The sequence below is a fragment of the Chaetodon auriga genome, unplaced genomic scaffold (genome assembly GCF_051107435.1).
Source record: "Chaetodon auriga isolate fChaAug3 unplaced genomic scaffold, fChaAug3.hap1 Scaffold_214, whole genome shotgun sequence".
NCBI lineage: Eukaryota > Metazoa > Chordata > Actinopteri > Chaetodontiformes > Chaetodontidae > Chaetodon > Chaetodon auriga.
The window spans coordinates 168,948-241,036 of NW_027481984.1; positions in this window are offsets into that span (position 1 = coordinate 168,948).

A 72,089-nucleotide genomic window follows, 5' to 3' on the forward strand; every position below is an offset into this window, starting at 1 on the left:
ATGAATCTAAAATACTCATATTCCGTCATTTTCAGGTCAAGATAACGCTATTTGAGCGAGAAAAGCACAAAATGAACATATACTGCACTTTTCACACTAACTCAACACGAATTCAAAAGAAACCATGCTGTCCTTCAAAAACATGCAAGAATTGATGTTTCTAAAGTGGAAATGTCATTCTCTGACAGTTTGACAAATAAATACAAATGAATCTAAAATACTCATATTCCGTCATTTTCAAGTCAGAATAACGCTATTTGAGCGAGAAAAGCACAAAATGAACATATACTGCACTTTTCACACTAACTCAACACGAATTCAAAATAAACCATGCTGTCCTTCAAAAACATGCAAGAATTGATGTTTCTAAAGTGGAAATGTCATTCTATGACAGTTTGACAAATAAATACAAATGAATCTAAAATACTCATATTCCGTCATTTTCAGGTCAAAATAACGCTATTTGAGCGAGAAAAGCACAAAATGAACTTATACTGCACTTTTCACACTAACTCAACACGAATTCAAAAGAAACCATGCTGGCCTTCAAAAACATGCAAGAATTGATGTTTCTAAAGTGGAATTGTCATTCTCACACAGTTTGATACATAAAAACACATGAATCTGAAATAAGCACATACTGTCATTTTCCGCTCAAAATAACGCTATTTGAGCGAGAAAAGCACAAAATGAACATATACTGCACTTTTCACACTAACTCAACAGGAATTCAAAATAAACCATGCTGTCCTTCAAAAACATGCAAGACTTGATGTTTCTACAGTGGAATTGTCATTCTCACACAGTTTGATACATAAAAACACATGAATCTAAAATACTCATATTCCGTCATTTTCAAGTCAGAATAACGCTATTTGACCGAGAAAAGCACAAAATGAACATATACTGCACTTTTCACACTAACTCAACAGGAATTCAAAAGAAACCATGCTGGCCTTCAAAAACATGCAAGAATTGATGTTTCTAAAGTGGAAATGTCATTCTATGACAGTTTGACAAATAAATACAAATGAATCTAAAATACTCATATTCCGTCATTTTCAGGTCAAAATAACGCTATTTGAGCGAGAAAAGCACAAAATGAACATATACTGCACTTTTCACACTAACTCAACACGAATTCAAAAGAAACCATGCTGGCCTTCAAAAACATGCAAGAATTGATGTTTCTAAAGTGGAAATGTCATTCTCTGACAGTTTGACAAATAAATACAAATGAATCTAAAATACTCATATTCCGTCATTTTCAAGTCAGAATAACGCTATTTGAGCGAGAAAAGCACAAAATGAACATATACTGCACTTTTCACACTAACTCAACAGGAATTCAAAAGAAACCATGCTGGCCTTCAAAAACATGCAAGAATTGATGTTTCTAAAGTGGAAATGTCATTCTATGACAGTTTGACAAATAAATACAAATGAATCTAAAATACTCATATTCCGTCATTTTCAGGTCAAGATAACGCTATTTGAGCGAGAAAAGCACAAAATGAACATATACTGCACTTTTCACACTAACTCAACAGGAATTCAAAATAAACCATGCTGTCCTTCAAAAACATGCAAGACTTGATGTTTCTACAGTGGAATTGTCATTCTCACACAGTTTGATACATAAAAACACATGAATCTGAAATAAGCACATACTGTCATTTTCCGCTCAAAATAACGCTATTTGAGCGAGAAAAGCACAAAATGAACATATGTTGCACTTTTCACACTAACTCAACAGGAATTCAAAATAAACCACGCTGTCCTTCAAAAACATGCAAGACTTGATGTTTCTACAGTGGAATTGTCATTCTCACACAGTTTGATACATAAAAATACATGAATCTGAAATAAGCACATACTGTCATGTTCCGCTCATAATAACGCTATTTGAGCGAGAAAAGCACAAAATGAACATATGTTGCACTTTTCACACTAACTCAACAGGAATTCAAAATAAACCATGCTGTCCTTCAAAAACATGCAAGACTTGATGTTTCTACAGTGGAATTGTCATTTTGATACATAAAAACACATAAATCTAAAATAATCACATTCTCTCATTTTCCTGTCAGAATAACGCTGCTTGAGCGAGAAAAGCACAAAAAGACGCTATTTGAGCGAGAAAAGCCTGAAAAGACGCGATTCGAGCGAGAAAAACACAGAAGACGCTATTTCATCGAGAGAAGCACAGAAGATGCTATTTCAGCGAGAGAAGCACAGAAAACGCTATTTGAGCGAGAAAAGCACAAAATGAACATATGTTGCACTTTTCACACTAACTCAACAGGAATTCAAAAGAAACCATGCTGTCCTTCAAAAACATGCAAGAATTGATGTTTCTAAAGTGGAAATGTCATTCTATGACAGTTTGACAAATAAATACAAATGAATCTAAAATACTCATATTCCGTCATTTTCAAGTCAGAATAACGCTATTTGAGCGAGAAAAGCACAAAATGAACATATACTGCACTTTTCACACTAACTCAACAGGAATTCAAAAGAAACCATGCTGTCCTTCAAAAACATGCATTTCTACAGTGGAATTGTCATTCTCACACAGTTTGATACATAAAAACATATGAATCTGAAATAAGCACATACTGTCATTTTCCGCTCAAAATAACGCTATTTGAGCGAGAAAAGCACAAAATGAACATATACTGCACTTTTCACACTAACTCAACAGGAATTCAAAATAAACCATGCTGTCCTTCAAAAACATGCAAGACTTGATGTTTCTACAGTGGAATTGTCATTCTCACACAGTTTGATACATAAAAACACATGAATCTAAAATACTCATATTCCGTCATTTTCAAGTCAGAATAACGCTATTTGAGCGAGAAAAGCACAAAATGAACATATACTGCACTTTTCACACTAACTCAACACGAATTCAAAAGAAACCATGCTGTCCTTCAAAAACATGCAAGAATTGATGTTTCTACAGTGGAAATGTCATTCTCTGACAGTTTGACAAATAAATACAAATGAATCTAAAATACTCATATTCCGTCATTTTCAGGTCAAGATAACGCTATTTGAGCGAGAAAAGCACAAAATGAACATATACTGCACTTTTCACACTAACTCAACACGAATTCAAAAGAAACCATGCTGTCCTTCAAAAACATGCAAGAATTGATGTTTCTAAAGTGGAAATGTCATTCTCTGACAGTTTGACAAATAAATACAAATGAATCTAAAATACTCATATTCCGTCATTTTCAAGTCAGAATAACGCTATTTGAGCGAGAAAAGCACAAAATGAACATATACTGCACTTTTCACACTAACTCAACAGGAATTCAAAAGAAACCATGCTGGCCTTCAAAAACATGCAAGAATTGATGTTTCTAAAGTGGAAATGTCATTCTATGACAGTTTGACAAATAAATACAAATGAATCTAAAATACTCATATTCCGTCATTTTCAGGTCAAGATAACGCTATTTGAGCGAGAAAAGCACAAAATGAACATATACTGCACTTTTCACACTAACTCAACAGGAATTCAAAAGAAACCATGCTGTCCTTCAAAAACATGCATTTCTACAGTGGAATTGTCATTCTCACACAGTTTGATACATAAAAACATGTGAATCTGAAATAAGCACATACTGTCATTTTCCGCTCAAAATAACGCTATTTGAGCGAGAAAAGCACAAAATGAACATATACTGCACTTTTCACACTAACTCAACAGGAATTCAAAATAAACCATGCTGTCCTTCAAAAACATGCAAGACTTGATGTTTCTACAGTGGAATTGTCATTCTCACACAGTTTGATACATAAAAACACATGAATCTAAAATACTCATATTCCGTCATTTTCAAGTCAGAATAACGCTATTTGAGCGAGAAAAGCACAAAATGAACATATACTGCACTTTTCACACTAACTCAACACGAATTCAAAAGAAACCATGCTGTCCTTCAAAAACATGCAAGAATTGATGTTTCTACAGTGGAAATGTCATTCTCTGACAGTTTGACAAATAAATACAAATGAATCTAAAATACTCATATTCCGTCATTTTCAGGTCAAGATAACGCTATTTGAGCGAGAAAAGCACAAAATGAACATATACTGCACTTTTCACACTAACTCAACACGAATTCAAAAGAAACCATGCTGTCCTTCAAAAACATGCAAGAATTGATGTTTCTAAAGTGGAAATGTCATTCTCTGACAGTTTGACAAATAAATACAAATGAAACTAAAATACTCATATTCCGTCATTTTCAAGTCAGAATAACGCTATTTGAGCGAGAAAAGCACAAAATGAACATATACTGCACTTTTCACACTAACTCAACAGGAATTCAAAAGAAACCATGCTGTCCTTCAAAAACATGCATTTCTACAGTGGAATTGTCATTCTCACACAGTTTGATACATAAAAACATGTGAATCTGAAATAAGCACATACTGTCATTTTCCGCTCAAAATAACGCTATTTGAGCGAGAAAAGCACAAAATGAACATATACTGCACTTTTCACACTAACTCAACAGGAATTCAAAATAAACCATGCTGTCCTTCAAAAACATGCAAGACTTGATGTTTCTACAGTGGAATTGTCATTCTCACACAGTTTGATACATAAAAACACATGAATCTAAAATACTCATATTCCGTCATTTTCAAGTCAGAATAACGCTATTTGAGCGAGAAAAGCACAAAATGAACATATACTGCACTTTTCACACTAACTCAACACGAATTCAAAAGAAACCATGCTGTCCTTCAAAAACATGCAAGAATTGATGTTTCTACAGTGGAAATGTCATTCTCTGACAGTTTGACAAATAAATACAAATGAATCTAAAATACTCATATTCCGTCATTTTCAGGTCAAGATAACGCTATTTGAGCGAGAAAAGCACAAAATGAACATATACTGCACTTTTCACACTAACTCAACACGAATTCAAAAGAAACCATGCTGTCCTTCAAAAACATGCAAGAATTGATGTTTCTAAAGTGGAAATGTCATTCTCTGACAGTTTGACAAATAAATACAAATGAAACTAAAATACTCATATTCCGTCATTTTCAGGTCAAAATAACGCTATTTGAGCGAGAAAAGCACAAAATGAACATATACTGCACTTTTCACACTAACTCAACACGAATTCAAAAGAAACCATGCTGGCCTTCAAAAACATGCAAGAATTGATGTTTCTAAAGTGGAAATGTCATTCTATGACAGTTTGACAAATAAATACAAATGAATCTAAAATACTCATATTCCGTCATTTTCAGGTCAAGATAACGCTATTTGAGCGAGAAAAGCACAAAATGAACATATACTGCACTTTTCACACTAACTCAACACGAATTCAAAAGAAACCATGCTGGCCTTCAAAAACATGCAAGAATTGATGTTTCTAAAGTGGAAATGTCATTCTATGACAGTTTGACAAATAAATACAAATGAATCTAAAATACTCATATTCCGTCATTTTCAGGTCAAAATAACGCTATTTGAGCGAGAAAAGCACAAAATGAACATATACTGCACTTTTCACACTAACTCAACACGAATTCAAAAGAAACCATGCTGTCCTTCAAAAACATGCAAGAATTGATGTTTCTAAAGTGGAAATGTCATTCTCTGACAGTTTGACAAATAAATACAAATGAATCTAAAATACTCATATTCCGTCATTTTCAAGTCAGAATAACGCTATTTGATCGAGAAAAGCACAAAATGAACATATACTGCACTTTTCACACTAACTCAACACGAATTCAAAATAAACCATGCTGTCCTTCAAAAACATGCAAGAATTGATGTTTCTAAAGTGGAAATGTCATTCTATGACAGTTTGACAAATAAATACAAATGAAACTAAAATACTCATATTCCGTCATTTTCAGGTCAAAATAACGCTATTTGAGCGAGAAAAGCACAAAATGAACATATACTGCACTTTTCACACTAACTCAACACGAATTCAAAAGAAACCATGCTGGCCTTCAAAAACATGCAAGAATTGATGTTTCTAAAGTGGAAATGTCATTCTATGACAGTTTGACAAATAAATACAAATGAATCTAAAATACTCATATTCCGTCATTTTCAGGTCAAAATAACGCTATTTGAGCGAGAAAAGCACAAAATGAACATATACTGCACTTTTCACACTAACTCAACACGAATTCAAAAGAAACCATGCTGGCCTTCAAAAACATGCAAGAATTGATGTTTCTAAAGTGGAATTGTCATTCTCACACAGTTTGATACATAAAAACACATGAATCTGAAATAAGCACATACTGTCATTTTCCGCTCAAAATAACGCTATTTGAGCGAGAAAAGCACAAAATGAACATATACTGCACTTTTCACACTAACTCAACAGGAATTCAAAATAAACCATGCTGTCCTTCAAAAACATGCAAGACTTGATGTTTCTACAGTGGAATTGTCATTCTCACACAGTTTGATACATAAAAACACATGAATCTAAAATACTCATATTCCGTCATTTTCAAGTCAGAATAACGCTATTTGAGCGAGAAAAGCACAAAATGAACATATACTGCACTTTTCACACTAACTCAACACGAATTCAAAAGAAACCATGCTGGCCTTCAAAAACATGCAAGAATTGATGTTTCTAAAGTGGAAATGTCATTCTATGACAGTTTGACAAATAAATACAAATGAATCTAAAATACTCATATTCCGTCATTTTCAGGTCAAAATAACGCTATTTGAGCGAGAAAAGCACAAAATGAACATATACTGCACTTTTCACACTAACTCAACACGAATTCAAAAGAAACCATGCTGGCCTTCAAAAACATGCAAGAATTGATGTTTCTAAAGTGGAAATGTCATTCTCTGACAGTTTGACAAATAAATACAAATGAATCTAAAATACTCATATTCCGTCATTTTCAAGTCAGAATAACGCTATTTGAGCGAGAAAAGCACAAAATGAACATATACTGCACTTTTCACACTAACTCAACAGGAATTCAAAAGAAACCATGCTGGCCTTCAAAAACATGCAAGAATTGATGTTTCTAAAGTGGAAATGTCATTCTATGACAGTTTGACAAATAAATACAAATGAATCTAAAATACTCATATTCCGTCATTTTCAGGTCAAGATAACGCTATTTGAGCGAGAAAAGCACAAAATGAACATATACTGCACTTTTCACACTAACTCAACACGAATTCAAAAGAAACCATGCTGGCCTTCAAAAACATGCAAGAATTGATGTTTCTAAAGTGGAAATGTCATTCTATGACAGTTTGACAAATAAATACAAATGAATCTAAAATACTCATATTCCGTCATTTTCAGGTCAAAATAACGCTATTTGAGCGAGAAAAGCACAAAATGAACATATACTGCACTTTTCACACTAACTCAACACGAATTCAAAAGAAACCATGCTGTCCTTCAAAAACATGCAAGAATTGATGTTTCTAAAGTGGAAATGTCATTCTCTGACAGTTTGACAAATAAATACAAATGAATCTAAAATACTCATATTCCGTCATTTTCAAGTCAGAATAACGCTATTTGAGCGAGAAAAGCACAAAATGAACATATACTGCACTTTTCACACTAACTCAACACGAATTCAAAATAAACCATGCTGTCCTTCAAAAACATGCAAGAATTGATGTTTCTAAAGTGGAAATGTCATTCTATGACAGTTTGACAAATAAATACAAATGAAACTAAAATACTCATATTCCGTCATTTTCAGGTCAAAATAACGCTATTTGAGCGAGAAAAGCACAAAATGAACATATACTGCACTTTTCACACTAACTCAACACGAATTCAAAAGAAACCATGCTGGCCTTCAAAAACATGCAAGAATTGATGTTTCTAAAGTGGAAATGTCATTCTATGACAGTTTGACAAATAAATACAAATGAATCTAAAATACTCATATTCCGTCATTTTCAGGTCAAAATAACGCTATTTGAGCGAGAAAAGCACAAAATGAACATATACTGCACTTTTCACACTAACTCAACACGAATTCAAAAGAAACCATGCTGGCCTTCAAAAACATGCAAGAATTGATGTTTCTAAAGTGGAATTGTCATTCTCACACAGTTTGATACATAAAAACACATGAATCTAAAATACTCATATTCCGTCATTTTCAAGTCAGAATAACGCTATTTGAGCGAGAAAAGCACAAAATGAACATATACTGCACTTTTCACACTAACTCAACAGGAATTCAAAAGAAACCATGCTGGCCTTCAAAAACATGCAAGAATTGATGTTTCTAAAGTGGAAATGTCATTCTATGACAGTTTGACAAATAAATACAAATGAATCTAAAATACTCATATTCCGTCATTTTCAGGTCAAAATAACGCTATTTGAGCGAGAAAAGCACAAAATGAACATATACTGCACTTTTCACACTAACTCAACACGAATTCAAAAGAAACCATGCTGGCCTTCAAAAACATGCAAGAATTGATGTTTCTAAAGTGGAAATGTCATTCTATGACAGTTTGACAAATAAATACAAATGAATCTAACATACTCATATTCCGTCATTTTCAGGTCAAAATAACGCTATTTGAGCGAGAAAAGCACAAAATGAACATATACTGCACTTTTCACACTAACTCAACAGGAATTCAAAATAAACCATGCTGTCCTTCAAAAACATGCAAGACTTGATGTTTCTACAGTGGAATTGTCATTCTCACACAGTTTGATACATAAAAACACATGAATCTAAAATACTCATATTCCGTCATTTTCAAGTCAGAATAACGCTATTTGAGCGAGAAAAGCACAAAATGAACATATACTGCACTTTTCACACTAACTCAACACGAATTCAAAAGAAACCATGCTGGCCTTCAAAAACATGCAAGAATTGATGTTTCTAAAGTGGAAATGTCATTCTATGACAGTTTGACAAATAAATACAAATGAATCTAAAATACTCATATTCCGTCATTTTCAGGTCAAAATAACGCTATTTGAGCGAGAAAAGCACAAAATGAACATATACTGCACTTTTCACACTAACTCAACACGAATTCAAAAGAAACCATGCTGGCCTTCAAAAACATGCAAGAATTGATGTTTCTAAAGTGGAAATGTCATTCTCTGACAGTTTGACAAATAAATACAAATGAATCTAAAATACTCATATTCCGTCATTTTCAAGTCAGAATAACGCTATTTGAGCGAGAAAAGCACAAAATGAACATATACTGCACTTTTCACACTAACTCAACAGGAATTCAAAAGAAACCATGCTGGCCTTCAAAAACATGCAAGAATTGATGTTTCTAAAGTGGAAATGTCATTCTATGACAGTTTGACAAATAAATACAAATGAATCTAAAATACTCATATTCCGTCATTTTCAGGTCAAGATAACGCTATTTGAGCGAGAAAAGCACAAAATGAACATATACTGCACTTTTCACACTAACTCAACACGAATTCAAAAGAAACCATGCTGGCCTTCAAAAACATGCAAGAATTGATGTTTCTAAAGTGGAAATGTCATTCTATGACAGTTTGACAAATAAATACAAATGAATCTAAAATACTCATATTCCGTCATTTTCAGGTCAAAATAACGCTATTTGAGCGAGAAAAGCACAAAATGAACATATACTGCACTTTTCACACTAACTCAACACGAATTCAAAAGAAACCATGCTGTCCTTCAAAAACATGCAAGAATTGATGTTTCTAAAGTGGAAATGTCATTCTCTGACAGTTTGACAAATAAATACAAATGAATCTAAAATACTCATATTCCGTCATTTTCAAGTCAGAATAACGCTATTTGAGCGAGAAAAGCACAAAATGAACATATACTGCACTTTTCACACTAACTCAACACGAATTCAAAATAAACCATGCTGTCCTTCAAAAACATGCAAGAATTGATGTTTCTAAAGTGGAAATGTCATTCTATGACAGTTTGACAAATAAATACAAATGAAACTAAAATACTCATATTCCGTCATTTTCAGGTCAAAATAACGCTATTTGAGCGAGAAAAGCACAAAATGAACATATACTGCACTTTTCACACTAACTCAACACGAATTCAAAAGAAACCATGCTGGCCTTCAAAAACATGCAAGAATTGATGTTTCTAAAGTGGAAATGTCATTCTATGACAGTTTGACAAATAAATACAAATGAATCTAAAATACTCATATTCCGTCATTTTCAGGTCAAAATAACGCTATTTGAGCGAGAAAAGCACAAAATGAACATATACTGCACTTTTCACACTAACTCAACACGAATTCAAAAGAAACCATGCTGGCCTTCAAAAACATGCAAGAATTGATGTTTCTAAAGTGGAATTGTCATTCTCACACAGTTTGATACATAAAAACACATGAATCTAAAATACTCATATTCCGTCATTTTCAAGTCAGAATAACGCTATTTGAGCGAGAAAAGCACAAAATGAACATATACTGCACTTTTCACACTAACTCAACAGGAATTCAAAAGAAACCATGCTGGCCTTCAAAAACATGCAAGAATTGATGTTTCTAAAGTGGAAATGTCATTCTATGACAGTTTGACAAATAAATACAAATGAATCTAAAATACTCATATTCCGTCATTTTCAGGTCAAGATAACGCTATTTGAGCGAGAAAAGCACAAAATGAACATATACTGCACTTTTCACACTAACTCAACACGAATTCAAAAGAAACCATGCTGGCCTTCAAAAACATGCAAGAATTGATGTTTCTAAAGTGGAAATGTCATTCTATGACAGTTTGACAAATAAATACAAATGAATCTAAAATACTCATATTCCGTCATTTTCAGGTCAAAATAACGCTATTTGAGCGAGAAAAGCACAAAATGAACATATACTGCACTTTTCACACTAACTCAACACGAATTCAAAAGAAACCATGCTGTCCTTCAAAAACATGCAAGAATTGATGTTTCTAAAGTGGAAATGTCATTCTCTGACAGTTTGACAAATAAATACAAATGAATCTAAAATACTCATATTCCGTCATTTTCAAGTCAGAATAACGCTATTTGAGCGAGAAAAGCACAAAATGAACATATACTGCACTTTTCACACTAACTCAACACGAATTCAAAATAAACCATGCTGTCCTTCAAAAACATGCAAGAATTGATGTTTCTAAAGTGGAAATGTCATTCTATGACAGTTTGACAAATAAATACAAATGAAACTAAAATACTCATATTCCGTCATTTTCAGGTCAAAATAACGCTATTTGAGCGAGAAAAGCACAAAATGAACATATACTGCACTTTTCACACTAACTCAACACGAATTCAAAAGAAACCATGCTGGCCTTCAAAAACATGCAAGAATTGATGTTTCTAAAGTGGAAATGTCATTCTATGACAGTTTGACAAATAAATACAAATGAATCTAAAATACTCATATTCCGTCATTTTCAGGTCAAAATAACGCTATTTGAGCGAGAAAAGCACAAAATGAACATATACTGCACTTTTCACACTAACTCAACACGAATTCAAAAGAAACCATGCTGGCCTTCAAAAACATGCAAGAATTGATGTTTCTAAAGTGGAATTGTCATTCTCACACAGTTTGATACATAAAAACACATGAATCTAAAATACTCATATTCCGTCATTTTCAAGTCAGAATAACGCTATTTGAGCGAGAAAAGCACAAAATGAACATATACTGCACTTTTCACACTAACTCAACAGGAATTCAAAAGAAACCATGCTGGCCTTCAAAAACATGCAAGAATTGATGTTTCTAAAGTGGAAATGTCATTCTATGACAGTTTGACAAATAAATACAAATGAATCTAAAATACTCATATTCCGTCATTTTCAGGTCAAAATAACGCTATTTGAGCGAGAAAAGCACAAAATGAACATATACTGCACTTTTCACACTAACTCAACACGAATTCAAAAGAAACCATGCTGGCCTTCAAAAACATGCAAGAATTGATGTTTCTAAAGTGGAAATGTCATTCTATGACAGTTTGACAAATAAATACAAATGAATCTAACATACTCATATTCCGTCATTTTCAGGTCAAAATAACGCTATTTGAGCGAGAAAAGCACAAAATGAACATATACTGCACTTTTCACACTAACTCAACACGAATTCAAAAGAAACCATGCTGGCCTTCAAAAACATGCAAGAACTGATGTTTCTAAAGTGGAAATGTCATTCTATGACAGTTTGACAAATAAATACAAATGAATCTAACATACTCATATTCCGTCATTTTCAGGTCAAAATAACGCTATTTGAGCGAGAAAAGCACAAAATGAACATATACTGCACTTTTCACACTAACTCAACACGAATTCAAAAGAAACCATGCTGGCCTTCAAAAACATGCAAGAATTGATGTTTCTAAAGTGGAAATGTCATTCTATGACAGTTTGACAAATAAATACAAATGAATCTAAAATACTCATATTCCGTCATTTTCAGGTCAAAATAACGCTATTTGAGCGAGAAAAGCACAAAATGAACATATACTGCACTTTTCACACTAACTCAACACGAATTCAAAAGAAACCATGCTGTCCTTCAAAAACATGCAAGAATTGATGTTTCTAAAGTGGAAATGTCATTCTCTGACAGTTTGACAAATGAATACAAATGAATCTAAAATACTCATATTCCGTCATTTTCAGGTCAAAATAACGCTATTTGAGCGAGAAAAGCACAAAATGAACATATACTGCACTTTTCACACTAACTCAACACGAATTCAAAAGAAACCATGCTGGCCTTCAAAAACATGCAAGAATTGATGTTTCTAAAGTGGAAATGTCATTCTATGACAGTTTGACAAATAAATACAAATGAATCTAACATACTCATATTCCGTCATTTTCAGGTCAAAATAACGCTATTTGAGCGAGAAAAGCACAAAATGAACATATACTGCACTTTTCACACTAACTCAACACGAATTCAAAAGAAACCATGCTGGCCTTCAAAAACATGCAAGAACTGATGTTTCTAAAGTGGAAATGTCATTCTATGACAGTTTGACAAATAAATACAAATGAATCTAACATACTCATATTCCGTCATTTTCAGGTCAAAATAACGCTATTTGAGCGAGAAAAGCACAAAATGAACATATACTGCACTTTTCACACTAACTCAACACGAATTCAAAAGAAACCATGCTGTCCTTCAAAAACATGCAAGAATTGATGTTTCTAAAGTGGAAATGTCATTTTCTGACAGTTTGACAAATAAATACAAATGAATCTAAAATACTCATATTCCGTCATTTTCAAGTCAGAATAACGCTATTTGAGCGAGAAAAGCACAAAATGAACATATACTGCACTTTTCACACTAACTCAACACGAATTCAAAAGAAACCATGCTGTCCTTCAAAAACATGCAAGAATTGATGTTTCTAAAGTGGAAATGTCATTCTCTGACAGTTTGACAAATGAATACAAATGAATCTAAAATACTCATATTCCGTCATTTTCAGGTCAAAATAACGCTATTTGAGCGAGAAAAGCACAAAATGAACATATACTGCACTTTTCACACTAACTCAACACGAATTCAAAAGAAACCATGCTGGCCTTCAAAAACATGCAAGAATTGATGTTTCTAAAGTGGAAATGTCATTCTATGACAGTTTGACAAATAAATACAAATGAATCTAACATACTCATATTCCGTCATTTTCAGGTCAAAATAACGCTATTTGAGCGAGAAAAGCACAAAATGAACATATACTGCACTTTTCACACTAACTCAACACGAATTCAAAAGAAACCATGCTGGCCTTCAAAAACATGCAAGAACTGATGTTTCTAAAGTGGAAATGTCATTCTATGACAGTTTGACAAATAAATACAAATGAATCTAACATACTCATATTCCGTCATTTTCAGGTCAAAATAACGCTATTTGAGCGAGAAAAGCACAAAATGAACATATACTGCACTTTTCACACTAACTCAACACGAATTCAAAAGAAACCATGCTGTCCTTCAAAAACATGCAAGAATTGATGTTTCTAAAGTGGAAATGTCATTCTCTGACAGTTTGACAAATAAATACAAATGAATCTAAAATACTCATATTCCGTCATTTTCAAGTCAGAATAACGCTATTTGAGCGAGAAAAGCACAAAATGAACATATACTGCACTTTTCACACTAACTCAACACGAATTCAAAAGAAACCATGCTGTCCTTCAAAAACATGCAAGAATTGATGTTTCTAAAGTGGAAATGTCATTCTATGACAGTTTGACAAATAAATACAAATGAATCTAAAATACTCATATTCCGTCATTTTCAGGTCAAAATAACGCTATTTGAGCGAGAAAAGCACAAAATGAACATATACTGCACTTTTCACACTAACTCAACACGAATTCAAAAGAAACCATGCTGGCCTTCAAAAACATGCAAGAATTGATGTTTCTAAAGTGGAATTGTCATTCTCACACAGTTTGATACATAAAAACACATGAATCTGAAATAAGCACATACTGTCATTTTCCGCTCAAAATAACGCTATTTGAGCGAGAAAAGCACAAAATGAACATATACTGCACTTTTCACACTAACTCAACAGGAATTCAAAATAAACCATGCTGTCCTTCAAAAACATGCAAGACTTGATGTTTCTACAGTGGAATTGTCATTCTCACACAGTTTGATACATAAAAACACATGAATCTAAAATACTCATATTCCGTCATTTTCAAGTCAGAATAACGCTATTTGAGCGAGAAAAGCACAAAATGAACATATACTGCACTTTTCACACTAACTCAACACGAATTCAAAAGAAACCATGCTGGCCTTCAAAAACATGCAAGAATTGATGTTTCTAAAGTGGAAATGTCATTCTATGACAGTTTGACAAATAAATACAAATGAATCTAAAATACTCATATTCCGTCATTTTCAGGTCAAAATAACGCTATTTGAGCGAGAAAAGCACAAAATGAACATATACTGCACTTTTCACACTAACTCAACACGAATTCAAAAGAAACCATGCTGGCCTTCAAAAACATGCAAGAATTGATGTTTCTAAAGTGGAAATGTCATTCTCTGACAGTTTGACAAATAAATACAAATGAATCTAAAATACTCATATTCCGTCATTTTCAAGTCAGAATAACGCTATTTGAGCGAGAAAAGCACAAAATGAACATATACTGCACTTTTCACACTAACTCAACAGGAATTCAAAAGAAACCATGCTGGCCTTCAAAAACATGCAAGAATTGATGTTTCTAAAGTGGAAATGTCATTCTATGACAGTTTGACAAATAAATACAAATGAATCTAAAATACTCATATTCCGTCATTTTCAGGTCAAGATAACGCTATTTGAGCGAGAAAAGCACAAAATGAACATATACTGCACTTTTCACACTAACTCAACACGAATTCAAAAGAAACCATGCTGGCCTTCAAAAACATGCAAGAATTGATGTTTCTAAAGTGGAAATGTCATTCTATGACAGTTTGACAAATAAATACAAATGAATCTAAAATACTCATATTCCGTCATTTTCAGGTCAAAATAACGCTATTTGAGCGAGAAAAGCACAAAATGAACATATACTGCACTTTTCACACTAACTCAACACGAATTCAAAAGAAACCATGCTGTCCTTCAAAAACATGCAAGAATTGATGTTTCTAAAGTGGAAATGTCATTCTCTGACAGTTTGACAAATAAATACAAATGAATCTAAAATACTCATATTCCGTCATTTTCAAGTCAGAATAACGCTATTTGAGCGAGAAAAGCACAAAATGAACATATACTGCACTTTTCACACTAACTCAACACGAATTCAAAATAAACCATGCTGTCCTTCAAAAACATGCAAGAATTGATGTTTCTAAAGTGGAAATGTCATTCTATGACAGTTTGACAAATAAATACAAATGAAACTAAAATACTCATATTCCGTCATTTTCAGGTCAAAATAACGCTATTTGAGCGAGAAAAGCACAAAATGAACATATACTGCACTTTTCACACTAACTCAACACGAATTCAAAAGAAACCATGCTGGCCTTCAAAAACATGCAAGAATTGATGTTTCTAAAGTGGAAATGTCATTCTATGACAGTTTGACAAATAAATACAAATGAATCTAAAATACTCATATTCCGTCATTTTCAGGTCAAAATAACGCTATTTGAGCGAGAAAAGCACAAAATGAACATATACTGCACTTTTCACACTAACTCAACACGAATTCAAAAGAAACCATGCTGGCCTTCAAAAACATGCAAGAATTGATGTTTCTAAAGTGGAATTGTCATTCTCACACAGTTTGATACATAAAAACACATGAATCTAAAATACTCATATTCCGTCATTTTCAAGTCAGAATAACGCTATTTGAGCGAGAAAAGCACAAAATGAACATATACTGCACTTTTCACACTAACTCAACACGAATTCAAAAGAAACCATGCTGTCCTTCAAAAACATGCAAGAATTGATGTTTCTAAAGTGGAAATGTCATTCTATGACAGTTTGACAAATAAATACAAATGAATCTAAAATACTCATATTCCGTCATTTTCAGGTCAAAATAACGCTATTTGAGCGAGAAAAGCACAAAATGAACATATACTGCACTTTTCACACTAACTCAACACGAATTCAAAAGAAACCATGCTGGCCTTCAAAAACATGCAAGAATTGATGTTTCTAAAGTGGAATTGTCATTCTCACACAGTTTGATACATAAAAACACATGAATCTAAAATACTCATATTCCGTCATTTTCAAGTCAGAATAACGCTATTTGAGCGAGAAAAGCACAAAATGAACATATACTGCACTTTTCACACTAACTCAACACGAATTCAAAAGAAACCATGCTGGCCTTCAAAAACATGCAAGAATTGATGTTTCTAAAGTGGAAATGTCATTCTATGACAGTTTGACAAATAAATACAAATGAATCTAAAATACTCATATTCCGTCATTTTCAGGTCAAAATAACGCTATTTGAGCGAGAAAAGCACAAAATGAACATATACTGCACTTTTCACACTAACTCAACACGAATTCAAAAGAAACCATGCTGTCCTTCAAAAACATGCAAGAATTGATGTTTCTAAAGTGGAAATGTCATTCTCTGACAGTTTGACAAATAAATACAAATGAATCTAAAATACTCATATTCCGTCATTTTCAAGTCAGAATAACGCTATTTGAGCGAGAAAAGCACAAAATGAACATATACTGCACTTTTCACACTAACTCAACACGAATTCAAAAGAAACCATGCTGGCCTTCAAAAACATGCAAGAATTGATGTTTCTAAAGTGGAAATGTCATTCTATGACAGTTTGACAAATAAATACAAATGAAACTAAAATACTCATATTCCGTCATTTTCAGGTCAAAATAACGCTATTTGAGCGAGAAAAGCACAAAATGAACATATACTGCACTTTTCACACTAACTCAACACGAATTCAAAAGAAACCATGCTGGCCTTCAAAAACATGCAAGAATTGATGTTTCTAAAGTGGAAATGTCATTCTATGACAGTTTGACAAATAAATACAAATGAATCTAAAATACTCATATTCCGTCATTTTCAGGTCAAAATAACGCTATTTGAGCGAGAAAAGCACAAAATGAACATATACTGCACTTTTCACACTAACTCAACACGAATTCAAAAGAAACCATGCTGGCCTTCAAAAACATGCAAGAATTGATGTTTCTAAAGTGGAATTGTCATTCTCACACAGTTTGATACATAAAAACACATGAATCTAAAATACTCATATTCCGTCATTTTCAAGTCAGAATAACGCTATTTGAGCGAGAAAAGCACAAAATGAACATATACTGCACTTTTCACACTAACTCAACACGAATTCAAAAGAAACCATGCTGTCCTTCAAAAACATGCAAGAATTGATGTTTCTAAAGTGGAAATGTCATTCTATGACAGTTTGACAAATAAATACAAATGAATCTAAAATACTCATATTCCGTCATTTTCAGGTCAAAATAACGCTATTTGAGCGAGAAAAGCACAAAATGAACATATACTGCACTTTTCACACTAACTCAACACGAATTCAAAAGAAACCATGCTGGCCTTCAAAAACATGCAAGAATTGATGTTTCTAAAGTGGAATTGTCATTCTCACACAGTTTGATACATAAAAACACATGAATCTAAAATACTCATATTCCGTCATTTTCAAGTCAGAATAACGCTATTTGAGCGAGAAAAGCACAAAATGAACATATACTGCACTTTTCACACTAACTCAACACGAATTCAAAAGAAACCATGCTGTCCTTCAAAAACATGCAAGAATTGATGTTTCTAAAGTGGAAATGTCATTCTCTGACAGTTTGACAAATAAATACAAATGAATCTAAAATACTCATATTCCGTCATTTTCAAGTCAGAATAACGCTATTTGAGCGAGAAAAGCACAAAATGAACATATACTGCACTTTTCACACTAACTCAACACGAATTCAAAAGAAACCATGCTGTCCTTCAAAAACATGCAAGAATTGATGTTTCTAAAGTGGAAATGTCATTCTATGACAGTTTGACAAATAAATACAAATGAATCTAAAATACTCATATTCCGTCATTTTCAGGTCAAAATAACGCTATTTGAGCGAGAAAAGCACAAAATGAACATATACTGCACTTTTCACACTAACTCAACACGAATTCAAAAGAAACCATGCTGGCCTTCAAAAACATGCAAGAATTGATGTTTCTAAAGTGGAATTGTCATTCTCACACAGTTTGATACATAAAAACACATGAATCTAAAATACTCATATTCCGTCATTTTCAAGTCAGAATAACGCTATTTGAGCGAGAAAAGCACAAAATGAACATATACTGCACTTTTCACACTAACTCAACAGGAATTCAAAAGAAACCATGCTGGCCTTCAAAAACATGCAAGAATTGATGTTTCTAAAGTGGAAATGTCATTCTATGACAGTTTGACAAATAAATACAAATGAATCTAAAATACTCATATTCCGTCATTTTCAGGTCAAAATAACGCTATTTGAGCGAGAAAAGCACAAAATGAACATATACTGCACTTTTCACACTAACTCAACACGAATTCAAAAGAAACCATGCTGGCCTTCAAAAACATGCAAGAATTGATGTTTCTAAAGTGGAAATGTCATTCTATGACAGTTTGACAAATAAATACAAATGAATCTAACATACTCATATTCCGTCATTTTCAGGTCAAAATAACGCTATTTGAGCGAGAAAAGCACAAAATGAACATATACTGCACTTTTCACACTAACTCAACACGAATTCAAAAGAAACCATGCTGGCCTTCAAAAACATGCAAGAACTGATGTTTCTAAAGTGGAAATGTCATTCTATGACAGTTTGACAAATAAATACAAATGAATCTAACATACTCATATTCCGTCATTTTCAGGTCAAAATAACGCTATTTGAGCGAGAAAAGCACAAAATGAACATATACTGCACTTTTCACACTAACTCAACACGAATTCAAAAGAAACCATGCTGTCCTTCAAAAACATGCAAGAATTGATGTTTCTAAAGTGGAAATGTCATTCTCTGACAGTTTGACAAATGAATACAAATGAATCTAAAATACTCATATTCCGTCATTTTCAGGTCAAAATAACGCTATTTGAGCGAGAAAAGCACAAAATGAACATATACTGCACTTTTCACACTAACTCAACACGAATTCAAAAGAAACCATGCTGGCCTTCAAAAACATGCAAGAATTGATGTTTCTAAAGTGGAAATGTCATTCTATGACAGTTTGACAAATGAATACAAATGAATCTAAAATACTCATATTCCGTCATTTTCAGGTCAAAATAACGCTATTTGAGCGAGAAAAGCACAAAATGAACATATACTGCACTTTTCACACTAACTCAACACGAATTCAAAAGAAACCATGCTGGCCTTCAAAAACATGCAAGAACTGATGTTTCTAAAGTGGAAATGTCATTCTATGACAGTTTGACAAATAAATACAAATGAATCTAACATACTCATATTCCGTCATTTTCAGGTCAAAATAACGCTATTTGAGCGAGAAAAGCACAAAATGAACATATACTGCACTTTTCACACTAACTCAACACGAATTCAAAAGAAACCATGCTGTCCTTCAAAAACATGCAAGAATTGATGTTTCTAAAGTGGAAATGTCATTCTCTGACAGTTTGACAAATAAATACAAATGAATCTAAAATACTCATATTCCGTCATTTTCAAGTCAGAATAACGCTATTTGAGCGAGAAAAGCACAAAATGAACATATACTGCACTTTTCACACTAACTCAACACGAATTCAAAAGAAACCATGCTGTCCTTCAAAAACATGCAAGAATTGATGTTTCTAAAGTGGAAATGTCATTCTATGACAGTTTGACAAATAAATACAAATGAATCTAAAATACTCATATTCCGTCATTTTCAGGTCAAAATAACGCTATTTGAGCGAGAAAAGCACAAAATGAACATATACTGCACTTTTCACACTAACTCAACACGAATTCAAAAGAAACCATGCTGGCCTTCAAAAACATGCAAGAATTGATGTTTCTAAAGTGGAATTGTCATTCTCACACAGTTTGATACATAAAAACACATGAATCTGAAATAAGCACATACTGTCATTTTCCGCTCAAAATAACGCTATTTGAGCGAGAAAAGCACAAAATGAACATATACTGCACTTTTCACACTAACTCAACAGGAATTCAAAATAAACCATGCTGTCCTTCAAAAACATGCAAGACTTGATGTTTCTACAGTGGAATTGTCATTCTCACACAGTTTGATACATAAAAACACATGAATCTAAAATACTCATATTCCGTCATTTTCAAGTCAGAATAACGCTATTTGAGCGAGAAAAGCACAAAATGAACATATACTGCACTTTTCACACTAACTCAACACGAATTCAAAAGAAACCATGCTGGCCTTCAAAAACATGCAAGAATTGATGTTTCTAAAGTGGAAATGTCATTCTATGACAGTTTGACAAATAAATACAAATGAATCTAAAATACTCATATTCCGTCATTTTCAGGTCAAAATAACGCTATTTGAGCGAGAAAAGCACAAAATGAACATATACTGCACTTTTCACACTAACTCAACACGAATTCAAAAGAAACCATGCTGGCCTTCAAAAACATGCAAGAATTGATGTTTCTAAAGTGGAAATGTCATTCTCTGACAGTTTGACAAATAAATACAAATGAATCTAAAATACTCATATTCCGTCATTTTCAAGTCAGAATAACGCTATTTGAGCGAGAAAAGCACAAAATGAACATATACTGCACTTTTCACACTAACTCAACAGGAATTCAAAAGAAACCATGCTGGCCTTCAAAAACATGCAAGAATTGATGTTTCTAAAGTGGAAATGTCATTCTCTGACAGTTTGACAAATAAATACAAATGAATCTAAAATACTCATATTCCGTCATTTTCAGGTCAAGATAACGCTATTTGAGCGAGAAAAGCACAAAATGAACATATACTGCACTTTTCACACTAACTCAACACGAATTCAAAAGAAACCATGCTGGCCTTCAAAAACATGCAAGAATTGATGTTTCTAAAGTGGAAATGTCATTCTATGACAGTTTGACAAATAAATACAAATGAATCTAAAATACTCATATTCCGTCATTTTCAGGTCAAAATAACGCTATTTGAGCGAGAAAAGCACAAAATGAACATATACTGCACTTTTCACACTAACTCAACACGAATTCAAAAGAAACCATGCTGTCCTTCAAAAACATGCAAGAATTGATGTTTCTAAAGTGGAAATGTCATTCTCTGACAGTTTGACAAATAAATACAAATGAATCTAAAATACTCATATTCCGTCATTTTCAAGTCAGAATAACGCTATTTGAGCGAGAAAAGCACAAAATGAACATATACTGCACTTTTCACACTAACTCAACACGAATTCAAAATAAACCATGCTGTCCTTCAAAAACATGCAAGAATTGATGTTTCTAAAGTGGAAATGTCATTCTATGACAGTTTGACAAATAAATACAAATGAAACTAAAATACTCATATTCCGTCATTTTCAGGTCAAAATAACGCTATTTGAGCGAGAAAAGCACAAAATGAACATATACTGCACTTTTCACACTAACTCAACACGAATTCAAAAGAAACCATGCTGGCCTTCAAAAACATGCAAGAATTGATGTTTCTAAAGTGGAAATGTCATTCTATGACAGTTTGACAAATAAATACAAATGAATCTAAAATACTCATATTCCGTCATTTTCAGGTCAAAATAACGCTATTTGAGCGAGAAAAGCACAAAATGAACATATACTGCACTTTTCACACTAACTCAACACGAATTCAAAAGAAACCATGCTGGCCTTCAAAAACATGCAAGAATTGATGTTTCTAAAGTGGAATTGTCATTCTCACACAGTTTGATACATAAAAACACATGAATCTAAAATACTCATATTCCGTCATTTTCAAGTCAGAATAACGCTATTTGAGCGAGAAAAGCACAAAATGAACATATACTGCACTTTTCACACTAACTCAACACGAATTCAAAAGAAACCATGCTGTCCTTCAAAAACATGCAAGAATTGATGTTTCTAAAGTGGAAATGTCATTCTATGACAGTTTGACAAATAAATACAAATGAATCTAAAATACTCATATTCCGTCATTTTCAGGTCAAAATAACGCTATTTGAGCGAGAAAAGCACAAAATGAACATATACTGCACTTTTCACACTAACTCAACACGAATTCAAAAGAAACCATGCTGGCCTTCAAAAACATGCAAGAATTGATGTTTCTAAAGTGGAATTGTCATTCTCACACAGTTTGATACATAAAAACACATGAATCTAAAATACTCATATTCCGTCATTTTCAAGTCAGAATAACGCTATTTGAGCGAGAAAAGCACAAAATGAACATATACTGCACTTTTCACACTAACTCAACACGAATTCAAAAGAAACCATGCTGTCCTTCAAAAACATGCAAGAATTGATGTTTCTAAAGTGGAAATGTCATTCTCTGACAGTTTGACAAATAAATACAAATGAATCTAAAATACTCATATTCCGTCATTTTCAAGTCAGAATAACGCTATTTGAGCGAGAAAAGCACAAAATGAACATATACTGCACTTTTCACACTAACTCAACACGAATTCAAAAGAAACCATGCTGTCCTTCAAAAACATGCAAGAATTGATGTTTCTAAAGTGGAAATGTCATTCTATGACAGTTTGACAAATAAATACAAATGAATCTAAAATACTCATATTCCGTCATTTTCAGGTCAAAATAACGCTATTTGAGCGAGAAAAGCACAAAATGAACATATACTGCACTTTTCACACTAACTCAACACGAATTCAAAAGAAACCATGCTGGCCTTCAAAAACATGCAAGAATTGATGTTTCTAAAGTGGAATTGTCATTCTCACACAGTTTGATACATAAAAACACATGAATCTAAAATACTCATATTCCGTCATTTTCAAGTCAGAATAACGCTATTTGAGCGAGAAAAGCACAAAATGAACATATACTGCACTTTTCACACTAACTCAACAGGAATTCAAAAGAAACCATGCTGGCCTTCAAAAACATGCAAGAATTGATGTTTCTAAAGTGGAAATGTCATTCTATGACAGTTTGACAAATAAATACAAATGAATCTAAAATACTCATATTCCGTCATTTTCAGGTCAAAATAACGCTATTTGAGCGAGAAAAGCACAAAATGAACATATACTGCACTTTTCACACTAACTCAACACGAATTCAAAAGAAACCATGCTGGCCTTCAAAAACATGCAAGAATTGATGTTTCTAAAGTGGAAATGTCATTCTATGACAGTTTGACAAATAAATACAAATGAATCTAACATACTCATATTCCGTCATTTTCAGGTCAAAATAACGCTATTTGAGCGAGAAAAGCACAAAATGAACATATACTGCACTTTTCACACTAACTCAACACGAATTCAAAAGAAACCATGCTGGCCTTCAAAAACATGCAAGAACTGATGTTTCTAAAGTGGAAATGTCATTCTATGACAGTTTGACAAATAAATACAAATGAATCTAACATACTCATATTCCGTCATTTTCAGGTCAAAATAACGCTATTTGAGCGAGAAAAGCACAAAATGAACATATACTGCACTTTTCACACTAACTCAACACGAATTCAAAAGAAACCATGCTGTCCTTCAAAAACATGCAAGAATTGATGTTTCTAAAGTGGAAATGTCATTCTATGACAGTTTGACAAATAAATACAAATGAATCTAAAATACTCATATTCCGTCATTTTCAGGTCAAAATAACGCTATTTGAGCGAGAAAAGCACAAAATGAACATATACTGCACTTTTCACACTAACTCAACACGAATTCAAAAGAAACCATGCTGTCCTTCAAAAACATGCAAGAATTGATGTTTCTAAAGTGGAAATGTCATTCTCTGACAGTTTGACAAATGAATACAAATGAATCTAAAATACTCATATTCCGTCATTTTCAGGTCAAAATAACGCTATTTGAGCGAGAAAAGCACAAAATGAACATATACTGCACTTTTCACACTAACTCAACACGAATTCAAAAGAAACCATGCTGGCCTTCAAAAACATGCAAGAATTGATGTTTCTAAAGTGGAAATGTCATTCTATGACAGTTTGACAAATAAATACAAATGAATCTAAAATACTCATATTCCGTCATTTTCAGGTCAAAATAACGCTATTTGAGCGAGAAAAGCACAAAATGAACATATACTGCACTTTTCACACTAACTCAACACGAATTCAAAAGAAACCATGCTGGCCTTCAAAAACATGCAAGAATTGATGTTTCTAAAGTGGAATTGTCATTCTCACACAGTTTGATACATAAAAACACATGAATCTAAAATACTCATATTCCGTCATTTTCAAGTCAGAATAACGCTATTTGAGCGAGAAAAGCACAAAATGAACATATACTGCACTTTTCACACTAACTCAACACGAATTCAAAAGAAACCATGCTGTCCTTCAAAAACATGCAAGAATTGATGTTTCTAAAGTGGAAATGTCATTCTATGACAGTTTGACAAATAAATACAAATGAATCTAAAATACTCATATTCCGTCATTTTCAGGTCAAAATAACGCTATTTGAGCGAGAAAAGCACAAAATGAACATATACTGCACTTTTCACACTAACTCAACACGAATTCAAAAGAAACCATGCTGGCCTTCAAAAACATGCAAGAATTGATGTTTCTAAAGTGGAATTGTCATTCTCACACAGTTTGATACATAAAAACACATGAATCTAAAATACTCATATTCCGTCATTTTCAAGTCAGAATAACGCTATTTGAGCGAGAAAAGCACAAAATGAACATATACTGCACTTTTCACACTAACTCAACACGAATTCAAAAGAAACCATGCTGGCCTTCAAAAACATGCAAGAATTGATGTTTCTAAAGTGGAAATGTCATTCTCTGACAGTTTGACAAATAAATACAAATGAATCTAAAATACTCATATTCCGTCATTTTCAAGTCAGAATAACGCTATTTGAGCGAGAAAAGCACAAAATGAACATATACTGCACTTTTCACACTAACTCAACACGAATTCAAAAGAAACCATGCTGTCCTTCAAAAACATGCAAGAATTGATGTTTCTAAAGTGGAAATGTCATTCTATGACAGTTTGACAAATAAATACAAATGAATCTAAAATACTCATATTCCGTCATTTTCAGGTCAAAATAACGCTATTTGAGCGAGAAAAGCACAAAATGAACATATACTGCACTTTTCACACTAACTCAACACGAATTCAAAAGAAACCATGCTGGCCTTCAAAAACATGCAAGAATTGATGTTTCTAAAGTGGAATTGTCATTCTCACACAGTTTGATACATAAAAACACATGAATCTAAAATACTCATATTCCGTCATTTTCAAGTCAGAATAACGCTATTTGAGCGAGAAAAGCACAAAATGAACATATACTGCACTTTTCACACTAACTCAACAGGAATTCAAAAGAAACCATGCTGGCCTTCAAAAACATGCAAGAATTGATGTTTCTAAAGTGGAAATGTCATTCTATGACAGTTTGACAAATAAATACAAATGAATCTAAAATACTCATATTCCGTCATTTTCAGGTCAAAATAACGCTATTTGAGCGAGAAAAGCACAAAATGAACATATACTGCACTTTTCACACTAACTCAACACGAATTCAAAAGAAACCATGCTGGCCTTCAAAAACATGCAAGAATTGATGTTTCTAAAGTGGAAATGTCATTCTATGACAGTTTGACAAATAAATACAAATGAATCTAACATACTCATATTCCGTCATTTTCAGGTCAAAATAACGCTATTTGAGCGAGAAAAGCACAAAATGAACATATACTGCACTTTTCACACTAACTCAACACGAATTCAAAAGAAACCATGCTGGCCTTCAAAAACATGCAAGAACTGATGTTTCTAAAGTGGAAATGTCATTCTATGACAGTTTGACAAATAAATACAAATGAATCTAACATACTCATATTCCGTCATTTTCAGGTCAAAATAACGCTATTTGAGCGAGAAAAGCACAAAATGAACATATACTGCACTTTTCACACTAACTCAACACGAATTCAAAAGAAACCATGCTGTCCTTCAAAAACATGCAAGAATTGATGTTTCTAAAGTGGAAATGTCATTCTATGACAGTTTGACAAATAAATACAAATGAATCTAAAATACTCATATTCCGTCATTTTCAGGTCAAAATAACGCTATTTGAGCGAGAAAAGCACAAAATGAACATATACTGCACTTTTCACACTAACTCAACACGAATTCAAAAGAAACCATGCTGTCCTTCAAAAACATGCAAGAATTGATGTTTCTAAAGTGGAAATGTCATTCTCTGACAGTTTGACAAATGAATACAAATGAATCTAAAATACTCATATTCCGTCATTTTCAGGTCAAAATAACGCTATTTGAGCGAGAAAAGCACAAAATGAACATATACTGCACTTTTCACACTAACTCAACACGAATTCAAAAGAAACCATGCTGGCCTTCAAAAACATGCAAGAATTGATGTTTCTAAAGTGGAAATGTCATTCTATGACAGTTTGACAAATAAATACAAATGAATCTAACATACTCATATTCCGTCATTTTCAGGTCAAAATAACGCTATTTGAGCGAGAAAAGCACAAAATGAACATATACTGCACTTTTCACACTAACTCAACACGAATTCAAAAGAAACCATGCTGGCCTTCAAAAACATGCAAGAACTGATGTTTCTAAAGTGGAAATGTCATTCTATGACAGTTTGACAAATAAATACAAATGAATCTAACATACTCATATTCCGTCATTTTCAGGTCAAAATAACGCTATTTGAGCGAGAAAAGCACAAAATGAACATATACTGCACTTTTCACACTAACTCAACACGAATTCAAAAGAAACCATGCTGTCCTTCAAAAACATGCAAGAATTGATGTTTCTAAAGTGGAAATGTCATTCTCTGACAGTTTGACAAATAAATACAAATGAATCTAAAATACTCATATTCCGTCATTTTCAAGTCAGAATAACGCTATTTGAGCGAGAAAAGCACAAAATGAACATATACTGCACTTTTCACACTAACTCAACACGAATTCAAAATAAACCATGCTGTCCTTCAAAAACATGCAAGAATTGATGTTTCTAAAGTGGAAATGTCATTCTATGACAGTTTGACAAATAAATACAAATGAATCTAAAATACTCATATTCCGTCATTTTCAGGTCAAAATAACGCTATTTGAGCGAGAAAAGCACAAAATGAACATATACTGCACTTTTCACACTAACTCAACACGAATTCAAAATAAACCATGCTGTCCTTCAAAAACATGCAAGAATTGATGTTTCTAAAGTGGAAATGTCATTCTATGACAGTTTGACAAATAAATACAAATGAAACTAAAATACTCATATTCCGTCATTTTCAGGTCAAAATAACGCTATTTGAGCGAGAAAAGCACAAAATGAACATATACTGCACTTTTCACACTAACTCAACACGAATTCAAAAGAAACCATGCTGGCCTTCAAAAACATGCAAGAATTGATGTTTCTAAAGTGGAAATGTCATTCTATGACAGTTTGACAAATAAATACAAATGAATCTAAAATACTCATATTCCGTCATTTTCAGGTCAAAATAACGCTATTTGAGCGAGAAAAGCACAAAATGAACATATACTGCACTTTTCACACTAACTCAACACGAATTCAAAAGAAACCATGCTGGCCTTCAAAAACATGCAAGAATTGATGTTTCTAAAGTGGAATTGTCATTCTATGACAGTTTGATACATAAAAACACATGAATCTGAAATAAGCACATACTGTCATTCTCCGCTCAAAATAACGCTATTTGAGCGAGAAAAGCACAAAATGAACATATACTGCACTTTTCACACTAACTCAACAGGAATTCAAAATAAACCATGCTGTCCTTCAAAAACATGCAAGACTTGATGTTTCTACAGTGGAATTGTCATTCTCACACAGTTTGATACATAAAAACACATGAATCTAAAATACTCATATTCCGTCATTTTCAAGTCAGAATAACGCTATTTGAGCGAGAAAAGCACAAAATGAACATATACTGCACTTTTCACACTAACTCAACAGGAATTCAAAAGAAACCATGCTGGCCTTCAAAAACATGCAAGAATTGATGTTTCTAAAGTGGAAATGTCATTCTATGACAGTTTGACAAATAAATACAAATGAATCTAAAATACTCATATTCCGTCATTTTCAGGTCAAAATAACGCTATTTGAGCGAGAAAAGCACAAAATGAACATATACTGCACTTTTCACACTAACTCAACACGAATTCAAAAGAAACCATGCTGGCCTTCAAAAACATGCAAGAATTGATGTTTCTAAAGTGGAAATGTCATTCTATGACAGTTTGACAAATAAATACAAATGAATCTAACATACTCATAATCCGTCATTTTCAGGTCAAAATAACGCTATTTGAGCGAGAAAAGCACAAAATGAACATATACTGCACTTTTCACACTAACTCAACACGAATTCAAAAGAAACCATGCTGGCCTTCAAAAACATGCAAGAATTGATGTTTCTAAAGTGGAAATGTCATTCTATGACAGTTTGACAAATAAATACAAATGAATCTAAAATACTCATATTCCGTCATTTTCAGGTCAAAATAACGCTATTTGAGCGAGAAAAGCACAAAATGAACATATACTGCACTTTTCACACTAACTCAACACGAATTCAAAAGAAACCATGCTGTCCTTCAAAAACATGCAAGAATTGATGTTTCTAAAGTGGAAATGTCATTCTCTGACATTTTGACAAATGAATACAAATGAATCTAAAATACTCATATTCCGTCATTTTCAGGTCAAAATAACGCTATTTGAGCGAGAAAAGCACAAAATGAACATATACTGCACTTTTCACACTAACTCAACACGAATTCAAAAGAAACCATGCTGGCCTTCAAAAACATGCAAGAATTGATGTTTCTAAAGTGGAAATGTCATTCTATGACAGTTTGACAAATAAATACAAATGAATCTAACATACTCATATTCCGTCATTTTCACGTCAAAATAACGCTATTTGAGCGAGAAAAGCACAAAATGAACATATACTGCACTTTTCACACTAACTCAACACGAATTCAAAAGAAACCATGCTGGCCTTCAAAAACATGCAAGAACTGATGTTTCTAAAGTGGAAATGTCATTCTATGACAGTTTGACAAATAAATACAAATGAATCTAACATACTCATATTCCGTCATTTTCAGGTCAAAATAACGCTATTTGAGCGAGAAAAGCACAAAATGAACATATACTGCACTTTTCACACTAACTCAACACGAATTCAAAAGAAACCATGCTGTCCTTCAAAAACATGCAAGAATTGATGTTTCTAAAGTGGAAATGTCATTCTATGACAGTTTGACAAATAAATACAAATGAATCTAAAATACTCATATTCCGTCATTTTCAGGTCAAAATAACGCTATTTGAGCGAGAAAAGCACAAAATGAACATATACTGCACTTTTCACACTAACTCAACACGAATTCAAAAGAAACCATGCTGTCCTTCAAAAACATGCAAGAATTGATGTTTCTAAAGTGGAAATGTCATTCTCTGACAGTTTGACAAATGAATACAAATGAATCTAAAATACTCATATTCCGTCATTTTCAGGTCAAAATAACGCTATTTGAGCGAGAAAAGCACAAAATGAACATATACTGCACTTTTCACACTAACTCAACACGAATTCAAAAGAAACCATGCTGGCCTTCAAAAACATGCAAGAATTGATGTTTCTAAAGTGGAAATGTCATTCTATGACAGTTTGACAAATAAATACAAATGAATCTAAAATACTCATATTCCGTCATTTTCAGGTCAAAATAACGCTATTTGAGCGAGAAAAGCACAAAATGAACATATACTGCACTTTTCACACTAACTCAACACGAATTCAAAAGAAACCATGCTGGCCTTCAAAAACATGCAAGAATTGATGTTTCTAAAGTGGAAATGTCATTCTATGACAGTTTGACAAATAAATACAAATGAATCTAAAATACTCATATTCCGTCATTTTCAGGTCAAAATAACGCTATTTGAGCGAGAAAAGCACAAAATGAACATATACTGCACTTTTCACACTAACTCAACACGAATTCAAAAGAAACCATGCTGGCCTTCAAAAACATGCAAGAATTGATGTTTCTAAAGTGGAAATGTCATTCTATGACAGTTTGACAAATAAATACAAATGAATCTAAAATACTCATATTCCGTCATTTTCAGGTCAAAATAACGCTATTTGAGCGAGAAAAGCACAAAATGAACATATTCCTGCTACCAACAGAACTGCCCGCTCTGTCGGCACATGATCCTCAACACCATGGACGTGTATCTATGAGGGACGGAGGGAAGTGGATCTGACCACACGGGACAGTGTCTGTACTTTAAGTTTTACCACCACTGACATGATGTTGTGTGATTTGTGTGTTAAAGGATAAGTCTTTAACACACAAAGACTTTTCACACTAACTCAACACGAATTCAAAGGAAACCATGCTGGCCTTCAAAAACATGCAAGAATTGATGTTTCTAAAGTGGAAATGTCATTCTATGACAGTTTGACAAATAAATACAAATGAATCTAAAATACTCATATTCCGTCATTTTCAGGTCAAAATAACGCTATTTGAGCGAGAAAAGCACAAAATGAACATATACTGCACTTTTCACACTAACTCAACACGAATTCAAAAGAAACCATGCTGGCCTTCAAAAACATGCAAGAATTGATGTTTCTAAAGTGGAATTGTCATTCTCACACAGTTTGATACATAAAAACACATGAATCTGAAATAAGCACATACTGTCATTTTCCGCTCAAAATAACGCTATTTGAGCGAGAAAAGCACAAAATGAACATATACTGCACTTTTCACACTAACTCAACACGAATTCAAAATAAACCATGCTGTCCTTCAAAAACATGCAAGAATTGATGTTTCTAAAGTGGAAATGTCATTCTATGACAGTTTGACAAATAAATACAAATGAAACTAAAATACTCATATTCCGTCATTTTCAGGTCAAAATAACGCTATTTGAGCGAGAAAAGCACAAAATGAACATATACTGCACTTTTCACACTAACTCAACACGAATTCAAAAGAAACCATGCTGTCCTTCAAAAACATGCAAGAATTGATGTTTCTAAAGTGGAAATGTCATTCTCTGACATTTTGACAAATGAATACAAATGAATCTAAAATACTCATATTCCGTCATTTTCAGGTCAAAATAACGCTATTTGAGCGAGAAAAGCACAAAATGAACATATACTGCACTTTTCACACTAACTCAACACGAATTCAAAAGAAACCATGCTGGCCTTCAAAAACATGCAAGAATTGATGTTTCTAAAGTGGAAATGTCATTCTATGACAGTTTGACAAATAAATACAAATGAATCTAACATACTCATATTCCGTCATTTTCACGTCAAAATAACGCTATTTGAGCGAGAAAAGCACAAAATGAACATATACTGCACTTTTCACACTAACTCAACACGAATTCAAAAGAAACCATGCTGGCCTTCAAAAACATGCAAGAACTGATGTTTCTAAAGTGGAAATGTCATTCTATGACAGTTTGACAAATAAATACAAATGAATCTAACATACTCATATTCCGTCATTTTCAGGTCAAAATAACGCTATTTGAGCGAGAAAAGCACAAAATGAACATATACTGCACTTTTCACACTAACTCAACACGAATTCAAAAGAAACCATGCTGGCCTTCAAAAACATGCAAGAATTGATGTTTCTAAAGTGGAAATGTCATTCTATGACAGTTTGACAAATAAATACAAATGAATCTAACATACTCATATTCCGTCATTTTCACGTCAAAATAACGCTATTTGAGCGAGAAAAGCACAAAATGAACATATACTGCACTTTTCACACTAACTCAACACGAATTCAAAAGAAACCATGCTGGCCTTCAAAAACATGCAAGAACTGATGTTTCTAAAGTGGAAATGTCATTCTATGACAGTTTGACAAATAAATACAAATGAATCTAACATACTCATATTCCGTCATTTTCAGGTCAAAATAACGCTATTTGAGCGAGAAAAGCACAAAATGAACATATACTGCACTTTTCACACTAACTCAACACGAATTCAAAAGAAACCATGCTGTCCTTCAAAAACATGCAAGAATTGATGTTTCTAAAGTGGAAATGTCATTCTATGACAGTTTGACAAATAAATACAAATGAATCTAAAATACTCATATTCCGTCATTTTCAGGTCAAAATAACGCTATTTGAGCGAGAAAAGCACAAAATGAACATATACTGCACTTTTCACACTAACTCAACACGAATTCAAAAGAAACCATGCTGTCCTTCAAAAACATGCAAGAATTGATGTTTCTAAAGTGGAAATGTCATTCTCTGACAGTTTGACAAATGAATACAAATGAATCTAAAATACTCATATTCCGTCATTTTCAGGTCAAAATAACGCTATTTGAGCGAGAAAAGCACAAAATGAACATATACTGCACTTTTCACACTAACTCAACACGAATTCAAAAGAAACCATGCTGGCCTTCAAAAACATGCAAGAATTGATGTTTCTAAAGTGGAAATGTCATTCTATGACAGTTTGACAAATAAATACAAATGAATCTAAAATACTCATATTCCGTCATTTTCAGGTCAAAATAACGCTATTTGAGCGAGAAAAGCACAAAATGAACATATACTGCACTTTTCACACTAACTCAACACGAATTCAAAAGAAACCATGCTGGCCTTCAAAAACATGCAAGAATTGATGTTTCTAAAGTGGAAATGTCATTCTATGACAGTTTGACAAATAAATACAAATGAATCTAAAATACTCATATTCCGTCATTTTCAGGTCAAAATAACGCTATTTGAGCGAGAAAAGCACAAAATGAACATATACTGCACTTTTCACACTAACTCAACACGAATTCAAAAGAAACCATGCTGGCCTTCAAAAACATGCAAGAATTGATGTTTCTAAAGTGGAAATGTCATTCTATGACAGTTTGACAAATAAATACAAATGAATCTAAAATACTCATATTCCGTCATTTTCAGGTCAAAATAACGCTATTTGAGCGAGAAAAGCACAAAATGAACATATTCCTGCTACCAACAGAACTGCCCGCTCTGTCGGCACATGATCCTCAACACCATGGACGTGTATCTATGAGGGACGGAGGGAAGTGGATCTGACCACACGGGACAGTGTCTGTACTTTAAGTTTTACCACCACTGACATGATGTTGTGTGATTTGTGTGTTAAAGGATAAGTCTTTAACACACAAAGACTTTTCACACTAACTCAACACGAATTCAAAGGAAACCATGCTGGCCTTCAAAAACATGCAAGAATTGATGTTTCTAAAGTGGAAATGTCATTCTATGACAGTTTGACAAATAAATACAAATGAATCTAAAATACTCATATTCCGTCATTTTCAGGTCAAAATAACGCTATTTGAGCGAGAAAAGCACAAAATGAACATATACTGCACTTTTCACACTAACTCAACACGAATTCAAAAGAAACCATGCTGGCCTTCAAAAACATGCAAGAATTGATGTTTCTAAAGTGGAATTGTCATTCTCACACAGTTTGATACATAAAAACACATGAATCTGAAATAAGCACATACTGTCATTTTCCGCTCAAAATAACGCTATTTGAGCGAGAAAAGCACAAAATGAACATATACTGCACTTTTCACACTAACTCAACACGAATTCAAAATAAACCATGCTGTCCTTCAAAAACATGCAAGAATTGATGTTTCTAAAGTGGAAATGTCATTCTATGACAGTTTGACAAATAAATACAAATGAAACTAAAATACTCATATTCCGTCATTTTCAGGTCAAAATAACGCTATTTGAGCGAGAAAAGCACAAAATGAACATATACTGCACTTTTCACACTAACTCAACACGAATTCAAAAGAAACCATGCTGTCCTTCAAAAACATGCAAGAATTGATGTTTCTAAAGTGGAAATGTCATTCTCTGACATTTTGACAAATGAATACAAATGAATCTAAAATACTCATATTCCGTCATTTTCAGGTCAAAATAACGCTATTTGAGCGAGAAAAGCACAAAATGAACATATACTGCACTTTTCACACTAACTCAACACGAATTCAAAAGAAACCATGCTGGCCTTCAAAAACATGCAAGAATTGATGTTTCTAAAGTGGAAATGTCATTCTATGACAGTTTGACAAATAAATACAAATGAATCTAACATACTCATATTCCGTCATTTTCACGTCAAAATAACGCTATTTGAGCGAGAAAAGCACAAAATGAACATATACTGCACTTTTCACACTAACTCAACACGAATTCAAAAGAAACCATGCTGTCCTTCAAAAACATGCAAGAATTGATGTTTCTAAAGTGGAAATGTCATTCTATGACAGTTTGACAAATAAATACAAATGAATCTAAAATACTCATATTCCGTCATTTTCAGGTCAAAATAACGCTATTTGAGCGAGAAAAGCACAAAATGAACATATACTGCACTTTTCACACTAACTCAACACGAATTCAAAAGAAACCATGCTGTCCTTCAAAAACATGCAAGAATTGATGTTTCTAAAGTGGAAATGTCATTCTCTGACAGTTTGACAAATGAATACAAATGAATCTAAAATACTCATATTCCGTCATTTTCAGGTCAAAATAACGCTATTTGAGCGAGAAAAGCACAAAATGAACATATACTGCACTTTTCACACTAACTCAACACGAATTCAAAAGAAACCATGCTGGCCTTCAAAAACATGCAAGAATTGATGTTTCTAAAGTGGAAATGTCATTCTATGACAGTTTGACAAATAAATACAAATGAATCTAAAATACTCATATTCCGTCATTTTCAGGTCAAAATAACGCTATTTGAGCGAGAAAAGCACAAAATGAACATATTCCTGCTACCAACAGAACTGCCCGCTCTGTCGGCACATGATCCTCAACACCATGGACGTGTATCTATGAGGGACGGAGGGAAGTGGATCTGACCACACGGGACAGTGTCTGTACTTTAAGTTTTACCACCACTGACATGATGTTGTGTGATTTGTGTGTTAAAGGATAAGTCTTTAACACACAAAGACTTTTCACACTAACTCAACACGAATTCAAAGGAAACCATGCTGGCCTTCAAAAACATGCAAGAATTGATGTTTCTAAAGTGGAAATGTCATTCTATGACAGTTTGACAAATAAATACAAATGAATCTAAAATACTCATATTCCGTCATTTTCAGGTCAAAATAACGCTATTTGAGCGAGAAAAGCACAAAATGAACATATACTGCACTTTTCACACTAACTCAACACGAATTCAAAAGAAACCATGCTGGCCTTCAAAAACATGCAAGAATTGATGTTTCTAAAGTGGAATTGTCATTCTCACACAGTTTGATACATAAAAACACATGAATCTGAAATAAGCACATACTGTCATTTTCCGCTCAAAATAACGCTATTTGAGCGAGAAAAGCACAAAATGAACATATACTGCACTTTTCACACTAACTCAACACGAATTCAAAATAAACCATGCTGTCCTTCAAAAACATGCAAGAATTGATGTTTCTAAAGTGGAAATGTCATTCTATGACAGTTTGACAAATAAATACAAATGAAACTAAAATACTCATATTCCGTCATTTTCAGGTCAAAATAACGCTATTTGAGCGAGAAAAGCACAAAATGAACATATACTGCACTTTTCACACTAACTCAACACGAATTCAAAAGAAACCATGCTGTCCTTCAAAAACATGCAAGAATTGATGTTTCTAAAGTGGAAATGTCATTCTCTGACATTTTGACAAATGAATACAAATGAATCTAAAATACTCATATTCCGTCATTTTCAGGTCAAAATAACGCTATTTGAGCGAGAAAAGCACAAAATGAACATATACTGCACTTTTCACACTAACTCAACACGAATTCAAAAGAAACCATGCTGGCCTTCAAAAACATGCAAGAATTGATGTTTCTAAAGTGGAAATGTCATTCTATGACAGTTTGACAAATAAATACAAATGAATCTAACATACTCATATTCCGTCATTTTCACGTCAAAATAACGCTATTTGAGCGAGAAAAGCACAAAATGAACATATACTGCACTTTTCACACTAACTCAACACGAATTCAAAAGAAACCATGCTGGCCTTCAAAAACATGCAAGAACTGATGTTTCTAAAGTGGAAATGTCATTCTATGACAGTTTGACAAATAAATACAAATGAATCTAACATACTCATATTCCGTCATTTTCAGGTCAAAATAACGCTATTTGAGCGAGAAAAGCACAAAATGAACATATACTGCACTTTTCACACTAACTCAACACGAATTCAAAAGAAACCATGCTGTCCTTCAAAAACATGCAAGAATTGATGTTTCTAAAGTGGAAATGTCATTCTATGACAGTTTGACAAATAAATACAAATGAATCTAAAATACTCATATTCCGTCATTTTCAGGTCAAAATAACGCTATTTGAGCGAGAAAAGCACAAAATGAACATATACTGCACTTTTCACACTAACTCAACACGAATTCAAAAGAAACCATGCTGTCCTTCAAAAACATGCAAGAATTGATGTTTCTAAAGTGGAAATGTCATTCTCTGACAGTTTGACAAATGAATACAAATGAATCTAAAATACTCATATTCCGTCATTTTCAGGTCAAAATAACGCTATTTGAGCGAGAAAAGCACAAAATGAACATATACTGCACTTTTCACACTAACTCAACACGAATTCAAAAGAAACCATGCTGGCCTTCAAAAACATGCAAGAATTGATGTTTCTAAAGTGGAATTGTCATTCTCACACAGTTTGATACATAAAAACACATGAATCTGAAATAAGCACATACTGTCATTTTCCGCTCAAAATAACGCTATTTGAGCGAGAAAAGCACAAAATGAACATATACTGCACTTTTCACACTAACTCAACACGAATTCAAAATAAACCATGCTGTCCTTCAAAAACATGCAAGAATTGATGTTTCTAAAGTGGAAATGTCATTCTATGACAGTTTGACAAATAAATACAAATGAAACTAAAATACTCATATTCCGTCATTTTCAGGTCAAAATAACGCTATTTGAGCGAGAAAAGCACAAAATGAACATATACTGCACTTTTCACACTAACTCAACACGAATTCAAAAGAAACCATGCTGGCCTTCAAAAACATGCAAGAATTGATGTTTCTAAAGTGGAAATGTCATTCTATGACAGTTTGACAAATAAATACAAATGAATCTAAAATACTCATATTCCGTCATTTTCAGGTCAAAATAACGCTATTTGAGCGAGAAAAGCACAAAATGAACATATACTGCACTTTTCACACTAACTCAACACGAATTCAAAAGAAACCATGCTGGCCTTCAAAAACATGCAAGAATTGATGTTTCTAAAGTGGAATTGTCATTCTATGACAGTTTGATACATAAAAACACATGAATCTGAAATAAGCACATACTGTCATTCTCCGCTCAAAATAACGCTATTTGAGCGAGAAAAGCACAAAATGAACATATACTGCACTTTTCACACTAACTCAACAGGAATTCAAAATAAACCATGCTGTCCTTCAAAAACATGCAAGACTTGATGTTTCTACAGTGGAATTGTCATTCTCACACAGTTTGATACATAAAAACACATGAATCTAAAATACTCATATTCCGTCATTTTCAAGTCAGAATAACGCTATTTGAGCGAGAAAAGCACAAAATGAACATATACTGCACTTTTCACACTAACTCAACAGGAATTCAAAAGAAACCATGCTGGCCTTCAAAAACATGCAAGAATTGATGTTTCTAAAGTGGAAATGTCATTCTATGACAGTTTGACAAATAAATACAAATGAATCTAAAATACTCATATTCCGTCATTTTCAGGTCAAAATAACGCTATTTGAGCGAGAAAAGCACAAAATGAACATATACTGCACTTTTCACACTAACTCAACACGAATTCAAAAGAAACCATGCTGGCCTTCAAAAACATGCAAGAATTGATGTTTCTAAAGTGGAAATGTCATTCTATGACAGTTTGACAAATAAATACAAATGAATCTAACATACTCATAATCCGTCATTTTCAGGTCAAAATAACGCTATTTGAGCGAGAAAAGCACAAAATGAACATATACTGCACTTTTCACACTAACTCAACACGAATTCAAAAGAAACCATGCTGGCCTTCAAAAACATGCAAGAATTGATGTTTCTAAAGTGGAAATGTCATTCTATGACAGTTTGACAAATAAATACAAATGAATCTAAAATACTCATATTCCGTCATTTTCAGGTCAAAATAACGCTATTTGAGCGAGAAAAGCACAAAATGAACATATACTGCACTTTTCACACTAACTCAACACGAATTCAAAAGAAACCATGCTGTCCTTCAAAAACATGCAAGAATTGATGTTTCTAAAGTGGAAATGTCATTCTCTGACATTTTGACAAATGAATACAAATGAATCTAAAATACTCATATTCCGTCATTTTCAGGTCAAAATAACGCTATTTGAGCGAGAAAAGCACAAAATGAACATATACTGCACTTTTCACACTAACTCAACACGAATTCAAAAGAAACCATGCTGGCCTTCAAAAACATGCAAGAATTGATGTTTCTAAAGTGGAAATGTCATTCTATGACAGTTTGACAAATAAATACAAATGAATCTAACATACTCATATTCCGTCATTTTCACGTCAAAATAACGCTATTTGAGCGAGAAAAGCACAAAATGAACATATACTGCACTTTTCACACTAACTCAACACGAATTCAAAAGAAACCATGCTGGCCTTCAAAAACATGCAAGAACTGATGTTTCTAAAGTGGAAATGTCATTCTATGACAGTTTGACAAATAAATACAAATGAATCTAACATACTCATATTCCGTCATTTTCAGGTCAAAATAACGCTATTTGAGCGAGAAAAGCACAAAATGAACATATACTGCACTTTTCACACTAACTCAACACGAATTCAAAAGAAACCATGCTGTCCTTCAAAAACATGCAAGAATTGATGTTTCTAAAGTGGAAATGTCATTCTATGACAGTTTGACAAATAAATACAAATGAATCTAAAATACTCATATTCCGTCATTTTCAGGTCAAAATAACGCTATTTGAGCGAGAAAAGCACAAAATGAACATATACTGCACTTTTCACACTAACTCAACACGAATTCAAAAGAAACCATGCTGTCCTTCAAAAACATGCAAGAATTGATGTTTCTAAAGTGGAAATGTCATTCTCTGACAGTTTGACAAATGAATACAAATGAATCTAAAATACTCATATTCCGTCATTTTCAGGTCAAAATAACGCTATTTGAGCGAGAAAAGCACAAAATGAACATATACTGCACTTTTCACACTAACTCAACACGAATTCAAAAGAAACCATGCTGGCCTTCAAAAACATGCAAGAATTGATGTTTCTAAAGTGGAAATGTCATTCTATGACAGTTTGACAAATAAATACAAATGAATCTAAAATACTCATATTCCGTCATTTTCAGGTCAAAATAACGCTATTTGAGCGAGAAAAGCACAAAATGAACATATACTGCACTTTTCACACTAACTCAACACGAATTCAAAAGAAACCATGCTGGCCTTCAAAAACATGCAAGAATTGATGTTTCTAAAGTGGAAATGTCATTCTATGACAGTTTGACAAATAAATACAAATGAATCTAAAATACTCATATTCCGTCATTTTCAGGTCAAAATAACGCTATTTGAGCGAGAAAAGCACAAAATGAACATATACTGCACTTTTCACACTAACTCAACACGAATTCAAAAGAAACCATGCTGGCCTTCAAAAACATGCAAGAATTGATGTTTCTAAAGTGGAAATGTCATTCTATGACAGTTTGACAAATAAATACAAATGAATCTAAAATACTCATATTCCGTCATTTTCAGGTCAAAATAACGCTATTTGAGCGAGAAAAGCACAAAATGAACATATTCCTGCTACCAACAGAACTGCCCGCTCTGTCGGCACATGATCCTCAACACCATGGACGTGTATCTATGAGGGACGGAGGGAAGTGGATCTGACCACACGGGACAGTGTCTGTACTTTAAGTTTTACCACCACTGACATGATGTTGTGTGATTTGTGTGTTAAAGGATAAGTCTTTAACACACAAAGACTTTTCACACTAACTCAACACGAATTCAAAGGAAACCATGCTGGCCTTCAAAAACATGCAAGAATTGATGTTTCTAAAGTGGAAATGTCATTCTATGACAGTTTGACAAATAAATACAAATGAATCTAAAATACTCATATTCCGTCATTTTCAGGTCAAAATAACGCTATTTGAGCGAGAAAAGCACAAAATGAACATATACTGCACTTTTCACACTAACTCAACACGAATTCAAAAGAAACCATGCTGGCCTTCAAAAACATGCAAGAATTGATGTTTCTAAAGTGGAATTGTCATTCTCACACAGTTTGATACATAAAAACACATGAATCTGAAATAAGCACATACTGTCATTTTCCGCTCAAAATAACGCTATTTGAGCGAGAAAAGCACAAAATGAACATATACTGCACTTTTCACACTAACTCAACACGAATTCAAAATAAACCATGCTGTCCTTCAAAAACATGCAAGAATTGATGTTTCTAAAGTGGAAATGTCATTCTATGACAGTTTGACAAATAAATACAAATGAAACTAAAATACTCATATTCCGTCATTTTCAGGTCAAAATAACGCTATTTGAGCGAGAAAAGCACAAAATGAACATATACTGCACTTTTCACACTAACTCAACACGAATTCAAAAGAAACCATGCTGGCCTTCAAAAACATGCAAGAATTGATGTTTCTAAAGTGGAAATGTCATTCTATGACAGTTTGACAAATAAATACAAATGAATCTAAAATACTCATATTCCGTCATTTTCAGGTCAAAATAACGCTATTTGAGCGAGAAAAGCACAAAATGAACATATACTGCACTTTTCACACTAACTCAACACGAATTCAAAAGAAACCATGCTGTCCTTCAAAAACATGCAAGAATTGATGTTTCTAAAGTGGAAATGTCATTCTCTGACATTTTGACAAATGAATACAAATGAATCTAAAATACTCATATTCCGTCATTTTCAGGTCAAAATAACGCTATTTGAGCGAGAAAAGCACAAAATGAACATATACTGCACTTTTCACACTAACTCAACACGAATTCAAAAGAAACCATGCTGGCCTTCAAAAACATGCAAGAATTGATGTTTCTAAAGTGGAAATGTCATTCTATGACAGTTTGACAAATAAATACAAATGAATCTAACATACTCATATTCCGTCATTTGCACGTCAAAATAACGCTATTTGAGCGAGAAAAGCACAAAATGAACATATACTGCACTTTTCACACTAACTCAACACGAATTCAAAAGAAACCATGCTGGCCTTCAAAAACATGCAAGAACTGATGTTTCTAAAGTGGAAATGTCATTCTATGACAGTTTGACAAATAAATACAAATGAATCTAACATACTCATATTCCGTCATTTTCAGGTCAAAATAACGCTATTTGAGCGAGAAAAGCACAAAATGAACATATACTGCACTTTTCACACTAACTCAACACGAATTCAAAAGAAACCATGCTGTCCTTCAAAAACATGCAAGAATTGATGTTTCTAAAGTGGAAATGTCATTCTATGACAGTTTGACAAATAAATACAAATGAATCTAAAATACTCATATTCCGTCATTTTCAGGTCAAAATAACGCTATTTGAGCGAGAAAAGCACAAAATGAACATATACTGCACTTTTCACACTAACTCAACACGAATTCAAAAGAAACCATGCTGTCCTTCAAAAACATGCAAGAATTGATGTTTCTAAAGTGGAAATGTCATTCTCTGACAGTTTGACAAATGAATACAAATGAATCTAAAATACTCATATTCCGTCATTTTCAGGTCAAAATAACGCTATTTGAGCGAGAAAAGCACAAAATGAACATATACTGCACTTTTCACACTAACTCAACACGAATTCAAAAGAAACCATGCTGGCCTTCAAAAACATGCAAGAATTGATGTTTCTAAAGTGGAAATGTCATTCTATGACAGTTTGACAAATAAATACAAATGAATCTAAAATACTCATATTCCGTCATTTTCAGGTCAAAATAACGCTATTTGAGCGAGAAAAGCACAAAATGAACATATACTGCACTTTTCACACTAACTCAACACGAATTCAAAAGAAACCATGCTGGCCTTCAAAAACATGCAAGAATTGATGTTTCTAAAGTGGAAATGTCATTCTATGACAGTTTGACAAATAAATACAAATGAATCTAAAATACTCATATTCCGTCATTTTCAGGTCAAAATAACGCTATTTGAGCGAGAAAAGCACAAAATGAACATATACTGCACTTTTCACACTAACTCAACACGAATTCAAAAGAAACCATGCTGGCCTTCAAAAACATGCAAGAATTGATGTTTCTAAAGTGGAAATGTCATTCTATGACAGTTTGACAAATAAATACAAATGAATCTAAAATACTCATATTCCGTCATTTTCAGGTCAAAATAACGCTATTTGAGCGAGAAAAGCACAAAATGAACATATTCCTGCTACCAACAGAACTGCCCGCTCTGTCGGCACATGATCCTCAACACCATGGACGTGTATCTATGAGGGACGGAGGGAAGTGGATCTGACCACACGGGACAGTGTCTGTACTTTAAGTTTTACCACCACTGACATGATGTTGTGTGATTTGTGTGTTAAAGGATAAGTCTTTAACACACAAAGACTTTTCACACTAACTCAACACGAATTCAAAGGAAACCATGCTGGCCTTCAAAAACATGCAAGAATTGATGTTTCTAAAGTGGAAATGTCATTCTATGACAGTTTGACAAATAAATACAAATGAATCTAAAATACTCATATTCCGTCATTTTCAGGTCAAAATAACGCTATTTGAGCGAGAAAAGCACAAAATGAACATATACTGCACTTTTCACACTAACTCAACACGAATTCAAAAGAAACCATGCTGGCCTTCAAAAACATGCAAGAATTGATGTTTCTAAAGTGGAATTGTCATTCTCACACAGTTTGATACATAAAAACACATGAATCTGAAATAAGCACATACTGTCATTTTCCGCTCAAAATAACGCTATTTGAGCGAGAAAAGCACAAAATGAACATATACTGCACTTTTCACACTAACTCAACACGAATTCAAAATAAACCATGCTGTCCTTCAAAAACATGCAAGAATTGATGTTTCTAAAGTGGAAATGTCATTCTATGACAGTTTGACAAATAAATACAAATGAAACTAAAATACTCATATTCCGTCATTTTCAGGTCAAAATAACGCTATTTGAGCGAGAAAAGCACAAAATGAACATATACTGCACTTTTCACACTAACTCAACACGAATTCAAAAGAAACCATGCTGGCCTTCAAAAACATGCAAGAATTGATGTTTCTAAAGTGGAAATGTCATTCTATGACAGTTTGACAAATAAATACAAATGAATCTAAAATACTCATATTCCGTCATTTTCAGGTCAAAATAACGCTATTTGAGCGAGAAAAGCACAAAATGAACATATACTGCACTTTTCACACTAACTCAACACGAATTCAAAAGAAACCATGCTGGCCTTCAAAAACATGCAAGAATTGATGTTTCTAAAGTGGAATTGTCATTCTATGACAGTTTGATACATAAAAACACATGAATCTGAAATAAGCACATACTGTCATTCTCCGCTCAAAATAACGCTATTTGAGCGAGAAAAGCACAAAATGAACATATACTGCACTTTTCACACTAACTCAACAGGAATTCAAAATAAACCATGCTGTCCTTCAAAAACATGCAAGACTTGATGTTTCTACAGTGGAATTGTCATTCTCACACAGTTTGATACATAAAAACACATGAATCTAAAATACTCATATTCCGTCATTTTCAAGTCAGAATAACGCTATTTGAGCGAGAAAAGCACAAAATGAACATATACTGCACTTTTCACACTAACTCAACACGAATTCAAAAGAAACCATGCTGGCCTTCAAAAACATGCAAGAATTGATGTTTCTAAAGTGGAAATGTCATTCTATGACAGTTTGACAAATAAATACAAATGAATCTAACATACTCATAATCCGTCATTTTCAGGTCAAAATAACGCTATTTGAGCGAGAAAAGCACAAAATGAACATATACTGCACTTTTCACACTAACTCAACACGAATTCAAAAGAAACCATGCTGGCCTTCAAAAACATGCAAGAACTGATGTTTCTAAAGTGGAAATGTCATTCTATGACAGTTTGACAAATAAATACAAATGAATCTAACATACTCATATTCCGTCATTTTCAGGTCAAAATAACGCTATTTGAGCGAGAAAAGCACAAAATGAACATATACTGCACTTTTCACACTAACTCAACACGAATTCAAAAGAAACCATGCTGGCCTTCAAAAACATGCAAGAATTGATGTTTCTAAAGTGGAAATGTCATTCTATGACAGTTTGACAAATAAATACAAATGAATCTAACATACTCATATTCCGTCATTTTCACGTCAAAATAACGCTATTTGAGCGAGAAAAGCACAAAATGAACATATACTGCACTTTTCACACTAACTCAACACGAATTCAAAAGAAACCATGCTGGCCTTCAAAAACATGCAAGAACTGATGTTTCTAAAGTGGAAATGTCATTCTATGACAGTTTGACAAATAAATACAAATGAATCTAACATACTCATATTCCGTCATTTTCAGGTCAAAATAACGCTATTTGAGCGAGAAAAGCACAAAATGAACATATACTGCACTTTTCACACTAACTCAACACGAATTCAAAAGAAACCATGCTGTCCTTCAAAAACATGCAAGAATTGATGTTTCTAAAGTGGAAATGTCATTCTATGACAGTTTGACAAATAAATACAAATGAATCTAAAATACTCATATTCCGTCATTTTCAGGTCAAAATAACGCTATTTGAGCGAGAAAAGCACAAAATGAACATATACTGCACTTTTCACACTAACTCAACACGAATTCAAAAGAAACCATGCTGTCCTTCAAAAACATGCAAGAATTGATGTTTCTAAAGTGGAAATGTCATTCTCTGACAGTTTGACAAATGAATACAAATGAATCTAAAATACTCATATTCCGTCATTTTCAGGTCAAAATAACGCTATTTGAGCGAGAAAAGCACAAAATGAACATATACTGCACTTTTCACACTAACTCAACACGAATTCAAAAGAAACCATGCTGGCCTTCAAAAACATGCAAGAATTGATGTTTCTAAAGTGGAAATGTCATTCTATGACAGTTTGACAAATAAATACAAATGAATCTAAAATACTCATATTCCGTCATTTTCAGGTCAAAATAACGCTATTTGAGCGAGAAAAGCACAAAATGAACATATACTGCACTTTTCACACTAACTCAACACGAATTCAAAAGAAACCATGCTGGCCTTCAAAAACATGCAAGAATTGATGTTTCTAAAGTGGAAATGTCATTCTATGACAGTTTGACAAATAAATACAAATGAATCTAAAATACTCATATTCCGTCATTTTCAGGTCAAAATAACGCTATTTGAGCGAGAAAAGCACAAAATGAACATATACTGCACTTTTCACACTAACTCAACACGAATTCAAAAGAAACCATGCTGGCCTTCAAAAACATGCAAGAATTGATGTTTCTAAAGTGGAAATGTCATTCTATGACAGTTTGACAAATAAATACAAATGAATCTAAAATACTCATATTCCGTCATTTTCAGGTCAAAATAACGCTATTTGAGCGAGAAAAGCACAAAATGAACATATTCCTGCTACCAACAGAACTGCCCGCTCTGTCGGCACATGATCCTCAACACCATGGACGTGTATCTATGAGGGACGGAGGGAAGTGGATCTGACCACACGGGACAGTGTCTGTACTTTAAGTTTTACCACCACTGACATGATGTTGTGTGATTTGTGTGTTAAAGGATAAGTCTTTAACACACAAAGACTTTTCACACTAACTCAACACGAATTCAAAGGAAACCATGCTGGCCTTCAAAAACATGCAAGAATTGATGTTTCTAAAGTGGAAATGTCATTCTATGACAGTTTGACAAATAAATACAAATGAATCTAAAATACTCATATTCCGTCATTTTCAGGTCAAAATAACGCTATTTGAGCGAGAAAAGCACAAAATGAACATATACTGCACTTTTCACACTAACTCAACACGAATTCAAAAGAAACCATGCTGGCCTTCAAAAACATGCAAGAATTGATGTTTCTAAAGTGGAATTGTCATTCTCACACAGTTTGATACATAAAAACACATGAATCTGAAATAAGCACATACTGTCATTTTCCGCTCAAAATAACGCTATTTGAGCGAGAAAAGCACAAAATGAACATATACTGCACTTTTCACACTAACTCAACACGAATTCAAAATAAACCATGCTGTCCTTCAAAAACATGCAAGAATTGATGTTTCTAAAGTGGAAATGTCATTCTATGACAGTTTGACAAATAAATACAAATGAAACTAAAATACTCATATTCCGTCATTTTCAGGTCAAAATAACGCTATTTGAGCGAGAAAAGCACAAAATGAACATATACTGCACTTTTCACACTAACTCAACACGAATTCAAAATAAACCATGCTGTCCTTCAAAAACATGCAAGAATTGATGTTTCTAAAGTGGAAATGTCATTCTCTGACATTTTGACAAATGAATACAAATGAATCTAAAATACTCATATTCCGTCATTTTCAGGTCAAAATAACGCTATTTGAGCGAGAAAAGCACAAAATGAACATATACTGCACTTTTCACACTAACTCAACACGAATTCAAAAGAAACCATGCTGGCCTTCAAAAACATGCAAGAATTGATGTTTCTAAAGTGGAAATGTCATTCTATGACAGTTTGACAAATAAATACAAATGAATCTAACATACTCATATTCCGTCATTTTCACGTCAAAATAACGCTATTTGAGCGAGAAAAGCACAAAATGAACATATACTGCACTTTTCACACTAACTCAACACGAATTCAAAAGAAACCATGCTGGCCTTCAAAAACATGCAAGAACTGATGTTTCTAAAGTGGAAATGTCATTCTATGACAGTTTGACAAATAAATACAAATGAATCTAACATACTCATATTCCGTCATTTTCAGGTCAAAATAACGCTATTTGAGCGAGAAAAGCACAAAATGAACATATACTGCACTTTTCACACTAACTCAACACGAATTCAAAAGAAACCATGCTGTCCTTCAAAAACATGCAAGAATTGATGTTTCTAAAGTGGAAATGTCATTCTATGACAGTTTGACAAATAAATACAAATGAATCTAAAATACTCATATTCCGTCATTTTCAGGTCAAAATAACGCTATTTGAGCGAGAAAAGCACAAAATGAACATATACTGCACTTTTCACACTAACTCAACACGAATTCAAAAGAAACCATGCTGTCCTTCAAAAACATGCAAGAATTGATGTTTCTAAAGTGGAAATGTCATTCTCTGACAGTTTGACAAATGAATACAAATGAATCTAAAATACTCATATTCCGTCATTTTCAGGTCAAAATAACGCTATTTGAGCGAGAAAAGCACAAAATGAACATATACTGCACTTTTCACACTAACTCAACACGAATTCAAAAGAAACCATGCTGGCCTTCAAAAACATGCAAGAATTGATGTTTCTAAAGTGGAATTGTCATTCTCACACAGTTTGATACATAAAAACACATGAATCTGAAATAAGCACATACTGTCATTTTCCGCTCAAAATAACGCTATTTGAGCGAGAAAAGCACAAAATGAACATATACTGCACTTTTCACACTAACTCAACACGAATTCAAAATAAACCATGCTGTCCTTCAAAAACATGCAAGAATTGATGTTTCTAAAGTGGAAATGTCATTCTATGACAGTTTGACAAATAAATACAAATGAAACTAAAATACTCATATTCCGTCATTTTCAGGTCAAAATAACGCTATTTGAGCGAGAAAAGCACAAAATGAACATATACTGCACTTTTCACACTAACTCAACACGAATTCAAAAGAAACCATGCTGGCCTTCAAAAACATGCAAGAATTGATGTTTCTAAAGTGGAAATGTCATTCTATGACAGTTTGACAAATAAATACAAATGAATCTAAAATACTCATATTCCGTCATTTTCAGGTCAAAATAACGCTATTTGAGCGAGAAAAGCACAAAATGAACATATACTGCACTTTTCACACTAACTCAACACGAATTCAAAAGAAACCATGCTGGCCTTCAAAAACATGCAAGAATTGATGTTTCTAAAGTGGAATTGTCATTCTATGACAGTTTGATACATAAAAACACATGAATCTGAAATAAGCACATACTGTCATTCTCCGCTCAAAATAACGCTATTTGAGCGAGAAAAGCACAAAATGAACATATACTGCACTTTTCACACTAACTCAACAGGAATTCAAAATAAACCATGCTGTCCTTCAAAAACATGCAAGACTTGATGTTTCTACAGTGGAATTGTCATTCTCACACAGTTTGATACATAAAAACACATGAATCTAAAATACTCATATTCCGTCATTTTCAAGTCAGAATAACGCTATTTGAGCGAGAAAAGCACAAAATGAACATATACTGCACTTTTCACACTAACTCAACAGGAATTCAAAAGAAACCATGCTGGCCTTCAAAAACATGCAAGAATTGATGTTTCTAAAGTGGAAATGTCATTCTATGACAGTTTGACAAATAAATACAAATGAATCTAAAATACTCATATTCCGTCATTTTCAGGTCAAAATAACGCTATTTGAGCGAGAAAAGCACAAAATGAACATATACTGCACTTTTCACACTAACTCAACACGAATTCAAAAGAAACCATGCTGGCCTTCAAAAACATGCAAGAATTGATGTTTCTAAAGTGGAATTGTCATTCTCACACAGTTTGATACATAAAAACACATGAATCTGAAATAAGCACATACTGTCATTTTCCGCTCAAAATAACGCTATTTGAGCGAGAAAAGCACAAAATGAACATATACTGCACTTTTCACACTAACTCAACACGAATTCAAAATAAACCATGCTGTCCTTCAAAAACATGCAAGAATTGATGTTTCTAAAGTGGAAATGTCATTCTATGACAGTTTGACAAATAAATACAAATGAAACTAAAATACTCATATTCCGTCATTTTCAGGTCAAAATAACGCTATTTGAGCGAGAAAAGCACAAAATGAACATATACTGCACTTTTCACACTAACTCAACACGAATTCAAAAGAAACCATGCTGTCCTTCAAAAACATGCAAGAATTGATGTTTCTAAAGTGGAAATGTCATTCTCTGACATTTTGACAAATGAATACAAATGAATCTAAAATACTCATATTCCGTCATTTTCAGGTCAAAATAACGCTATTTGAGCGAGAAAAGCACAAAATGAACATATACTGCACTTTTCACACTAACTCAACACGAATTCAAAAGAAACCATGCTGGCCTTCAAAAACATGCAAGAATTGATGTTTCTAAAGTGGAAATGTCATTCTATGACAGTTTGACAAATAAATACAAATGAATCTAACATACTCATATTCCGTCATTTTCACGTCAAAATAACGCTATTTGAGCGAGAAAAGCACAAAATGAACATATACTGCACTTTTCACACTAACTCAACACGAATTCAAAAGAAACCATGCTGGCCTTCAAAAACATGCAAGAACTGATGTTTCTAAAGTGGAAATGTCATTCTATGACAGTTTGACAAATAAATACAAATGAATCTAACATACTCATATTCCGTCATTTTCAGGTCAAAATAACGCTATTTGAGCGAGAAAAGCACAAAATGAACATATACTGCACTTTTCACACTAACTCAACACGAATTCAAAAGAAACCATGCTGTCCTTCAAAAACATGCAAGAATTGATGTTTCTAAAGTGGAAATGTCATTCTATGACAGTTTGACAAATAAATACAAATGAATCTAAAATACTCATATTCCGTCATTTTCAGGTCAAAATAACGCTATTTGAGCGAGAAAAGCACAAAATGAACATATACTGCACTTTTCACACTAACTCAACACGAATTCAAAAGAAACCATGCTGTCCTTCAAAAACATGCAAGAATTGATGTTTCTAAAGTGGAAATGTCATTCTCTGACAGTTTGACAAATGAATACAAATGAATCTAAAATACTCATATTCCGTCATTTTCAGGTCAAAATAACGCTATTTGAGCGAGAAAAGCACAAAATGAACATATACTGCACTTTTCACACTAACTCAACACGAATTCAAAAGAAACCATGCTGGCCTTCAAAAACATGCAAGAATTGATGTTTCTAAAGTGGAATTGTCATTCTCACACAGTTTGATACATAAAAACACATGAATCTGAAATAAGCACATACTGTCATTTTCCGCTCAAAATAACGCTATTTGAGCGAGAAAAGCACAAAATGAACATATACTGCACTTTTCACACTAACTCAACACGAATTCAAAATAAACCATGCTGTCCTTCAAAAACATGCAAGAATTGATGTTTCTAAAGTGGAAATGTCATTCTATGACAGTTTGACAAATAAATACAAATGAAACTAAAATACTCATATTCCGTCATTTTCAGGTCAAAATAACGCTATTTGAGCGAGAAAAGCACAAAATGAACATATACTGCACTTTTCACACTAACTCAACACGAATTCAAAAGAAACCATGCTGGCCTTCAAAAACATGCAAGAATTGATGTTTCTAAAGTGGAAATGTCATTCTATGACAGTTTGACAAATAAATACAAATGAATCTAAAATACTCATATTCCGTCATTTTCAGGTCAAAATAACGCTATTTGAGCGAGAAAAGCACAAAATGAACATATACTGCACTTTTCACACTAACTCAACACGAATTCAAAAGAAACCATGCTGGCCTTCAAAAACATGCAAGAATTGATGTTTCTAAAGTGGAATTGTCATTCTATGACAGTTTGATACATAAAAACACATGAATCTGAAATAAGCACATACTGTCATTCTCCGCTCAAAATAACGCTATTTGAGCGAGAAAAGCACAAAATGAACATATACTGCACTTTTCACACTAACTCAACAGGAATTCAAAATAAACCATGCTGTCCTTCAAAAACATGCAAGACTTGATGTTTCTACAGTGGAATTGTCATTCTCACACAGTTTGATACATAAAAACACATGAATCTAAAATACTCATATTCCGTCATTTTCAAGTCAGAATAACGCTATTTGAGCGAGAAAAGCACAAAATGAACATATACTGCACTTTTCACACTAACTCAACAGGAATTCAAAAGAAACCATGCTGGCCTTCAAAAACATGCAAGAATTGATGTTTCTAAAGTGGAAATGTCATTCTATGACAGTTTGACAAATAAATACAAATGAATCTAAAATACTCATATTCCGTCATTTTCAGGTCAAAATAACGCTATTTGAGCGAGAAAAGCACAAAATGAACATATACTGCACTTTTCACACTAACTCAACACGAATTCAAAAGAAACCATGCTGGCCTTCAAAAACATGCAAGAATTGATGTTTCTAAAGTGGAAATGTCATTCTATGACAGTTTGACAAATAAATACAAATGAATCTAACATACTCATAATCCGTCATTTTCAGGTCAAAATAACGCTATTTGAGCGAGAAAAGCACAAAATGAACATATACTGCACTTTTCACACTAACTCAACACGAATTCAAAAGAAACCATGCTGGCCTTCAAAAACATGCAAGAATTGATGTTTCTAAAGTGGAAATGTCATTCTATGACAGTTTGACAAATAAATACAAATGAATCTAAAATACTCATATTCCGTCATTTTCAGGTCAAAATAACGCTATTTGAGCGAGAAAAGCACAAAATGAACATATACTGCACTTTTCACACTAACTCAACACGAATTCAAAAGAAACCATGCTGTCCTTCAAAAACATGCAAGAATTGATGTTTCTAAAGTGGAAATGTCATTCTCTGACATTTTGACAAATGAATACAAATGAATCTAAAATACTCATATTCCGTCATTTTCAGGTCAAAATAACGCTATTTGAGCGAGAAAAGCACAAAATGAACATATACTGCACTTTTCACACTAACTCAACACGAATTCAAAAGAAACCATGCTGGCCTTCAAAAACATGCAAGAATTGATGTTTCTAAAGTGGAAATGTCATTCTATGACAGTTTGACAAATAAATACAAATGAATCTAACATACTCATATTCCGTCATTTTCACGTCAAAATAACGCTATTTGAGCGAGAAAAGCACAAAATGAACATATACTGCACTTTTCACACTAACTCAACACGAATTCAAAAGAAACCATGCTGGCCTTCAAAAACATGCAAGAACTGATGTTTCTAAAGTGGAAATGTCATTCTATGACAGTTTGACAAATAAATACAAATGAATCTAACATACTCATATTCCGTCATTTTCAGGTCAAAATAACGCTATTTGAGCGAGAAAAGCACAAAATGAACATATACTGCACTTTTCACACTAACTCAACACGAATTCAAAAGAAACCATGCTGTCCTTCAAAAACATGCAAGAATTGATGTTTCTAAAGTGGAAATGTCATTCTATGACAGTTTGACAAATAAATACAAATGAATCTAAAATACTCATATTCCGTCATTTTCAGGTCAAAATAACGCTATTTGAGCGAGAAAAGCACAAAATGAACATATACTGCACTTTTCACACTAACTCAACACGAATTCAAAAGAAACCATGCTGTCCTTCAAAAACATGCAAGAATTGATGTTTCTAAAGTGGAAATGTCATTCTCTGACAGTTTGACAAATGAATACAAATGAATCTAAAATACTCATATTCCGTCATTTTCAGGTCAAAATAACGCTATTTGAGCGAGAAAAGCACAAAATGAACATATACTGCACTTTTCACACTAACTCAACACGAATTCAAAAGAAACCATGCTGGCCTTCAAAAACATGCAAGAATTGATGTTTCTAAAGTGGAAATGTCATTCTATGACAGTTTGACAAATAAATACAAATGAATCTAAAATACTCATATTCCGTCATTTTCAGGTCAAAATAACGCTATTTGAGCGAGAAAAGCACAAAATGAACATATACTGCACTTTTCACACTAACTCAACACGAATTCAAAAGAAACCATGCTGGCCTTCAAAAACATGCAAGAATTGATGTTTCTAAAGTGGAAATGTCATTCTATGACAGTTTGACAAATAAATACAAATGAATCTAAAATACTCATATTCCGTCATTTTCAGGTCAAAATAACGCTATTTGAGCGAGAAAAGCACAAAATGAACATATACTGCACTTTTCACACTAACTCAACACGAATTCAAAAGAAACCATGCTGGCCTTCAAAAACATGCAAGAATTGATGTTTCTAAAGTGGAAATGTCATTCTATGACAGTTTGACAAATAAATACAAATGAATCTAAAATACTCATATTCCGTCATTTTCAGGTCAAAATAACGCTATTTGAGCGAGAAAAGCACAAAATGAACATATTCCTGCTACCAACAGAACTGCCCGCTCTGTCGGCACATGATCCTCAACACCATGGACGTGTATCTATGAGGGACGGAGGGAAGTGGATCTGACCACACGGGACAGTGTCTGTACTTTAAGTTTTACCACCACTGACATGATGTTGTGTGATTTGTGTGTTAAAGGATAAGTCTTTAACACACAAAGACTTTTCACACTAACTCAACACGAATTCAAAGGAAACCATGCTGGCCTTCAAAAACATGCAAGAATTGATGTTTCTAAAGTGGAAATGTCATTCTATGACAGTTTGACAAATAAATACAAATGAATCTAAAATACTCATATTCCGTCATTTTCAGGTCAAAATAACGCTATTTGAGCGAGAAAAGCACAAAATGAACATATACTGCACTTTTCACACTAACTCAACACGAATTCAAAAGAAACCATGCTGGCCTTCAAAAACATGCAAGAATTGATGTTTCTAAAGTGGAATTGTCATTCTCACACAGTTTGATACATAAAAACACATGAATCTGAAATAAGCACATACTGTCATTTTCCGCTCAAAATAACGCTATTTGAGCGAGAAAAGCACAAAATGAACATATACTGCACTTTTCACACTAACTCAACACGAATTCAAAATAAACCATGCTGTCCTTCAAAAACATGCAAGAATTGATGTTTCTAAAGTGGAAATGTCATTCTATGACAGTTTGACAAATAAATACAAATGAAACTAAAATACTCATATTCCGTCATTTTCAGGTCAAAATAACGCTATTTGAGCGAGAAAAGCACAAAATGAACATATACTGCACTTTTCACACTAACTCAACACGAATTCAAAAGAAACCATGCTGGCCTTCAAAAACATGCAAGAATTGATGTTTCTAAAGTGGAAATGTCATTCTATGACAGTTTGACAAATAAATACAAATGAATCTAAAATACTCATATTCCGTCATTTTCAGGTCAAAATAACGCTATTTGAGCGAGAAAAGCACAAAATGAACATATACTGCACTTTTCACACTAACTCAACACGAATTCAAAAGAAACCATGCTGTCCTTCAAAAACATGCAAGAATTGATGTTTCTAAAGTGGAAATGTCATTCTCTGACATTTTGACAAATGAATACAAATGAATCTAAAATACTCATATTCCGTCATTTTCAGGTCAAAATAACGCTATTTGAGCGAGAAAAGCACAAAATGAACATATACTGCACTTTTCACACTAACTCAACACGAATTCAAAAGAAACCATGCTGGCCTTCAAAAACATGCAAGAATTGATGTTTCTAAAGTGGAAATGTCATTCTATGACAGTTTGACAAATAAATACAAATGAATCTAACATACTCATATTCCGTCATTTGCACGTCAAAATAACGCTATTTGAGCGAGAAAAGCACAAAATGAACATATACTGCACTTTTCACACTAACTCAACACGAATTCAAAAGAAACCATGCTGGCCTTCAAAAACATGCAAGAACTGATGTTTCTAAAGTGGAAATGTCATTCTATGACAGTTTGACAAATAAATACAAATGAATCTAACATACTCATATTCCGTCATTTTCAGGTCAAAATAACGCTATTTGAGCGAGAAAAGCACAAAATGAACATATACTGCACTTTTCACACTAACTCAACACGAATTCAAAAGAAACCATGCTGTCCTTCAAAAACATGCAAGAATTGATGTTTCTAAAGTGGAAATGTCATTCTATGACAGTTTGACAAATAAATACAAATGAATCTAAAATACTCATATTCCGTCATTTTCAGGTCAAAATAACGCTATTTGAGCGAGAAAAGCACAAAATGAACATATACTGCACTTTTCACACTAACTCAACACGAATTCAAAAGAAACCATGCTGTCCTTCAAAAACATGCAAGAATTGATGTTTCTAAAGTGGAAATGTCATTCTCTGACAGTTTGACAAATGAATACAAATGAATCTAAAATACTCATATTCCGTCATTTTCAGGTCAAAATAACGCTATTTGAGCGAGAAAAGCACAAAATGAACATATACTGCACTTTTCACACTAACTCAACACGAATTCAAAAGAAACCATGCTGGCCTTCAAAAACATGCAAGAATTGATGTTTCTAAAGTGGAAATGTCATTCTATGACAGTTTGACAAATAAATACAAATGAATCTAAAATACTCATATTCCGTCATTTTCAGGTCAAAATAACGCTATTTGAGCGAGAAAAGCACAAAATGAACATATACTGCACTTTTCACACTAACTCAACACGAATTCAAAAGAAACCATGCTGGCCTTCAAAAACATGCAAGAATTGATGTTTCTAAAGTGGAAATGTCATTCTATGACAGTTTGACAAATAAATACAAATGAATCTAAAATACTCATATTCCGTCATTTTCAGGTCAAAATAACGCTATTTGAGCGAGAAAAGCACAAAATGAACATATACTGCACTTTTCACACTAACTCAACACGAATTCAAAAGAAACCATGCTGGCCTTCAAAAACATGCAAGAATTGATGTTTCTAAAGTGGAAATGTCATTCTATGACAGTTTGACAAATAAATACAAATGAATCTAAAATACTCATATTCCGTCATTTTCAGGTCAAAATAACGCTATTTGAGCGAGAAAAGCACAAAATGAACATATTCCTGCTACCAACAGAACTGCCCGCTCTGTCGGCACATGATCCTCAACACCATGGACGTGTATCTATGAGGGACGGAGGGAAGTGGATCTGACCACACGGGACAGTGTCTGTACTTTAAGTTTTACCACCACTGACATGATGTTGTGTGATTTGTGTGTTAAAGGATAAGTCTTTAACACACAAAGACTTTTCACACTAACTCAACACGAATTCAAAGGAAACCATGCTGGCCTTCAAAAACATGCAAGAATTGATGTTTCTAAAGTGGAAATGTCATTCTATGACAGTTTGACAAATAAATACAAATGAATCTAAAATACTCATATTCCGTCATTTTCAGGTCAAAATAACGCTATTTGAGCGAGAAAAGCACAAAATGAACATATACTGCACTTTTCACACTAACTCAACACGAATTCAAAAGAAACCATGCTGGCCTTCAAAAACATGCAAGAATTGATGTTTCTAAAGTGGAATTGTCATTCTCACACAGTTTGATACATAAAAACACATGAATCTGAAATAAGCACATACTGTCATTTTCCGCTCAAAATAACGCTATTTGAGCGAGAAAAGCACAAAATGAACATATACTGCACTTTTCACACTAACTCAACACGAATTCAAAATAAACCATGCTGTCCTTCAAAAACATGCAAGAATTGATGTTTCTAAAGTGGAAATGTCATTCTATGACAGTTTGACAAATAAATACAAATGAAACTAAAATACTCATATTCCGTCATTTTCAGGTCAAAATAACGCTATTTGAGCGAGAAAAGCACAAAATGAACATATACTGCACTTTTCACACTAACTCAACACGAATTCAAAAGAAACCATGCTGGCCTTCAAAAACATGCAAGAATTGATGTTTCTAAAGTGGAAATGTCATTCTATGACAGTTTGACAAATAAATACAAATGAATCTAAAATACTCATATTCCGTCATTTTCAGGTCAAAATAACGCTATTTGAGCGAGAAAAGCACAAAATGAACATATACTGCACTTTTCACACTAACTCAACACGAATTCAAAAGAAACCATGCTGGCCTTCAAAAACATGCAAGAATTGATGTTTCTAAAGTGGAATTGTCATTCTATGACAGTTTGATACATAAAAACACATGAATCTGAAATAAGCACATACTGTCATTCTCCGCTCAAAATAACGCTATTTGAGCGAGAAAAGCACAAAATGAACATATACTGCACTTTTCACACTAACTCAACAGGAATTCAAAATAAACCATGCTGTCCTTCAAAAACATGCAAGACTTGATGTTTCTACAGTGGAATTGTCATTCTCACACAGTTTGATACATAAAAACACATGAATCTAAAATACTCATATTCCGTCATTTTCAAGTCAGAATAACGCTATTTGAGCGAGAAAAGCACAAAATGAACATATACTGCACTTTTCACACTAACTCAACAGGAATTCAAAAGAAACCATGCTGGCCTTCAAAAACATGCAAGAATTGATGTTTCTAAAGTGGAAATGTCATTCTATGACAGTTTGACAAATAAATACAAATGAATCTAACATACTCATAATCCGTCATTTTCAGGTCAAAATAACGCTATTTGAGCGAGAAAAGCACAAAATGAACATATACTGCACTTTTCACACTAACTCAACACGAATTCAAAAGAAACCATGCTGGCCTTCAAAAACATGCAAGAACTGATGTTTCTAAAGTGGAAATGTCATTCTATGACAGTTTGACAAATAAATACAAATGAATCTAACATACTCATATTCCGTCATTTTCAGGTCAAAATAACGCTATTTGAGCGAGAAAAGCACAAAATGAACATATACTGCACTTTTCACACTAACTCAACACGAATTCAAAAGAAACCATGCTGTCCTTCAAAAACATGCAAGAATTGATGTTTCTAAAGTGGAAATGTCATTCTATGACAGTTTGACAAATAAATACAAATGAATCTAAAATACTCATATTCCGTCATTTTCAGGTCAAAATAACGCTATTTGAGCGAGAAAAGCACAAAATGAACATATACTGCACTTTTCACACTAACTCAACACGAATTCAAAAGAAACCATGCTGGCCTTCAAAAACATGCAAGAATTGATGTTTCTAAAGTGGAAATGTCATTCTATGACAGTTTGACAAATGAATACAAATGAATCTAAAATACTCATATTCCGTCATTTTCAGGTCAAAATAACGCTATTTGAGCGAGAAAAGCACAAAATGAACATATACTGCACTTTTCACACTAACTCAACACGAATTCAAAAGAAACCATGCTGGCCTTCAAAAACATGCAAGAACTGATGTTTCTAAAGTGGAAATGTCATTCTATGACAGTTTGACAAATAAATACAAATGAATCTAACATACTCATATTCCGTCATTTTCAGGTCAAAATAACGCTATTTGAGCGAGAAAAGCACAAAATGAACATATACTGCACTTTTCACACTAACTCAACACGAATTCAAAAGAAACCATGCTGTCCTTCAAAAACATGCAAGAATTGATGTTTCTAAAGTGGAAATGTCATTCTCTGACAGTTTGACAAATAAATACAAATGAATCTAAAATACTCATATTCCGTCATTTTCAAGTCAGAATAACGCTATTTGAGCGAGAAAAGCACAAAATGAACATATACTGCACTTTTCACACTAACTCAACACGAATTCAAAAGAAACCATGCTGTCCTTCAAAAACATGCAAGAATTGATGTTTCTAAAGTGGAAATGTCATTCTATGACAGTTTGACAAATAAATACAAATGAATCTAAAATACTCATATTCCGTCATTTTCAGGTCAAAATAACGCTATTTGAGCGAGAAAAGCACAAAATGAACATATACTGCACTTTTCACACTAACTCAACACGAATTCAAAAGAAACCATGCTGGCCTTCAAAAACATGCAAGAATTGATGTTTCTAAAGTGGAATTGTCATTCTCACACAGTTTGATACATAAAAACACATGAATCTGAAATAAGCACATACTGTCATTTTCCGCTCAAAATAACGCTATTTGAGCGAGAAAAGCACAAAATGAACATATACTGCACTTTTCACACTAACTCAACAGGAATTCAAAATAAACCATGCTGTCCTTCAAAAACATGCAAGACTTGATGTTTCTACAGTGGAATTGTCATTCTCACACAGTTTGATACATAAAAACACATGAATCTAAAATACTCATATTCCGTCATTTTCAAGTCAGAATAACGCTATTTGAGCGAGAAAAGCACAAAATGAACATATACTGCACTTTTCACACTAACTCAACACGAATTCAAAAGAAACCATGCTGGCCTTCAAAAACATGCAAGAATTGATGTTTCTAAAGTGGAAATGTCATTCTATGACAGTTTGACAAATAAATACAAATGAATCTAAAATACTCATATTCCGTCATTTTCAGGTCAAAATAACGCTATTTGAGCGAGAAAAGCACAAAATGAACATATACTGCACTTTTCACACTAACTCAACACGAATTCAAAAGAAACCATGCTGGCCTTCAAAAACATGCAAGAATTGATGTTTCTAAAGTGGAAATGTCATTCTCTGACAGTTTGACAAATAAATACAAATGAATCTAAAATACTCATATTCCGTCATTTTCAAGTCAGAATAACGCTATTTGAGCGAGAAAAGCACAAAATGAACATATACTGCACTTTTCACACTAACTCAACAGGAATTCAAAAGAAACCATGCTGGCCTTCAAAAACATGCAAGAATTGATGTTTCTAAAGTGGAAATGTCATTCTATGACAGTTTGACAAATAAATACAAATGAATCTAAAATACTCATATTCCGTCATTTTCAGGTCAAGATAACGCTATTTGAGCGAGAAAAGCACAAAATGAACATATACTGCACTTTTCACACTAACTCAACACGAATTCAAAAGAAACCATGCTGGCCTTCAAAAACATGCAAGAATTGATGTTTCTAAAGTGGAAATGTCATTCTATGACAGTTTGACAAATAAATACAAATGAATCTAAAATACTCATATTCCGTCATTTTCAGGTCAAAATAACGCTATTTGAGCGAGAAAAGCACAAAATGAACATATACTGCACTTTTCACACTAACTCAACAGGAATTCAAAATAAACCATGCTGTCCTTCAAAAACATGCAAGACTTGATGTTTCTACAGTGGAATTGTCATTCTCACACAGTTTGATACATAAAAACACATGAATCTAAAATACTCATATTCCGTCATTTTCAAGTCAGAATAACGCTATTTGAGCGAGAAAAGCACAAAATGAACATATACTGCACTTTTCACACTAACTCAACAGGAATTCAAAAGAAACCATGCTGGCCTTCAAAAACATGCAAGAATTGATGTTTCTAAAGTGGAAATGTCATTCTATGACAGTTTGACAAATAAATACAAATGAATCTAACATACTCATAATCCGTCATTTTCAGGTCAAAATAACGCTATTTGAGCGAGAAAAGCACAAAATGAACATATACTGCACTTTTCACACTAACTCAACACGAATTCAAAAGAAACCATGCTGGCCTTCAAAAACATGCAAGAACTGATGTTTCTAAAGTGGAAATGTCATTCTATGACAGTTTGACAAATAAATACAAATGAATCTAACATACTCATATTCCGTCATTTTCAGGTCAAAATAACGCTATTTGAGCGAGAAAAGCACAAAATGAACATATACTGCACTTTTCACACTAACTCAACACGAATTCAAAAGAAACCATGCTGTCCTTCAAAAACATGCAAGAATTGATGTTTCTAAAGTGGAAATGTCATTCTATGACAGTTTGACAAATAAATACAAATGAATCTAAAATACTCATATTCCGTCATTTTCAGGTCAAAATAACGCTATTTGAGCGAGAAAAGCACAAAATGAACATATACTGCACTTTTCACACTAACTCAACACGAATTCAAAAGAAACCATGCTGTCCTTCCAAAACATGCAAGAATTGATGTTTCTAAAGTGGAAATGTCATTCTCTGACAGTTTGACAAATGAATACAAATGAATCTAAAATACTCATATTCCGTCATTTTCAGGTCAAAATAACGCTATTTGAGCGAGAAAAGCACAAAATGAACATATACTGCACTTTTCACACTAACTCAACACGAATTCAAAAGAAACCATGCTGGCCTTCAAAAACATGCAAGAATTGATGTTTCTAAAGTGGAAATGTCATTCTATGACAGTTTGACAAATAAATACAAATGAATCTAAAATACTCATATTCCGTCATTTTCAGGTCAAAATAACGCTATTTGAGCGAGAAAAGCACAAAATGAACATATACTGCACTTTTCACACTAACTCAACACGAATTCAAAGGAAACCATGCTGGCCTTCAAAAACATGCAAGAATTGATGTTTCTAAAGTGGAAATGTCATTCTATGACAGTTTGACAAATAAATACAAATGAATCTAAAATACTCATATTCCGTCATTTTCAGGTCAAAATAACGCTATTTGAGCGAGAAAAGCACAAAATGAACATATACTGCACTTTTCACACTAACTCAACACGAATTCAAAAGAAACCATGCTGGCCTTCAAAAACATGCAAGAATTGATGTTTCTAAAGTGGAATTGTCATTCTCACACAGTTTGATACATAAAAACACATGAATCTGAAATAAGCACATACTGTCATTTTCCGCTCAAAATAACGCTATTTGAGCGAGAAAAGCACAAAATGAACATATACTGCACTTTTCACACTAACTCAACACGAATTCAAAATAAACCATGCTGTCCTTCAAAAACATGCAAGAATTGATGTTTCTAAAGTGGAAATGTCATTCTATGACAGTTTGACAAATAAATACAAATGAAACTAAAATACTCATATTCCGTCATTTTCAGGTCAAAATAACGCTATTTGAGCGAGAAAAGCACAAAATGAACATATACTGCACTTTTCACACTAACTCAACACGAATTCAAAAGAAACCATGCTGGCCTTCAAAAACATGCAAGAATTGATGTTTCTAAAGTGGAAATGTCATTCTATGACAGTTTGACAAATAAATACAAATGAATCTAAAATACTCATATTCCGTCATTTTCAGGTCAAAATAACGCTATTTGAGCGAGAAAAGCACAAAATGAACATATACTGCACTTTTCACACTAACTCAACACGAATTCAAAAGAAACCATGCTGGCCTTCAAAAACATGCAAGAATTGATGTTTCTAAAGTGGAATTGTCATTCTATGACAGTTTGATACATAAAAACACATGAATCTGAAATAAGCACATACTGTCATTCTCCGCTCAAAATAACGCTATTTGAGCGAGAAAAGCACAAAATGAACATATACTGCACTTTTCACACTAACTCAACAGGAATTCAAAATAAACCATGCTGTCCTTCAAAAACATGCAAGACTTGATGTTTCTACAGTGGAATTGTCATTCTCACACAGTTTGATACATAAAAACACATGAATCTAAAATACTCATATTCCGTCATTTTCAAGTCAGAATAACGCTATTTGAGCGAGAAAAGCACAAAATGAACATATACTGCACTTTTCACACTAACTCAACAGGAATTCAAAAGAAACCATGCTGGCCTTCCAAAACATGCAAGAATTGATGTTTCTAAAGTGGAAATGTCATTCTCTGACAGTTTGACAAATGAATACAAATGAATCTAAAATACTCATATTCCGTCATTTTCAGGTCAAAATAACGCTATTTGAGCGAGAAAAGCACAAAATGAACATATACTGCACTTTTCACACTAACTCAACACGAATTCAAAAGAAACCATGCTGGCCTTCAAAAACATGCAAGAATTGATGTTTCTAAAGTGGAAATGTCATTCTATGACAGTTTGACAAATAAATACAAATGAATCTAAAATACTCATATTCCGTCATTTTCAGGTCAAAATAACGCTATTTGAGCGAGAAAAGCACAAAATGAACATATACTGCACTTTTCACACTAACTCAACACGAATTCAAAGGAAACCATGCTGGCCTTCAAAAACATGCAAGAATTGATGTTTCTAAAGTGGAAATGTCATTCTATGACAGTTTGACAAATAAATACAAATGAATCTAAAATACTCATATTCCGTCATTTTCAGGTCAAAATAACGCTATTTGAGCGAGAAAAGCACAAAATGAACATATACTGCACTTTTCACACTAACTCAACACGAATTCAAAAGAAACCATGCTGGCCTTCAAAAACATGCAAGAATTGATGTTTCTAAAGTGGAATTGTCATTCTCACACAGTTTGATACATAAAAACACATGAATCTGAAATAAGCACATACTGTCATTTTCCGCTCAAAATAACGCTATTTGAGCGAGAAAAGCACAAAATGAACATATACTGCACTTTTCACACTAACTCAACAGGAATTCAAAATAAACCATGCTGTCCTTCAAAAACATGCAAGACTTGATGTTTCTACAGTGGAATTGTCATTCTCACACAGTTTGATACATAAAAACACATGAATCTGAAATAAGCACATACTGTCATTTTCCGCTCAAAATAACGCTATTTGAGCGAGAAAAGCACAAAATGAACATATACTGCACTTTTCACACTAACTCAACACGAATTCAAAAGAAACCATGCTGGCCTTCAAAAACATGCAAGAATTGATGTTTCTAAAGTGGAAATGTCATTCTATGACAGTTTGACAAATAAATACAAATGAATCTAAAATACTCATATTCCGTCATTTTCAGGTCAAAATAACGCTATTTGAGCGAGAAAAGCACAAAATGAACATATTCCTGCTACCAACAGAACTGCCCGCTCTGTCGGCACATGATCCTCAACACCATGGACGTGTATCTATGAGGGACGGGGGGAAGTGGATCTGACCACACGGGACAGTGTCTGTACTTTAAGTTTTACCACCACTGACCTGATGTTGTGTGATTTGTGTGTTAAAGGATAAGTCTTTAACACACAAAGACTTTTCACACTAACTCAACACGAATTCAAAGGAAACCATGCTGGCCTTCAAAAACATGCAAGAATTGATGTTTCTAAAGTGGAAATGTCATTCTATGACAGTTTGACAAATAAATACAAATGAATCTAAAATACTCATATTCCGTCATTTTCAGGTCAAAATAACGCTATTTGAGCGAGAAAAGCACAAAATGAACATATACTGCACTTTTCACACTAACTCAACACGAATTCAAAAGAAACCATGCTGGCCTTCAAAAACATGCAAGAATTGATGTTTCTAAAGTGGAATTGTCATTCTCACACAGTTTGATACATAAAAACACATGAATCTGAAATAAGCACATACTGTCATTTTCCGCTCAAAATAACGCTATTTGAGCGAGAAAAGCACAAAATGAACATATACTGCACTTTTCACACTAACTCAACACGAATTCAAAAGAAACCATGCTGTCCTTCAAAAACATGCAAGAATTGATGTTTCTAAAGTGGAAATGTCATTCTATGACAGTTTGACAAATAAATACAAATGAAACTAAAATACTCATATTCCGTCATTTTCAGGTCAAAATAACGCTATTTGAGCGAGAAAAGCACAAAATGAACATATACTGCACTTTTCACACTAACTCAACACGAATTCAAAAGAAACCATGCTGGCCTTCAAAAACATGCAAGAATTGATGTTTCTAAAGTGGAAATGTCATTCTATGACAGTTTGACAAATAAATACAAATGAATCTAAAATACTCATATTCCGTCATTTTCAGGTCAAAATAACGCTATTTGAGCGAGAAAAGCACAAAATGAACATATACTGCACTTTTCACACTAACTCAACACGAATTCAAAAGAAACCATGCTGGCCTTCAAAAACATGCAAGAATTGATGTTTCTAAAGTGGAATTGTCATTCTATGACAGTTTGATACATAAAAACACATGAATCTGAAATAAGCACATACTGTCATTCTCCGCTCAAAATAACGCTATTTGAGCGAGAAAAGCACAAAATGAACATATACTGCACTTTTCACACTAACTCAACAGGAATTCAAAATAAACCATGCTGTCCTTCAAAAACATGCAAGACTTGATGTTTCTACAGTGGAATTGTCATTCTCACACAGTTTGATACATAAAAACACATGAATCTAAAATACTCATATTCCGTCATTTTCAAGTCAGAATAACGCTATTTGAGCGAGAAAAGCACAAAATGAACATATACTGCACTTTTCACACTAACTCAACAGGAATTCAAAAGAAACCATGCTGGCCTTCAAAAACATGCAAGAATTGATGTTTCTAAAGTGGAAATGTCATTCTATGACAGTTTGACAAATAAATACAAATGAATCTAAAATACTCATATTCCGTCATTTTCAGGTCAAAATAACGCTATTTGAGCGAGAAAAGCACAAAATGAACATATACTGCACTTTTCACACTAACTCAACACGAATTCAAAAGAAACCATGCTGGCCTTCAAAAACATGCAAGAATTGATGTTTCTAAAGTGGAAATGTCATTCTATGACAGTTTGACAAATAAATACAAATGAATCTAACATACTCATAATCCGTCATTTTCAGGTCAAAATAACGCTATTTGAGCGAGAAAAGCACAAAATGAACATATACTGCACTTTTCACACTAACTCAACACGAATTCAAAAGAAACCATGCTGGCCTTCAAAAACATGCAAGAACTGATGTTTCTAAAGTGGAAATGTCATTCTATGACAGTTTGACAAATAAATACAAATGAATCTAACATACTCATATTCCGTCATTTTCAGGTCAAAATAACGCTATTTGAGCGAGAAAAGCACAAAATGAACATATACTGCACTTTTCACACTAACTCAACACGAATTCAAAAGAAACCATGCTGGCCTTCAAAAACATGCAAGAATTGATGTTTCTAAAGTGGAAATGTCATTCTATGACAGTTTGACAAATAAATACAAATGAATCTAAAATACTCATATTCCGTCATTTTCAGGTCAAAATAACGCTATTTGAGCGAGAAAAGCACAAAATGAACATATACTGCACTTTTCACACTAACTCAACACGAATTCAAAGGAAACCATGCTGGCCTTCAAAAACATGCAAGAATTGATGTTTCTAAAGTGGAAATGTCATTCTATGACAGTTTGACAAATAAATACAAATGAATCTAAAATACTCATATTCCGTCATTTTCAGGTCAAAATAACGCTATTTGAGCGAGAAAAGCACAAAATGAACATATACTGCACTTTTCACACTAACTCAACACGAATTCAAAAGAAACCATGCTGGCCTTCAAAAACATGCAAGAATTGATGTTTCTAAAGTGGAAATGTCATTCTATGACAGTTTGACAAATAAATACAAATGAATCTAAAATACTCATATTCCGTCATTTTCAGGTCAAAATAACGCTATTTGAGCGAGAAAAGCACAAAATGAACATATACTGCACTTTTCACACTAACTCAACACGAATTCAAAGGAAACCATGCTGGCCTTCAAAAACATGCAAGAATTGATGTTTCTAAAGTGGAAATGTCATTCTATGACAGTTTGACAAATAAATACAAATGAATCTAAAATACTCATATTCCGTCATTTTCAGGTCAAAATAACGCTATTTGAGCGAGAAAAGCACAAAATGAACATATACTGCACTTTTCACACTAACTCAACACGAATTCAAAAGAAACCATGCTGGCTTTCAAAAACATGCAAGAATTGATGTTTCTAAAGTGGAATTGTCATTCTCACACAGTTTGATACATAAAAACACATGAATCTGAAATAAGCACATACTGTCATTTTCCGCTCAAAATAACGCTATTTGAGCGAGAAAAGCACAAAATGAACATATACTGCACTTTTCACACTAACTCAACAGGAATTCAAAATAAACCATGCTGTCCTTCAAAAACATGCAAGACTTGATGTTTCTACAGTGGAATTGTCATTCTCACACAGTTTGATACATAAAAACACATGAATCTAAAATACTCATATTCCGTCATTTTCAAGTCAGAATAACGCTATTTGAGCGAGAAAAGCACAAAATGAACATATACTGCACTTTTCACACTAACTCAACACGAATTCAAAAGAAACCATGCTGTCCTTCAAAAACATGCAAGAATTGATGTTTCTAAAGTGGAAATGTCATTCTCTGACAGTTTGACAAATAAATACAAATGAATCTAAAATACTCATATTCCGTCATTTTCAAGTCAGAATAACGCTATTTGAGCGAGAAAAGCACAAAATGAACATATTCCTGCTACCAACAGAACTGCCCGCTCTGTCGGCACATGATCCTCAACACCATGGACGTGTATCTATGAGGGACGGGGGGAAGTGGATCTGACCACACGGGACAGTGTCTGTACTTTAAGTTTTACCACCACTGACCTGATGTTGTGTGATTTGTGTGTTAAAGGATAAGTCTTTAACACACAAAGACTTTTCACACTAACTCAACACGAATTCAAAGGAAACCATGCTGGCCTTCAAAAACATGCAAGAATTGATGTTTCTAAAGTGGAAATGTCATTCTATGACAGTTTGACAAATAAATACAAATGAATCTAAAATACTCATATTCCGTCATTTTCAGGTCAAAATAACGCTATTTGAGCGAGAAAAGCACAAAATGAACATATACTGCACTTTTCACACTAACTCAACACGAATTCAAAAGAAACCATGCTGGCCTTCAAAAACATGCAAGAATTGATGTTTCTAAAGTGGAATTGTCATTCTCACACAGTTTGATACATAAAAACACATGAATCTGAAATAAGCACATACTGTCATTTTCCGCTCAAAATAACGCTATTTGAGCGAGAAAAGCACAAAATGAACATATACTGCACTTTTCACACTAACTCAACACGAATTCAAAAGAAACCATGCTGTCCTTCAAAAACATGCAAGAATTGATGTTTCTAAAGTGGAAATGTCATTCTATGACAGTTTGACAAATAAATACAAATGAAACTAAAATACTCATATTCCGTCATTTTCAGGTCAAAATAACGCTATTTGAGCGAGAAAAGCACAAAATGAACATATACTGCACTTTTCACACTAACTCAACACGAATTCAAAAGAAACCATGCTGGCCTTCAAAAACATGCAAGAATTGATGTTTCTAAAGTGGAAATGTCATTCTATGACAGTTTGACAAATAAATACAAATGAATCTAAAATACTCATATTCCGTCATTTTCAGGTCAAAATAACGCTATTTGAGCGAGAAAAGCACAAAATGAACATATACTGCACTTTTCACACTAACTCAACACGAATTCAAAAGAAACCATGCTGGCCTTCAAAAACATGCAAGAATTGATGTTTCTAAAGTGGAATTGTCATTCTATGACAGTTTGATACATAAAAACACATGAATCTGAAATAAGCACATACTGTCATTCTCCGCTCAAAATAACGCTATTTGAGCGAGAAAAGCACAAAATGAACATATACTGCACTTTTCACACTAACTCAACAGGAATTCAAAATAAACCATGCTGTCCTTCAAAAACATGCAAGACTTGATGTTTCTACAGTGGAATTGTCATTCTCACACAGTTTGATACATAAAAACACATGAATCTAAAATACTCATATTCCGTCATTTTCAAGTCAGAATAACGCTATTTGAGCGAGAAAAGCACAAAATGAACATATACTGCACTTTTCACACTAACTCAACAGGAATTCAAAAGAAACCATGCTGGCCTTCAAAAACATGCAAGAATTGATGTTTCTAAAGTGGAAATGTCATTCTATGACAGTTTGACAAATAAATACAAATGAATCTAAAATACTCATATTCCGTCATTTTCAGGTCAAAATAACGCTATTTGAGCGAGAAAAGCACAAAATGAACATATACTGCACTTTTCACACTAACTCAACACGAATTCAAAAGAAACCATGCTGGCCTTCAAAAACATGCAAGAATTGATGTTTCTAAAGTGGAAATGTCATTCTATGACAGTTTGACAAATAAATACAAATGAATCTAACATACTCATAATCCGTCATTTTCAGGTCAAAATAACGCTATTTGAGCGAGAAAAGCACAAAATGAACATATACTGCACTTTTCACACTAACTCAACACGAATTCAAAAGAAACCATGCTGGCCTTCAAAAACATGCAAGAACTGATGTTTCTAAAGTGGAAATGTCATTCTATGACAGTTTGACAAATAAATACAAATGAATCTAACATACTCATATTCCGTCATTTTCAGGTCAAAATAACGCTATTTGAGCGAGAAAAGCACAAAATGAACATATACTGCACTTTTCACACTAACTCAACACGAATTCAAAAGAAACCATGCTGGCCTTCAAAAACATGCAAGAATTGATGTTTCTAAAGTGGAAATGTCATTCTATGACAGTTTGACAAATAAATACAAATGAATCTAAAATACTCATATTCCGTCATTTTCAGGTCAAAATAACGCTATTTGAGCGAGAAAAGCACAAAATGAACATATACTGCACTTTTCACACTAACTCAACACGAATTCAAAGGAAACCATGCTGGCCTTCAAAAACATGCAAGAATTGATGTTTCTAAAGTGGAAATGTCATTCTATGACAGTTTGACAAATAAATACAAATGAATCTAAAATACTCATATTCCGTCATTTTCAGGTCAAAATAACGCTATTTGAGCGAGAAAAGCACAAAATGAACATATACTGCACTTTTCACACTAACTCAACACGAATTCAAAAGAAACCATGCTGGCCTTCAAAAACATGCAAGAATTGATGTTTCTAAAGTGGAAATGTCATTCTATGACAGTTTGACAAATAAATACAAATGAATCTAAAATACTCATATTCCGTCATTTTCAGGTCAAAATAACGCTATTTGAGCGAGAAAAGCACAAAATGAACATATACTGCACTTTTCACACTAACTCAACACGAATTCAAAGGAAACCATGCTGGCCTTCAAAAACATGCAAGAATTGATGTTTCTAAAGTGGAAATGTCATTCTATGACAGTTTGACAAATAAATACAAATGAATCTAAAATACTCATATTCCGTCATTTTCAGGTCAAAATAACGCTATTTGAGCGAGAAAAGCACAAAATGAACATATACTGCACTTTTCACACTAACTCAACACGAATTCAAAAGAAACCATGCTGGCTTTCAAAAACATGCAAGAATTGATGTTTCTAAAGTGGAATTGTCATTCTCACACAGTTTGATACATAAAAACACATGAATCTGAAATAAGCACATACTGTCATTTTCCGCTCAAAATAACGCTATTTGAGCGAGAAAAGCACAAAATGAACATATACTGCACTTTTCACACTAACTCAACAGGAATTCAAAATAAACCATGCTGTCCTTCAAAAACATGCAAGACTTGATGTTTCTACAGTGGAATTGTCATTCTCACACAGTTTGATACATAAAAACACATGAATCTAAAATACTCATATTCCGTCATTTTCAAGTCAGAATAACGCTATTTGAGCGAGAAAAGCACAAAATGAACATATACTGCACTTTTCACACTAACTCAACACGAATTCAAAAGAAACCATGCTGTCCTTCAAAAACATGCAAGAATTGATGTTTCTAAAGTGGAAATGTCATTCTCTGACAGTTTGACAAATAAATACAAATGAATCTAAAATACTCATATTCCGTCATTTTCAAGTCAGAATAACGCTATTTGAGCGAGAAAAGCACAAAATGAACATATACTGCACTTTTCACACTAACTCAACAGGAATTCAAAAGAAACCATGCTGGC